The sequence below is a fragment of the Sebastes umbrosus genome, chromosome 15 (assembly GCF_015220745.1).
Source record: "Sebastes umbrosus isolate fSebUmb1 chromosome 15, fSebUmb1.pri, whole genome shotgun sequence".
In the NCBI taxonomy this organism is placed as follows: Eukaryota; Metazoa; Chordata; class Actinopteri; order Perciformes; family Sebastidae; genus Sebastes; species Sebastes umbrosus.
Window position 1 is genome coordinate 26047724 of NC_051283.1, and position 72089 is coordinate 26119812.

A 72089-nucleotide genomic window follows, 5' to 3' on the forward strand; every position below is an offset into this window, starting at 1 on the left:
CACTATGTGTAAATCAGTTAGTAGTTACACAGGAAATTAATTTATTATCAATGAAAATATAAGAGGGTCACATAAACATGTACTCTTTAACATGTTAAATGAAAATGTATGAATGCATATAGGTCCACGTAAAGATGCAACATAGCACTTGTTTTTACGGAGGTTAAGGACAAACCAGTTCTGCAGTGGTGGAAAGTTACTAAGTACATTTATTTAAGTACAATTTTGTACAATGTACTTGTACTGCAACACAGTCCCATGGCAGTTTATGAATCTATTTGATTCGTATACATAGACACGAAGAGAGGAAACCACATATTTGAGGTTCCAGATCAACTTTGTAGAAGCATTTTTCTGCACCAGATAAGATCTTAAGCACCTCTTTTTGAAACCAGGCCAGCTTCTCAAACCTGCATTAACTGATTTTTATAGTCACTTGTGGGCAGCAGAAAGATGTGTCATCACTAGAGCTGTCAATCGATTATAATATTTAATCGCGATTAATCACAAATGAATCGCACGTTTTTTTATCTGTTCAAAATGTACCTTAAAGGGAGATTTGTCAAGTATTTAATACTCTTATCAACATGGGAGTGGGCAAATATACTTGCTTTATGCAAATGTATGTATATATTTATTATTGGAACACAAAACAATGACAGATATTGTCCAGAAACCCTCACAGGTACTGCATTTAGTGTAAAACAATATGCTCAAATCATAACATGGCAAACTGCAGCGCAACAGGCAACAACAGCTGTCAGTGTGTCAGTGTGCTGACTTGACTATGACTTGCCCAAATTGCATGTGATTATCATAAAGTGGGCATGTCTGTAAAGGGGAGACTCGTGGGTACCCATGGAACCCATTTTCATTCACATATCTTGAGGTCAGAGGTCAAGGGACCCCTTTGATAATGGCCATGACGTTGAGCGTTATTTAGCCTCCTTTCCGGCAAGCTGGGTTGTCATGGTGGATTCCTTAGACTTTCTAGTTTCATAAGATGCCAGTATCTTCACTCTATATTTAGAACTGATCCCACTACAACCTCTGAAATTGCGTTAATGGCGTTAAACAATTTGCACTAATGCGTTACTAGGCTTGTTCGAGATGAGCCAGGCCTGCGCGGAATCGATCGCCGCGCAATGCATGCTGGTTAGATTTGTGTCCGACTTGCTCTGACGTCACGCACACGTGGGCAACGATAACCTCACGAGATCGAGTCGGCCGCGGTTTTTAGAGCCAGGCGCCGCAGTTGCTCTCCACCTACTGCAAGACCCAGGGCATTATGGGAAACGCCTGGCTGTCGCCTGATCAAACAGCTGATTGGCTGTTAGTTTTGACAGCAAATACAAGGTGTTGTAGAAAGTCTGAACTTTCTGTGATATGTAACGCTAGATTGTAGCTACAGTATTAGTCTCATGTTGAACAATGAACGTTTCATTTGTTAATAAACAAATCTTGTGTGGTTTATAATAATAATAATTATAATAATTATAATTATAATAATGAAGGCTATTTATATAGCACTAATGAGGGCTCATTACAATGTGCTTTACAAGGCGGACATAAAAATAATTAAGGACAGAATTCACACACGCACATTTCCACATATATTTACAAAAAATTATAAATAAATCCCAACGTGGTCTGCAAACTACAAGTAGCCTACAGATCGGATCTAACAGGATGTCACTTTTCCTGTGACTTCCTGTAAATTCGTTGAAGGCGGCTGGGAACGGCTGGAAACTGTCCGACTTGACCGCAGCTTTTTTTCACCTCCCCTTGATACTGCTGCTACTGCCTGATCTCGTCTACTTTCCAGGCGAGGCGCAGCTCATCTCCAACGAGCCTATTATCACATTAACTTTGACAGCCCGAGTCATCACCTTTAAAGTCGATATAGCACACTTGTTAGCAAACATTTGTTTATGTACTCATCCAGCAGTCACAGAGCAACATTATCATTGATTTGGAGTTATGTTTGTGTCCACCTGATGAATGTTAGTCCAGTAGTCACTCTCTTTTAGCTCTGTTTTTGGTCTCCACCAGCTCCTGAAGGAAATCTCTGTCTCTTTAGCTGCTAAATGCTTCGCTATGTTTACCATTAATTTGTTTATTAATTGTTTGCTGCTTAGCAGGAAGTGTAGAGTGGAGTTTTAGATCTTTTTTCTGCCTGTTGCGGCCAAAAAAAAAACGCTATATTAGAGCGGTGAAAATGAACAAAAACAGTAAAGTTGTGGCTAAACAACAAGCTGAAACTCACTCTAATGTCTGTAAAGCCGAGAGAGAAACTGCAGGTTCAGGTGATTAATCTTAATTTGAATCATTATCTTTTAAAACTAATAGTCCAAACCAATCAGAGAACAGACTCCTGAAGGGTTTCTCAGTTATCTGGGCTGGACTCCACATACTTTGGCTAGACACACTGTTCTACTTAACACCACTTTGAAATGGCATCTTGAATTATGACTCATGTTCTCACTGCGCTCGTAGCATAATATGCAAATACTGAGGCTGGTGTATGTGAAAGGATACACTCCGCTGCAAGTGTGAACAAGTTAAAACATGACATGCCGTTCCTAGAGTTCAGACGGGGAATGAGATTGGATAATAGGGTGACGGAGCAAATTTTGACATCCACAGCTTACTTTCTGCTCTAACACTGAAACAACAACATTTACTCAGTACTCGACTTGAAACTTGTACTTTTCTTGTGTATTTTTCATTTCCTGCTACTTTATACTTCTACTCCACGATATAAATATTGTACTTTTTTTCTCCACTACATTTATTTTTCTAGCCTACTTACTTACTGGTTACTTGTTTACATATAAAGATATGATATGACGCAGTACTATACAGCTAATCTACCCAGTAGTATACAAAGTATTATTACAAATTGGCTCTATATTGATGAACTACAACACTGAAATGCTCTTACATATATTTGCTAGTGATACAAACTGAATAATTGAACACTTCTGCATAAGAGTACTTTTACTTTTGATACTTTAAGTACATTCTGATGATAATACTTTTACGTAACATTTTAAATTCAGGACTTTTACTTGTAATGGAGTATTCTTAGATGACTGTATATCTACTTTTACTGAAGTAAAAGGATCGGAGTACTTCTACCATGACTGGAAACACACATGTATCGTCAGGTAAAATACTTCTTGACTACTTTATCCACTTCTTCAAAGCCTCATTTGAATACTGTTTAAATGATGCAGGGAGTGTAATAAAAAAGGTGTGAGCTTCCTGTGTAACTTCACAGATCCTGACCTGATAATGAGAACATCTGAGGTAAATCTGTAGTGGCTCATGTGCTGTGAAGAATACAGGTAAACATCAGCTGCACCTACAGACGGGTTACAGACGTTTGATAATGACTCCTCCTGCTGGATTTATGAATTAATGCAAAGGTGCTTTCTTGCATTGTGGATTAAGTTACAGTTAAGTAAATGTCTAATGTAAAGCACTTTGTATTGCCTTATAAGAGGTCATTGTCTTGTGTGACATGTTTGTTATTTATATATATATATATTGTTTTTTTTATCCTCATCTACCTCTTTGAGTGTTTTTATGTGACTTGGTTGCTTTAATGCTGAAATGTTCCACTGAGTTTAATCAAGTATTCCATCTATTTATCAAAAGTCAGAGCTCAGATTGTTTGAAATTGATAACAAAAAGAAAACATTTCAAAATAATAATAACAGCTACTAGAATTATAGTATATTTCTACGTTTCTACTATTAATAGTAATGCGGATGTCAAACGTAATGTATATGTTCTTAATATGCCTTGTACAAAGTATTTCTTTTATAATTGTAATATAACTTGTTATTTTTAATTGAGCTTCCCAGCAAAAAGCATTTCACACGATTGTACTTGTATAACCGGCATGACAAAAACATCTTGAATCTTGAAACCTACGTAAAAGGTAAAATCCCAAATAATAATATAATGTAATAATGTATAATAATAATAATAATAATAATAATGTACTACTTCAATTCAATACTTTCAGGGAAATGTAATTCGTGCAATATCAATTTTCCACTATATATTGTTCCTATTTTTATATTTCCTTCTATTTAAATTGTCCATATTTTATTTGTCTATCTACTTTTGTTTACTGTGTTGTATCTTAACTTTTGTTTTTACTTATTTTACTATCCCCTTTGCTGCTGTACACTGTAAATCCCTCCACTGTGGGGACTAATACAAGAATATCTTTTTTTATCTTAAATAAACTCCATTACCCAGAAGTCAATGCACACCTCGCGCATGCGCAGTGGGAGTCTGTGTCATGACGCTGTTTATTGTTGTGTTAACCCAGTTTACTGTAGCTGCTGCTGCTGCTCTGTCTCTCTGTCTGTGATAACTATCAGATAATACACGTTGCAGTGATGTAGCAGACAGAAGAAGGACTCCACCTCGCTGTGACCAGCTAACGTTAGCTAGAGTTAATGTTACAGTTAGTCTGTCTGCTGTTAAACTACCAGACTACCGTTTGTTAAGCAGCTAGCAGCTAGCAGCTAGCTGTGTTGTTGTCCACTGCAGCAGGCTCCTCTTCATGCTGTTGTTGTTGTTGCTGCCAGCTGTCCAGCTATAAGATGTGGCAGAGTGTGGGTCTCACTCTGCTGGTCATTGTGGCCACACTGGTCTGTGCTCTGGTCTTCATGCTGTTTGGTGAGTTTAAAGACAAATAACCTTAATTACTGACACACAACAAGCTAATTCTGTAACTGGTTTAACTGATGTTACTGTTGTCATGAGATTGGGGGAGGATTTTTGGCACAACACTGCCAGCAAATAAAGAGGCTGCAATAGGTGATAAAGTGGCTGAACTCCTATAGATAGATAGATAGATAGGTAGATAGATATTTAGATAGATAGGTAGGTAGGTAGGTAGATAGATAGATAGATAGGTAGATAGGTAGGTAGGTAGGTAGGTAGATAGATAGATAGATAGATAGGTAGATAGATAGATAGATAGATAGATAGATAGATAGATAGATAGATAGATAGATAGATAGATAGATAGGTAGGTAGGTAGATAGATAGGTAGGTAGATAGGTAGATAGGTAGGTAGGTAGGTAGGTAGGTAGATAGATAGGTAGATAGGTAGGTAGGTAGGTAGGTAGGTAGGTAGGTAGATAGATAGATAGATACAGTAGATAGATAGACAGATAGACAGACAGATAGATAGATAGTTAGATAGATAGATAGACAGATAGACAGATAGTTAGTTAGACAGATAGACTGACAGACAGACAGATAGATAGTTAGTTAGATAGTTAGATAGATAGATAGATAGATAGGTAGGTAGGTAGATAGACAGACAGATAGATAGATAGTTAGTTAGATAGATAGATAGACAGATAGTTAGTTAGACAGATAGACTGACAGACAGACAGATAGATAGTTAGTTAGATAGTTAGACTGACAGACAGACAGATAGATAGTTAGTTAGATAGATAGATAGATAGATAGATAGGTAGGTAGGTAGATAGACAGACAGATAGATAGATAGTTAGTTAGATAGATAGACTGACAGACAGACAGATAGATAGATAGATAGATAGTTAGTTAGATAGATAGATAGATAGATAGATAGGTAGGTAGGTAGTTAGATAGATAGATAGATAGATAGTTAGTTAGATAGATAGATAGATAGATAGATAGATAGATAGGTAGGTAGATAGACAGACAGACAGACAGATAGTTAGTTAGATAGATAGATAGACAGATAGTTAGTTAGATAGATAGACTGACAGACAGACAGACAGACAGATAGTTAGTTAGTTAGTTAGTTAGATAGATAGATAGATAGATAGATAGTTAGTTAGTTAGTTAGTTAGATAGATAGATAGATAGATAGATAGATAGATAGTTAGTTAGATAGATAGACTGACAGACAGACAGACAGACAGATAGTTAGATAGATAGTTAGTTAGATAGATAGATAGATAGATAGATAGATAGATAGGTAGGTAGGTAGATAGACAGACAGACAGACAGATAGTTAGTTAGATAGATAGATAGACAGATAGTTAGTTAGATAGATAGACAGACAGACAGACAGACAGACAGACAGACAGTTAGTTAGATAGATAGATAGATAGATAGATAGATAGATAGTTAGTTAGATAGATAGATAGATAGATAGATAGATAGATAGATAGGTACAGTAGATAGATAGACAGATAGACAGACAGATAGATAGATAGTTAGTTAGACAGATAGACTGACAGACAGACAGATAGATAGTTAGTTAGTTAGATAGATAGATAGATAGATAGATAGATAGATATATTTATATTTTATTATACTGTCTGACTTGCACCAACAAAAAACAAAGAAAATTCCTAGTGTATACCTCTTACACCTGGCAATAAACACCTTTCTGATTCTGATTCTGAGATAGACAGACAGATAGACAGACAGATAGATAGTTAGTTAGATAGACAGACAGACAGACAGACAGATAGAGAGATAGATAGATAGATAATTAGTAACTTTATTGGTCCCAAGGGAAATTCAAGTTTCCAGCATCACAGTTCCATAGTGCAAAACATGTTAGTAAAAAGGCAGTAAAAAAGTTAGTAGTGCAAAGTAGAAAAAAATATACCAGATATAAAAATACAAGGAGATGAATAAAACTGTTAAAACTGAATATAGTGCAGGATAACAGCTGTGATACAGGACTATTAAAAAAGTGAATATAGTGCAGAAGAGACTGTTAAAAATATAGTGCAGGTTAACTCCAGCAGCTTAGTCTATGAAAGTGCACTGTGTGCATTATTATCTGTCCTGCAATTTTAGTTTCTGCAGTCCACTGAGACATATACCCATTCATACTGCACAATCATCAATGACAGAGGGAACACAGTGGGTGGCATATGGGGAGGTGCAAGATCAATAAAAGTACAAGAATAAAAATATTTGCAATAAAAACAAGACGAGATAAAAAAATAAAGGAATAAATAGAATAAAGTGCCAAGAGTATTGCACATTGCAAATTACATTCCACGAGTGTACCGAATTGCAAACACGGACAACCATTATATGGTTAGTGCAAAATAACTTTACATTCAAAGTAAATAAAACATTTTATTTTCTTTCATTCAAGATAGCGACTCTGCGTTCAGAATAACAGTTTCCCCCCTTAAATGTCCAACTATTCCTTTAAAAGTTGACCTGTCATACAGTGTATTGAATGTCTGTAACCGGCAAAGTTTCGATGTCAGTGAGGAGTTTCTATTTTTATCCTGCACAGAGGAGGAGTCTGAAGTCAAGAATATAACCATGGCTGCTCCTCTACTGCCTCCAGCACTCTCTCTGTTTTCCATCTGTTCCCTCCTCTACTCTGCCTGCAACACTGTGCTGGAAAACACCTGATCCACATAATCAGGTGTAGGTGGAGGAGCAGGGAAAGATGGGGAATATGAAATGTTGGGGGGGGGCCCAGTTTGTTCCTCTTATTACTGTTACCAGTTCCAGAGCTTAGCAGCTGTTTTTTGTTTCTTTGAAAACTTACAACTTAAAGGGACTATTTGTAAGAATCAGAAATGCTTGTTAACAGCGACACCTGTGGCCGTTAAGTCAACGAAAGTCAGCGTCCTGTTGCTCGTGCTTGTGCTCGCTCTACATAGACATGAACGAGCATCGCTCAACACAGTGAAGCGCCACTAATTTCTTTGACACATTAACGCAACTTGCGATTTTTTGGGTTGTAGCGGGCTCAGTTTTAAAGCTAGAGTGAAGATACTGGCATCATATGAGGAGGTTAAATAACGCTCCAAACTTACACTAAACTTTGGCGATGAAAAACTAGCATGGCCATTTTCAAAGGGGTCCCTTGACCTCTGACCTCAAAATATGTGAATGAAAATGGGTTCTATGGGTACCCACGAGTCTCCCCTTTACAGACATGCCCACTTTATGATAATCACATGCAGTTTGGGGCAAGTCATAGTCAAGTCAGCACACTGACACACTGACAGCTGTTGTTGCCTGTTGGGCTGCAGTTTGCCATGTTATGATTTGAGCATATTGTTTTATACTAAATGCAGTACCTGTGAGGGTTTCTGGACAATATCTGTCATTGTTTTGTGTTGGTAATGTAATGTTACTGCATGAGGGACACCTGTGGTTTTAAGAGTGCCTTTATTATGCCTGTAAATGTCTATTTTCCCTTCTTTGCCCCTCAGGTTGGTATGTAGTCTGGCAGCTCTTCCTGTCCAAGTTCAAGTTCCTGCGTGAACTTGTCGGGGACGCCAGCACCCCGCAGGCCGAACCGCAGCCGTCCGAAACCAAGAGCGAACGCGCGGCGAACGCCCCGACGCGAAATCGGCCCAGGACCGCACGCCAAAGAGTCACCTCTCCAGAAAGCACCTCATAGATCATCCAGACAGCCACCGTGCATCTCCTCATCATGACCCCATCTCTCCTCACCGTGACCGCTCGTCAGCCCTCTACAAACGTCACGTGTGACAATCAGAGGTGTTCCCCACCGACCCCTGCGCTCTACACTACACAAGAAGCTTGTGGACACTCAGTAGTCAGCCCTCCTCTTCACCAAGACACTTTAAACTGACCAGGCAGATCTCCTGGGTTCAAAGGGAAAAGCCATTACTGTCCATTTCTGTGTGTCACCTGTTCATATGTTTAATTATGTACCTGAGCAGCCAGTCTGGGGCTCCACTCATTGCAATAGTGACGGCCAGCTTTCACGAGCGGCCACGCTGCTTCCTGCCACACACCCGGAGTATAAAGATACTCCGTCACACAAAGAGACGTGTTAGTTCTCTTTAACGTACATCTTTTAATCTCGTGTTTTTAACAGAATGAAGTCCTGCTCTGAACAAAGTAGGAAGATAAATGTTAAAAGTGAGCTCGTCTGCGTCATTTCAACAAGAACAACTGAAGATAAACTGATTTGTACAACTGACAATTTTCTTTTCTTTTAACAAAGTGCAATGAAAGGAATGTTTTACGCTGTCGTGTTGTTTGTTTCTTGCACAGTATACTCTGCGTATTATGGACAACCATCCACGAGTTGGAAACTGTCTCACCCAGTAGATATAACGCCCAAAGCCTCAAAGATGAAGATGACAAATAACTTCATTCCAAGTTGTGTGAAATGTGACCTTTTTCTTGCAACTTCTCCTTTTTTTTTTTTTTAAATAGATTTCTACTTGAAGAGTCAGGAGAAAGTTTCAAGGAAATGTATACGTTCATGATTAGCTCATCTGTAGGAGCAATGAAACAAGGCTTCATGCTGAACCCTCTCCCGTTCCCTGTGCCTGCTTCGGTCTGCACCAGTGCCTGTCTAGATGGCATCCGCTGTTTGTCACACGGCCTCCTCTTTTTGTACCGCCGACAGTAGCTTGGTTTCCATTTACAGGGCAAATCATAGCTGGCCTAATCAATATTTATGTGGTATTCTCCCTCCAGGTAAAACTAGTGTAACTCTTGCACCTTTTTATCAGCAGTGATTTCTTTTCTTCTTCAGCGGAGCAGTAGCTTCAAATAAATAATGCCATAAATATAATGAGCGATGACCTGTCTGTCTGTCAGTTTGTTTGGAAATGTGATTGATGATTCAGAGTACTTTAACTACTTAGTTACTTTTGATATCCGCTGTAAATTACCTATGTAATGCAAAAATACTTCATAAATTGCCTAATTCTACGGCACATTCAGAAAGTATTCGGACCCATTTTCCACATTTCGTTATGTTGCAGCATTATGCTAAAATTTAATTAATTTTTTCACTCGTCAATCTTGACTCAACAACGCCCGCAATGCCAAACTGAAAACAGGAATTTAGATATTTTTGCACATGACACCCCAGGCAAAAACTTAGTTCTTCATGCTCTGGTCAATTTTGAGATTTTGGGCTATTTTCCTTCCATAACATGTCTTCTTTCTAAGATTTTTTTGAAGACTTATTTTGCATTCCCTCACAATATGTTTTGCGTTACATCATTTAGGTCCACTGACTTTCCAGCTTTAACCACAGTGTTTAATTGCAATAAATAATTTATATTTTAAGCATTAATCTGTCGCTGCAGTACAAGTATTGCAAGGGAATGCAATATTTATTGCGAGAGAACACAAAACATATTGCGAGGGAACGCAAAATATTGCAAGGTAACGCAAAACGTAGTTTAAAATTTTAATAAAAGAAAATAGAATAAAAGAGATAATGATCAGCACTAAAAGGTTGATTAAATAAAAATTTTGTAAAATAAGCACTATAATGATGATAAATAAATATATATATATATATATAAAAAAAAAATATAAAAATAAAAAATATATATAAAAAATAAGCTAATGCCTCATTTGCATATTTAAACTTACATTTTCAGAAAACTTGTAATAGAAAAACGAATTGTCTTAATGTAAATAATCAACTGGGGAAGTTTCATAGTGATTTCTATTAGTTAACATTTTTACCCTATTCACCTGTAGTGTCTTGCCTTAAAAATAAAAAAAGAGGACTTTTGCTATGACTGAAATTCAACTCAGGCACCTCCCATTTCTCTTGATCACCTTCGAGTTGTTTCTACATCTTGATTGGTGCCACCTGTGGTAAATTCAGCTGACGGAGCTAGAGAGGATCTGCATAGAGATTGGCAGAAAAATCCCTAAAATCCAGGTAAGCAAAACGTTATGGTGTCGTATCTGAGAAGACTCAAGACTGTAATCACTGAGTTAATAAAGAGGAACACCACCTACATTTGGAATTCTAATATGTTATTTCCATTGCCAAGGGAAGATCAATCAATATTAGTGAACATGTGCTCGTCTCTCTCAAAGCCACAAACCAGAGAAGTAAGTCTCAAACTTGTGATGTCATCAAGTATAAAGTCTGGAGCTGCTCCATAGACAATGAATGGTTTGTTTTCGTTTTTAAACCCAAATGAGCTTTATTCTGTTGTAGTGTTGTCAGTTGTGAAACAGAAAATGTTCCCATATACTCAGATCATTCCTCTGGATGCTCTTAGTGTCATCTAGAACATCTTCATTGTCTGTGGAGCAGTTCCACGCTTTATTGTAGTACTCTAGTTTTTGGTCTAAGTCTATGGTACAGACAGATAAAAGGTGGATTTGTGTCATCCTGAATTGCCTATCTTGCAAGTTAAAGCACTCCCAAAGTCTGCCAGCTTGGTGGAATCTCATAGCAGTTAACAGTATTAAACACAAGGTGGCAGTATCGTACTGATAAACAAACAGCACCCTAACAAACCCCACTATCACAGCTTAAAGGAAAACACTTAACAAGAGCAAGATGGTACATGTTTTATATCACTGCTCTGTCTATTCAGTATATGTGAGTATGAATACATTTGGATAAAGAATAAAATCCGTACACCTGGATCTATTTTTGTTTTGAAGATGCATTTTAACTTAAAATTAGTCTGAAATAAATCTCTTTTGACCTTTAACCCTTTGAGGTCTAAGGGCATTTTCTTGATTTTTACATACTTAAAAATCACCTTTTATGGTACTTGCATATCACATGATACCCATGTGTTTCATACCAAAATGTGCAGAACACTCAACCCTCTGTCTCATGTGGATGTCATCTGTCCTAGAACACGGTGTAAACACATAATATGGCCCTAAAGCTGAAAAACTTAATTCCAATTTTTGAAATTCTTCAAATCCCTTGTGAAAACACACCTTTACTTATGTGTACCAGTTGTTTTTGGTGTTTGAAATGGGTTTACCAAAGTCTTATGTTCACAAAAGTAGTGTAATATATGAATACATTTGTAGATAAATGTATAAAAGATGTCTAAAATGAAATTTTGTCACTCTACTTTCTCCACGGAGGGACTCAGAGATCAAATGGGATTGAATATTGACTTCATACTTCGTATCAACCTTCATGGAATGTGTGCAAATGAAAAATTAGCATTAAACATTATCTTTTCAAACCAAATATTTACTAAAAATGTAAATTATTTCTTCCGTTCAAAATATTAACACTCTTATCAACATGGGAGTGGAGAAATATGCAAATGTATGTATATATTTATAACTGGAAATCAATTAACAACACAAAATAATGACAATGTTGTCCAGAAACCCTCGCGGGTTCAGCACATTTAGCATAAAAGAATATGCTCAAATCATAACATGGCAAACTGTAGCCCAACAGGCAACAAATATTCACTAAAAATGTAAATCAATCACACATTTTTTCATCTGTTCAAAATATTAATGACCATCAGGTGTGAAGACGAAACAGGAAAATGTAACTAATTGAAATCAATCATTGTCAATAGTTTTATTTACCCAGTGAAGGGTTAATGAAGTGTCTTTAATATTGGAAACAATAGTGCAGCTGTTTTGTTTTTGAGTGGATTTCATAGAAAGAAACGGATGCTAAAACAAAATAAAATCCTAAAAGCCGTGACTCCTCTAACTTGTCTCTGTACTCTTTGTGATTGCTACCATAAATTACTCCCCCAGAAGGCAATGCAGTGAATTAATCTACTGTATTTATAATGTAATTTGAGTCTGTCTAGCTGTAAAAGACCATTTTAGTCTTTGACAAGGCTTAATCCATTTCAGCCCCGAGGGTCATTAGCTTATTCTAAAGTGTTCGTATTTAATGCAACGCGAGGATGCGATGGTTGCGACTGCAAACATTCAGCACAGTGAGGCCTGAAGGATTACATTCAGTCACATTACCCATACGGACACAAAGTTCAGATGGATTGAATTTCCCCCAGAGCTTGTGGTTTCTTTAGACCCTTTCCTGTGTCAGTCAGCTCTCTGGAACCTCAAATTATCATTTCACTCACGACTGCAACAACAAACTTATCCTCTTTCTGCAGTTAGAACTTTATATTCGCTGTTAAAGAACCAAAAAAAGCAGCAAGAACACGGCGGTGGGAAGTAGCTAAATATGTAACTAACAATTTTGATGTTCTGTACTGCAGTGTTTGCATTTTCTGCTACTTTATACTTCTCCTCCACAATTCAGACGGAAATATTGTACTTTTTACTGCACTACATTTATCCAACAGCTGTGGCTACTTTGAAGATTATTAAAGGTCCCATATCGTGCTCATTTTCAGGTTCATACTTGTATTTTGTGTTTCTACTAGAACATGTTTACATGATGTAATGTTAAAAAAAACAACTTTATTTTCTTCATACTGTTGGTCTGAATATACCTGTATTTACCCCTCTGTCTGAAACGCTCCGTTTTAGTACATTTCGACGGAATTGCGACAAAATTGCAACAGAATTGCATTGCTAGGCAACAGCACTTTAGTTACTTTCCAGATTCAGATTAACGATACAAAATCTAACCGACATATATATTAAAAAATAATCTCCGGGTGGGAGAGTCACAAGCTACCCAGCAGTATATCAACTAATATACAGCCAGTTCAGGAATTATTCAGACGCCTTCACCTTTTTTGATGGTGATTGCAGGACTTTTACTTGGTGGTTTTGCTACTTAAGTACTGGAAGAACACACATCTAATTACATGCAAAAAAAGAAATGCATCTTCATTATTCAAAGTGCAGTAATTGATACATTTCACTGTGGTATGACTCAAATGTCGAGCATCCACTCGTCCACAACGTCCTGCATCCATCATCGACTATGGAAACACGTGCAGAAAATTAAGAACCCACCCTTACAGTAAACTGACTTTGAGGCGAACCTTCACTGGTCGTTTAATTCATAGTAATGATGCCACCTCTCCCTCAGAGTGTGTTCCCGCCTGCAGCTGGAGCAGCGTTTTCAGGGGAAAAAAACAAAAAACGAGGCCCTGCTGAGCTACGAAGCTGTAATTTCAGAGCCTGCAAATACTTTACAGGAAATGATTGTGGTAAACCAAGGAAATGACATAGACTCTCCATCACTCCTCCAACTCTCTCCTCTATATAGATCCAGCAAAGCTCAGCTCTCCACTCCTGTTGTTGGCTGCAGGTATTACACATTAGCTCTCCGATGACCTTTGTTCACTCAACAGACAGGTGAGCAGCTGACTTTGAGATTGCTGCTGCTCTTGCGTATCACTGCTAAATTTCCCATCTCAGCAGTACCAACACCTGTTAGCTGTTTCTCAACCCGACGAGACGGTATCTCATCGGGGAGCGTGGAGACAACAGCTCCAGGGGATTCAGTAAAAATGCAGCTTCAGCTCTCTGTCTGTGCCGTACCTTGCGTAGTCGTGCAATTGTGGTAAACCAAAGACAGCAATTTATGAGGTGCTTGGCGCGCTGCCCCTGGTGACAAAACACACACACAGAAGCCCAGGACTGTGTGTTCTGGCCCTGAGTGGATGTATTAGAGTTGCCAGGACTAAAATAACTCATTGATTCACCAATCCATCCCCAGGTCTCAAGCATTTATCAGCCAAAAGCTATTTCTTCTCACTTGCTCAGAGCCACAATATGTCCTGAGATTAGTGGGAGCGGTGGGAGAAGTATTCAGGTCTGTTACTTAGCACATTAAGTAGAAGTAGCAATACTTTAAAAATACAAGTAAAAGTCCTGCATTCAAAATTTTACTCAAGTAAAAGTACAAAAGTAGAAATATACTGAAAGTAGGCTACCAAAAATAAAGGCACTCATTATGCAGAATGTGTGTGTATATATATATAAATGTGTTTATCACTTGTTGCAGCTGGTAAAGGCGGAGCTAATTTTAATGCAGGGTAGTTTAATCCATTGATTGATATATTTTTTATTAATAATCTAACTAGTTACTAAAGCTGTTAAATAAATGTAGTGTAGTAGGCTAAAAAGTAGTATTTGCCTCTTAAAGGGACTATTTGTAACTTTCAGAAATGTCTTGTTAACAGCGACACCTGTGGCCGTTAAGTCAACGAAGGTCAGCGTCCTGTTGCTCGTGCTTGCTCGCTCTACATAGACATGAACGAACATCGCTCAAACCACAATATCACTCTATATTTCAGCTGCTTGGCAGTAATGTTAGCTGACCAGACGAAGGTCTCTCCATGAATCACTGCTGATCCTAGTGTTGGCTTTTCCTGCTTCAGCCTCCAGGGCTGAAGCAGGAAAAGCCAACACTAGGATAACGTAAGAGAAACGTTATCTTCTCCGACTACGCCGGCAGGGAGACACCGGCACCCGGTCGGAGATGATAACGTTTGTCTCTGCGGAGCCCCGTCACTTCACAAGACACGGAAAACCTCTGTTGGTCTGGAGGAGCTGCAGCATTTATTTCTGCACAAACGTCCACTGAACATTCACTAGATATTCTCAGAGCTAAACTAACTCTTCTGCAGTGTGGAGTGAGCGTGCATGCATGTCTAGAGGTGGAGTGAGACAGCGAGAACGCGCGCTGTGTGAGAGTGAAGGCGAGCAGGCAGAGGAGACACTACGGCCAAATGCTAGCGCGCATGGGATCCCGACCTGGTAGATTTATACGCTTAAAAAGTTACAAACAGTCCCTTTAAATGTAGCCTAGTGGAGTAGAACTATAAAGTAGTATAACATGGAAATACTCAAGTAAAGTACAAGCAGTATTAGTTAAGTACAGTAGCGTTACTTGATTAAATGTACTTAGTAAGAACATTTTCACCACTGCTGAGATGCCGTTATTACTGCCCTACAAAGGCAAAATAGCGGCTGGCGGCCTTAGCTGGCTGACGTTAGCGTTAGCTCAAAGTACCACTGTGCCTAAACTGCTAGTCTGGTTGTCGACTTTTAGTCTTGTTAGGTGTTATGTCGGCTCTATGAGATGAAATAATTGGCCTAAAATGTCATGAAAAAGCCACTTTTAAACCCTTTTTCTCAATGTCACCGCTCCTGTAGTTTGTGCTGTCTTTGCGGAGCAGAGAATACGTCTAAACCAGACTCGTAAACCGAACCTGACATCTCCTGATTTACCGCGTCTGTCTGCAGTCTGTGTTAAATGGGAACCCTTTTTTTAAAAGTCATTGCAAATTCCTTTCTTTCTCATCTCCCTGGAGAGCTCAGAGTGGGATGCGGTGAATAATAAAAAACAGCAGGATTGCTTGTAAGTGCCAGTCGGTGAGGATTGTCGAAAGGATTTCTAATGAGATTCTGTAATCGGGAGCTCGAGTCTCTTCTTCACACACCGGTCTATCTATAAAGCAGCTTCAGACTATATGTCACGTGAGGAAAGAGAGGCAGGTGAACACAAAGGCTGCTTTTAGTTGCATCCTACAGACAGTTGTACACGCTCAAGCCTCCGACTTTATGTTCACAACAGACTGTTTCTGTACATTTCATCAATTCACTACACCGAACCAGAGAAAATGTGTTGCAGCTGATCCGGTCACTCTGAAAAGCATGTTTCTCACGGTGCAGAGAACATATGCAGCAGCCTCTCGTCTTTTACTTGCCCCTCATTATTCTCAATGTGTCATATCGAATGTTCTGCAAGCAAAGTGAAGAATTATTTGGCAGAGGCACTTTATCCAGCAGCCATCTTTAACGGAGCCTCTTCTTAACATCAGAGGGTACAACTCAGATCAGATCTGAAATCAAAAACATCCCACAGGCGTCCACCGGGGATGTGATTGAGTTTGACAAGAAGCTGGGCTACCACAGTTGCATAAAAAGCTTAAAACCTTGAATGGTATTTTATTTGCAAATTTATTATCCGCTGAGTCATGCTTTGGATGAATTAACTCTTCCTGTAAAATTCTTACCACTGAAATGTTGCCATCACCCAAACTTAAAGAGCGACTCGAGGTCCACTTGTTAGCTTAAATAACAACTGGGTCTTTACTGCTCAATAGGGTATTGGCAAGAATCTGGCGATATGATACTTATATAGGGGATAACAATTCAATATATGGCGGTACTGTAAGCAAGGCAATATGTTGCAATTTTTGTCAAATTTTTGTCAGTCTAAAGACACACCACCATAAAATCTGAGAAAAAAAGTCACGATGTGAAATGGCTTCTATGGGGACTAACATCATAACACACAAATACAACTGGACTCATTGGATCCACAAGAGTCTCAGCTTTCCAGTGATACCCAATTTATGCAATTCCAAGACTGTTTAGGGACCCCAGTATGCAGAAATATTCAAACACACCATTTTAGAATACTGTATGCAAAATAACTGCACGGCCTTTGCCCCAAACTGCATGTGAGTATCATAAAGTGGGCATGTCTGTAAAGGGGAGACTCGTGGGTTCCCATAGAACCCATTTTCATTCACATATCTTGAGGTCAGAGGTCAAGGGACACCTTTGAAAATGGCCATGACAGTTTTTCTTCGCTAAAATTTAGTGCAACTTTGGAGCGTTATTTATCCTCCTTCACGACAAGCAAGTATGACATGGTTGGTTGGTACCGATGGATTCATCAGGTTTTCTAGTTTCCTAGTATAATCCGACGGATTTTTAAGAGGTTAATTAAAAATCAATACAGTGTTTTGGAGAATTGGTTGCAATACTCATGTGTGAGAAATTCATTATGTTTAGTAAAAATGTAGTATTTTTTTTGTTGTTAAACTATTTCAAAGAATGAATGAGAATCACGCTCACATATGAAGCTTGTATGTTAAGTTTTCCCGGGGCTTTCAACCGCAAATTGCGGTCTTCATCAGCTAATGGAGTTTAAAAATAGTAGTTTGACAAAAAAAAAAAATCCTAACTCAAGGTTCACATGTTAGCTACCAGAGGCTGCTGATGAAGACCATGACATGCAGTTGAAAGCCCCAGGAAAAACTATACATACAATCTTTATGTGTGAAGGTCATTCTTTACCTTGGAAATAGTAGTTTGACAAAAAAAGATCTCAACTCAAGGTCCACTTGCTAGCTTTTTTTCCAACAGAACTTGACATGAAAACGGAGCAAACATCTGTTTATGAAGACCATGATTGAAAGCTCCAGAAAAACTACATACAAGGTTTATATTTCAGTGTGAAAGTTCATACTTGATTTGACAGTAGTTGCTATTTCTTTTTTTGTTGTTGTTGCTGTAGCTGGACGTAGCAACTGAGCAAACCCCATCCACTAATGAAGAACATGGGATACAGTTGAAAGCTCTACAAAAAAGCAAGTAAGTAGACCTTGAGTGATATATTAATTTAGTCAAACTACCATTTCCACTTTCTTTCTCAATTATAAATTATGCTAAATGTGTTTTCCCAGAGCTTTCAGCTGCATGTCAATGTCTTCATTCTGCTCTGGCAAAAAAGCTTGTAAGCATTAAACTATTTTGAATTCTCGTGTCCCATAACAGCCAATATGGTGACTTTTAAACAGTGTTCACCCTGATATTAACACATTTATGTGAGGGAATACTAATTGTAGCATTAAAACGGTCAATATTTATTTTAAATGAATGGGTATTTCCTTGTGGCTTTAGTCCAAAAATATCAGTATTGAAAACCCCAATTTGCTTAAATTATAAAAGACCTCCTGACTGACCTTTCCTAACGTCCAAGCCAAGTAAAACTATATCACAATTATCTGACTTTATCGTACGTTTTCGTCTCTCTTGGGAATGTCTCTTTAACTATAACAAATCTGTTGTCAGAGAAATTAAAGGACGCAGTCACATGGTTAAGAACAATCCTTTACTTTGTGGAGACCTCCACACACACACACACGCACGCACACACACACACATACTGTATATCGACATTAACATGATTTACAAGGAGATTTACTGTCACAGCCAGCAGTAAGACACATCTACGACACTCTACAGGCAAAAATTAAAAAAACACAGGACATCTCATAATAAGGTGCTTCATAATATGCGACAGGAATGTTATGAAAAACGTCTACATAACCCTACAGAGACACCGATACTGCATCTACATAGATATTCATACCATAATATAAAACAATCTACACAAAAATAGAGCAAATATGTACAGAACGGAGATTATTTACAACATCCAAAACTTAAAGATGAAGAGCAATATATATATATTTATATATATATATACTGTAAATATATATTTATGCTAGATTAATGTACACAGAGTCTGTCGACTGGTTGAAAATCACAAGTTGGCCAGTTGCAGCAACTGTTCTTTGAACTGCTGCGAGTGATGCGAGAGGTCGGTGACTCTGTCCACCATCTCCTGGATGGCCGCTGTGTTGGGGTAGTTCAGGGCGGCCGTTTTAGTGGCCGCCACCACCGTCTTTAACAAGTCACACAGCACGTTGCTGGAGTTCATCACCCTGTTGGCCACGTCGGGAACCGAGGCCTGCCGGGACAGGGTGTCTCCGATGAAGACCAGTTTGTGGGCGCTGAGGATGACGAACTTGCTGTGCGCCACGAAGATGCGCGGAGGCTGCCCGGCGCTGACGCAGCTGAAGAAGGCGTCCACGGCGCTGAGGAGCGTCACGAAGTGCTGCTCGCACTGCTCCGAGTAGAAGCCGAGCAGCTGGCGGTCACGAGCGCACACGGGGGTGATGGGGGACGGGGCGGAGGAAGAGTCCGAGGGGGGGGCCGAGGTCACGCCCGAGTGTTGGTGCGAGATCCACTGCGTGACGTCGTTCTCCACCGGTTTGATCACGTCCTGCTCCAGCTTCTTGAACTGGTTGATCTGTGAGGGGCGACAGGATTCACATTATTCTCCCACCTTGCTTGTTAACATACACAGCAGTGGAAGAAGTACTCGGATCTTCTACTTAAGTTAAAGTAGCAATACACAGTATAGAAATACTGTACAGTACTCATTATGCAGAATAGCCCATTTCAGAATAATGTATATTCTATCATTGTATTATAATTATTGATGCATTAATGTGTTCATTAAGGTGGAGTTCATTTTAATTACCGGTTATTACAACGGCTTTGTTAAATACTCGGTTCTGATTGGTCAATCATGGCCTTCTACGGTCTGTTATTTATTTATAGCAGACTATACGTTGCTATGTATAGCAGACCGTTGCTATGTATAACAGACCGTTGCTATGGACACAGTTCTGATGTCGGACTCTGGCGGACTGTTTTTGTGTCAAATTATTGATTTCTTAAGTAAGTAGCTGTGTGATAAGCAGCATAATGTACAGCTAGCAGGTCATTGTTCAGAGCGATGCGGCACAATGACCGGTAAAAAGTACAATACTTGCCTCCAAAATGTAGTAGTAAAAGTATTAAGTAGTATAAAATGGAAATACTCAAGTACAAGTACCTCAAAATTGGACTTAAAGTACTTTAGTTAATGTACTTATGCACAAAAATATAAATCTGCCTCCAACTAGGGCTGCAACTGTTAGTCGATTGATCAACTATTTTGATAATAGATTTTCATTTCAGTCATTTTTCAAGCAAAAATGCCAAATATCTGCTGGTTCCAGTTTCTCAAATGCTGCTTGTTTTAATCATATACGATGGTAAATTAAATATTTATTGGTTTTTGGACTCTTGGTCAAATAAAAACAAGCAATTTAAAGACATCACGTTGGGCTCTGGGAGGTTATGATGGGTGTTTTTTCACTACTTTTTGGTATTTCATACACTAATTAATTGACAAAATGAGCCGCAGATTAATCAGAAATGATAATAATTGTTGGTTGCAGCGCAGCCCTACTTCCAACAGTCAAAACAGGAGCACATTTTGAGAAGTAATATGACTTCAAAAGGTTGAACACAAAGCTATGAGGTGCCATCTGGCTGCAAAAACGCTCCAAATGTTTGTCTCACAAAGTCTCTGCACCCCCGAGACCCTAAAGGTCAACAGCTGTGTGTGTCTGATGGTATATACATATAAATATGTATGATTTGATAGTAAGAGAGAGCCTCACCTGCTCCTGGCCCAGCTGGACTTGACTCTGCTTGATAATGTTTTCTTTATCCAACAGCTCCTTCTGCTGACGCTCAAAGTCTTCTTTGCCCTGCGGAGGAAGAAGAGTTGGTCAGACGGCGGCATTCAGAGGTACTCACACAGCCTGGTTTGACCTTTCATACACCATACACCATACACAGGGGTGAAAGTAGACTGAAGTTCTTGCCCGTACTACTATGCTACCCCGACCTTCATCGCTTCATATTGTTCTCCTCCCACCCCCCAGCTTCATGCATCCCTGAACACATGATTCAATGCCTACTTTCCTGTAGAAAGAAATTAGAAACACTAGCAAATTATTTATTTAAATGGTGAAAGTGCTGCAGAATCAGTTGTAAATATTGTTGTTCCGACTTAAGGGGGCATTCATGTGAAGTTTACCAGTCGGGAACTCGTATTTCTGATTATTCCGACACCACATGAATGCAGCACAAATGTCCTATCTCGCAATGTTAAAGAACGTGAAACAGTATTGCCACGTGTCAACAAATCGAGCTGTGATTAGGGATATTTCATACACCACGCGGTTGTAACGGCAGAGATCATTGGTTGCCACGCATAGCGCCTGGCGTTTAGTCAGAGAGCTAATGCAGGAATGAAATTTAGAAAACCAGAAGGATTGAAGATATTCGCTACACAAAATCTTCTGTTCTCATTCTGAGGATTTACCTGCAGATGTACGTAGTCGTAGTCCTCCATCCAGCTTTTCACACACTTCTCGCTGTTCATGTTTTCTTTGTCTTGGCTGGAGGGCACTGGGAAGGGCTTGGTCGGGCCTCCATAGTTGTCGTTGTCGGAGGAGGGTGAGGTCATCGGGTGGATCATGTTCTCATCGGGAGTGCTCCCGATGGAGAAAGACCCGTCCATGTGCGTCCGCCTGAACAGCAACTCGGCGGTGCTGCCTATCGTGGAGGCCAGCTGCTTGGCGTCGTCGGGAACAGTCCTGGAAACCATGACGAAGCGATCCAGGTCGTCGCTCTTGTTGTACTGCTTCCCGGAGGACGCGAGGGCGTTCAGGGCCCAGCTGCAGTTCTCCAGGACCTGGTAGCTCTGCAGGAGGATCTGCTGCGAGTCCTCCAGACGCCCCAGCTGCCGTCTCAGCTTACTGTGCAGGCTGGAGTCTGACAGAGCCGTGGCGTTCGCCGCGGCCCCTCTACCAAACACCACAAAGTCCCCCAGAGCAGCCCGGACCCTGTCCAGCACCGTGCGGACGTCGTTAGCGTGGCGCTCCATGAAGGGAAAAGTCCTCCAGTGAGGGGAAGCCGCCATCGACTGTATAGCCCCGACTGAGGCCTCCACGGCCTGCTGCAGGCGGCACAACCTCTGCACGGCGGCGTCCACATCCAGAGCGAGGCGGCCCTCGGAGCTGGAGCCCGTGGAGGACGAGGAAGTGGACATGCTGCTGCGCGTGCTGCCGGTGCTGGAGAACGACAGGCGGTTCACACCGTCCGTCACGTCCGCCACCGCGCGAGCATCCTGAGCGGGGATGTCGTAGATGCCTTTGCTTCCGTCTCTGTCGGCGGGCGAGGCTCGGTGCTGAGGGGGCAGCATGCCCCGGGGGATGTCGTACACGTCATTCTGAGACATGTCCCTCTGAGACACGTCCCTCTGAGACCCCGCCCCCGAATGAAGGGCGGGCGGAGGTACGTCGTAAATGCCTTCGTTGCCGTTGGTATTTGGGTGTTGGTGATGGGCAGGAGGCTCCACAGTGGGGGGGAAGTCATAATGCGACTGGGGGCTCTTTGAGGGTTTGGTGAGGGCAGGCGGCGGCACGTCGTAGATGCCTTCCTGCTTGTGTTTGAGAGGTTGCGGGAAGTCGTAGTTTCCCTCCTGGAGGGCGGGGTTGGTCCTGCAGGGAGGCACCGAGTAGACCTGCAGGAGAGGACCATCATTAGTGTAAATCCACAAACATGCAGCACAATCACCGGGTTTATTTATTACACACATTACTCATCTTTTTCCTCTGTCATTATGCATTTCCTGCATTATGTTACCAACTTTCTAAATTGTTAGCCTCTGTGGCTTCTACATGAGACAGTAACATTAATATTGCCGTTGCTTAGCAGCGGTGTTCTCACAACTTAACCACGTGAACGCCAAGCATAGTTTTTTGGTCAAAGAAAATTGCATGTTGTTAAATAGGTGCACAATATGGCATTTTTATTTCATCTCAACTTCAAACTGCTACAGTTTTAGTCTGAGTTTGGAGCGTTCTCCAGGAGAAATCCAGGTTTCTCTTCTCCCTTATTATCCTGATTAGGAAAACCAGTTTACGTGACATTTAAGAAAGTGTTAACACGCTGAATGTCAGCAGGTTGTTCAGCCGTGCTGCAGTTAGACATTGAGGAAGTGAGAGACCTTCTGTATCTGTAGATACTATATTTGAAACCTCAACTTTTCTGCCTCGGATTCCTTCCTGTAACGCAGCGCACAACAAAAGCTTTAACCTCTCACTAACTCGACGGAACAGAGTGTATGTGACTGTGACGTTCGTGGCACGGAGCATGAAGGGGAGCAGCGCAGTCGGGGTGAATAAAACGGTGGCATGTAAGTGATTTCCATCAGATTTGAAATGCACTCTTTACAGCTAGACGAGCCTGCCCAAAACTGTAATTAAGAACGACGCAAATAACATGCCCGGCATATTTCAGGTTATTACAAACAAACTGATGGCTCTCTGCCTGGTCGGGTCTGGAAGTCTGCTGAAATCTTAGAGGGTCTGGAAAGAGGAGAGTTATGTCCTTGGCTTTTTCAGAGTTCAGACACAGAACCACTCATGGAGCTTTTGGTTAAACTCTGCTGGCAGGCAAAGCTTTCATTTAGCGCCGCCGCAAGAATGTCTTAAATATGACATTTGACGTATTATTCATTTATTGCAGACAATTAAGAGAAATACTAGGAACCGTATCAATAAATAACTCAAGCAGTGACCACTTCCTAAAGTCAAACTTTATTTGACTGAAATAAAACTAGTTCTTCTTCTTCTCTTACCCCTTGTGAGGAGGGAAGTATGTCGTAAACGCCGCCTTGTGTCCTTGGGTCCACTTGAGACGGAGGGACATCGTAAACTCCTTGGTTTCTGGCGCCGGGAAACATCTGACCAGGTGGAATATCGTACACCTGAAATAGAGAATGGAAAAATTAAATAAACACCAAATAGTACGAGTTCTGATCACGAGAACTAGTCATTTTATGTTTGATTAAGGTCAACTGCAGCCTTTTATTTTGTAGAAGCTGCACTTGTTTTGCTTTAAATAATGCCATAAAACTATCTTTCTTCAATGAGCTCAAGTGCTGCAGGGTTTATCAGCTGAAACAAGATGACAGGATGAAAGTATTTCTGTCAAAGGATCCTCTTCTGAGAATATGAGGTCAGTGCCGAGAACAGGATATGTGGCAGATTAAAATGCGGAACATGTTGAAGATCAAAGAAACGGCGGTCCCGTTCTGACGAACACAAACTCATACTGCATTTATATCTCAAACTATTCCGGCTTTGTTGACCAGATGTTGATTTTTTTTTTTTTGTCTATGCTTAACCATCATGGATTAAAGCAGAAGGTGCATATGTGACATTTCCCTAATTTATATCTGCAAATCTATAACTGATTTAAAGGGTACAGTGTGGAGGATCTAGCAGTGGCATCTAGTGGTGTGGTTGAAGATTGCATACAACTGAGTACCCCTTCGCTCACTCCTCCCTTTCCAAGACTGCGGTGACGTGAGCCGCTGAGTGCAAAACCGTGGTAACGGCGTGGTATCTTTCAGGACCTTTGCTCACTTTAAGAGCAATGACAGTCAGACGGCGACTGACGGTACCACGGTTTAATTTAAAATGGTATTTTGACACATTTCGCCTTTAAGAAATATTGTGCCTTCCGCAATTTGAAAATTGCGCATATTGCAATTTCAATTAAATTTGGATTAACTGTGCAGCCATACTTTGGGAATTTGAAATCGATCAGAATGTACACTGGTGGTTATTCATCATTATTAGACTTACATTAGACTTTAGAATAGGATAGAATAGGTCCTACTGGTAAACTGTACACACTGTGGGAACATGAGCCACTCACCCCCTGTGATCTACTGGGTGGGACGTCATAGAGGTCCTGCTGGTTGTGCTGTCCCGGGCTGTAGGTGTAGGACTGTCCCACTCTGGTCGGGGTCACCACCTGTCCAATCACAGCGGGAGAGAGAGACAAACAATCAGAGCTGCTGTCTTAAAAACAACAACACCTGGGACACAGCAGTGCTCAAGAAGACACCCAACTCTTCAGTACAATCACTAATAAAGGACAAAAATAAATACTTTAACAGGGCTGTAAACGTCAATTATTTTCATGATTGATTACATGTTTGTCAGTAAAATAACAAAAAATGCCCGCCACAACTTCTCAGAGCCCAAAAGTGAATCTTTAAAATGTCTTGTTTTGTCCGACCAACAGTACAAAAGCCCAAAATATTAAATTTACAATGATATAAAGCAGCAAATATTAAGAGCTCACTGGGAATATAGAGCAAAAAACTGATGGACTGTATTTCAGCCAAGTGCTCTACTGGAAAACAAACAGAATATCTTCAACTAATAAAAACAAAATAAAACATAATGCGGCTCAGTTGAGCGATTAAAAAAGTAAAAACTTCAGCAGTGCTCTGTGAGGAACAGTAAAGGAACTTTAAGCCCGAGGAATGTTTTATGATTGACTGGGTATGTGAGACAGAGTTTTATCGTAGTACTGGCTGGATGGTGAGCTTTTAAACCCGGTTAAGTAATCATCGGGTCGTTGGTATTGATGAACAACGCTGGCAGGATTTAACACACCTTTATAAAGATATTTAACACCGTGGTGCAGACAGGCTACAGAATAATGGTGTGATTGCTGCTTGGAAAAAAAAACAAAACACATACTGCTGGTGACATTTTTACCCGTTAAAGTTTTTTTTTACCACATTTTTCCTTCTCTGTTCCCGTCAATGCTAATCCCTCCACACCTCCTAATCCCAGTGTTTCCATCCCCCTCCCCCACAGCGCCGTCGTCCCCCTAAAAGCAGACCTCCTTGCTGCGTCAGACAGACACAGCAATGCTGGGAATGTCCTTCCCTGAGCCCCGTGCTCCTCTTCTGCCCCCACGCACCACTATCGCCACACCGGGGTTCATTAACGGGGCTTGAAAATGGGAACCATACGCACAGCTTCCTGGCAGAGGGGGAAAGTCTCCAGGGAGGTATAAGACTTAAATCCCAGCATCCACCGGTTACAATCTCTCCTACGTTTATCTGAGCGGTAGGAGCTGTAACCTCAGCCAACTCAGAATGGGATTAATGTTTCTGAGGAAGTAGAAGCAGAGGAGGAGGAGGGTTTGTAAAAGAGATTTATGAAAAAGGTAACAAGAGGTTGGAAAAGTGAGAGGAACGGAAAATGAGAGCACGTCGCCTAGTATGGAAAGGAATGCCATTCATCTGAGCCGGAGTCTGACTAACAGTAGTCCATATGGTTCTCATAAGTCCAATCCGAAACAAGCCCGTGGTGATTTAAGGTGTTCATTGTTGGCATTCCTGTCCGTGCGTACATCATCCCAACAGGGCCTGTGGGGTCAGAGCTGAAACGCACACCGTTGGGCTTTAAAACGCCGTCTGAAATAAACCGGCGGAGGGAATAAATAGCTTCGCTGCTTTGGGCTCTTCTCACGCACTGTTGCTCGCACACTTCAGAGTGGAAAAGAAAGACGTTTTATCTACTTTACAGGGTCGACAGTGCAGTGATGGAAACCACATTAGTGTCATTTGTTCAAGGATGAAGCGTCTGGCTGTACAGCACTATGAAAATGTTCATTATTGGGGAAAACTGCTGAACTGAACCTTATTACCATCAACAAAGAATGACGAAAAGTTGATATTAGGGCTGTCAAAGTTAACGCAATAATAACACATTAACGCAGTCGATCTTTTGGTGGGTTAAGGTTAAGTGAAGATACTGGTATCATATGAAACTATAAAACCATGTCATATTAGCTTGTCGTGAAGGAGGCTAAATAATTCTCCAAACTCACGCTAAATTTTGGCGAGGAAAAAATTTCATAGCCATTTTCAAAGGGGTCCCTTGACCTCTGACCTCAAGATATGTGAATGAAAATGGGTTCTATGGGTACCCACGAGTCTCCCCTTTACAGACATGCCCACTTTATGATAATCACATGCAGTTTGGGGCAAGTCATAGTGAAGTCAGCACACTGACACACTGACAGCTGTTGTTGCCTGTTGGGCTGCAGTTTGCCATGTTATGATCTGAGCATATGTTTTTATGCTAAATGCAGTACCTGTGAGGGTTTCTGGACAATATCTGTCATTGTTTTGTGTTGCTAATTGATTCCCAATAATAAATATATACATACATTTGCATAAAGCAGCATATTTACCCACTCCCATGTTGATAAGAGTATTAAATACTTGACAAATCTCCCTTTAAGGTACATTTTGAACAGATAAAAAATGTGTGATTCATTTGTGATTAATCCTGATTAAATATTTTAATCAGTTGACAGCCCTAGTTAATATATATATATATATATTTTTTGTCTTACTTGGATTTGGGAGATAATCAGACTCTTAAGTTTTGGAACTACAGTTCCTGTTTTTTGTGGGCTTTTCGGTAATGGAAACAGGAAGTATAATGTTGCCTTGGAGTTAATTACAGTAGCTTTTTAAAGCCTATATTTGTTTACATTTTAGCAAACTGTCACCATTAAAAGTATGCCGAATTAGCTATTAGCAGTTCCTGTTTGTAATATACGCATAGATGTCCAGACAACTATCACTGGACTACTTTGATACTGAAGAAATCTTCAAAACGTGATGATTCTCCAGTCAAGGTCAGGATTTACAAGGAGCGTCTTTTTTTCTAAGATTTCTAAGCTGATTTATGGATGTTTATTCACGATGGACATCATTAGATAATCAAAGATTGGAAAGTGTAAGTCACACACAGAATTTAAAAATGTGTGCATCACGTCTGTGTGTTCAGATTCGATAGAGTTATGAAGGAGTGAAATGTGAATTTTGGCGCAAATTCGGACCAAATTATAATCGTTTTTCAGTACCAGTTTCCTTAGATTTATTTGCGAGGCTTGAGAGGTTATGTTTACATATTTTAATGTTTGCAAAATAAAAAAATAGCATGTCAGCAGACATAGAAAGCTAAGTAACAACAAAGTGATGCCTGGTAAAAGGTCACTTTAACCTGGCTGCTGTCCCTGCGGGTCGGGCCTGTGTGCTGATGATAAAGGGGGGGATGTCTGGACTCAGCTGTCACATGCAGATGGCAGCGAGGTGTCTGTCATAGACCTGAGTGACCTTTTCCGCAGGTACATGTCATTGCTTTGAGCAGCACTCGTCCCATCAGTGGCTCCTCTCAGCCGCTGCCAGATGCACACTGCTCATTTATTTCCCATCTCCGCCCTCTGTTTACCCAGCAGGCTGTTGCTCCGAGGCCGCTCGGCGCTGCTATAATTGCTGCTGGTGGGTAAATATTTACCGCGTCCAATGAGGTTGGCGCTTGCACGGCGGCGGTGGCGGTAGCAGTGGCGGCCCCTTTTTCAGAGAGCGATGACATCATGAAGAGCAGACATTTGTTCCCACTCAGGTGATGGGCTCTTTGGATTCCTTCATAGAGGAGCGAGCGAGTGACTAAACAGGGATCAGGTTTAAACTAGTGCCCCGAGGAGCCAAATAGATGCCTTGTTAACGCTCCTACGCCGCCGTGGTGAGTGAGTCACGCTCTTTCAACAATGCTGTGTTTACTTAGCATCCTGGCAGGCTCAGGTTTTTGGCACGTAGGACTTTTCAGCTTTACTTCAGAGTCATCTGAGAGCTGTCGTCATAACGTCAACAACTACCTCACAAGGTTGTTATATGGCTCTTAGATTTGACGTACTGACGGGCGGTGCGTCGCATTGAAAACCTTTAGTTTAGGCTTCCTGCGTGTCAAATAATTGGTTTTAAAATACTTCTATTAATAAAAGGGATAAAATACATTTCTGATCTGCTGCTACTTGATGAGTCCAGAGCTTTCATATTGAACTGCTCTGCTTACTGTCTCCACGGTCAAAGCTAAAGATCAAGTTTGTTGTGTTGGCTATTTGCAGTCGGACTCGAACAACAATGAAATGCTGAATGACGTTAAAACAAATCAGTTTTTTGTGTATAATGAAGATTTCTTTGTTTCTCTGGTATGAAAAGGGGAATAAATGAAAACAAAAACATCGCCGTCGGCTAAATTGTTATTTTAAACATCGGTATCGGCTCAGAATTTCACAATCGGTGCATCCCTATAAAATATGACACCTTAGAGAAAACGACCCTGAATAAATAAGTGTTGAAATATCAATACAATAACAAGAGCAGATGCTTCCACTCATTTGTTCTTAAGTTGTTACTGTTTGAGGTATGAAAATGATCTCATTATAATGTTTTCATCCACATCGGCCAGCCGTAGCATGGCTCATTTCAGCACGATTGTGTGTGGGTGAGTTAAGATGCTTTGTGTGTGTTTTTAACAGGAAATCATCATTTCACACCTTGTCGTCGGTTAAATACACACACACACGCACAACCACTTCCCCCCCGGTAATGGCCCGCTGACACAAATCAACAACCCTAACAAGGCTCTTCACTGAAGTTCGGCTTATGAAAGACGGTGACAACAATGACATTGCCGTCAAAGTGGCCCTTTTATTGAATCCCATCCATCCATCTCTTTATTCACACCTCATCTCCTTTCTTGTCCTCTCATCCATCCATCTGACAAAGTCAACCTCCAGCCGGTTTCTACCCTTTTAGCTCCGTCAGCACAGGTTCACCCAAGGTCACCGATCTCACCGTGTTATCACTCATACATTAGGTAAGAGTGGTATTTTGTATGTGACTGCATCCCCTAAATGTAGGGTGTGTTTCTGCTCTGTAGTAACCTGCCCTTTTCTGCTTTGCTGAATCACAGTACAAAGACGTCTCAGTCGCAGCGTTGTGGGCCAGAACTGCTCGATAACGTCCCCCCTCAGCCACCCGGAGCCGCACCAGCCTATTAAAGTGCCAAACTAATTAATGCAGGTAATTAACTCGTGAATCCTGCGAGGCTTTCAGCCGTCTCTCCATAACGCGTCCAAGTGGCTAAAGCCAAACAGACAGCGGGCTTAATGAGGAGCATTAAAAAGAGAACACACTGATTTTAGCACTAATAAGGATCATCGTTCATCCTCTCTGATCAAAGCGGTGTCTTAATCCGGCGGCGCGATTATCTGGAGCGAGAAGTAATGTTAAAAGATGAATCTGACATTCGGGTGCTTACTTTCTAAGAAAACTATATCATGACAGTCCTCAGAGAATAAGAGGATAATGTGAAATGAGAAATGTCTTGAAAGAGCCTTTAGCATTAATCTTGATAGGGAGCAAGACTAAGAGTCTGCAGTCGTGCTAGCAGCTCTGTGAGGCTTTACCTCGACATGATAGAATGTTTATATATATATAATTTTTACCATGTTTACCATTTTAGTTTAGTGTGTTAACACGCTAACATACTGTGATGTTTACATAGTTTACCATCTTAGTTTAATGTGTAAGCATGCTAACATAATGTTTACCATGTTTACTATCTTAGTTTAGTGTGTTAACACGTTAATATAATGTTTACCATGTTTACTATCTTAGTTTAGTGTGTTAACACGTTAATATAATGTTTACACAGTTTACTATCTTAGTTTAGTGTGTTAACACGCTAACATAATGTTTACCATGTTAACTATCTTAGTTTAGTGTGTTAACACGTTAATGTAATGTTTACAGAGTTTAATATCTTAGTTTAGTGTGTTAACACGCTAACATAATGTTTACCATGTTAACTATCTTAGTTTAGTGTGTTAACACGCTAACATAATGTTTACCATGTTTACTATCTTAGTTTAGTGTGTTAACATGTTAATATAATGTTTACCATGTTTACTATCTTAGTTTAGTATGTTAACACGCTAACATAATGTTTACCATGTTTACTATCTTAGTTTAGTGTGTTAACACGCTAACATAATGTTTAAAAAAAAAGGCAATTTGAATGTAAACCTGAGCTTAACTTTGAACTTTTCAGCCAAGCTCCTACGTCTTATCACGTCCTCTGCTTTACAACTTTCAAGGGGAAAAAGTCCTCTTTAGTATGCACACACCGCAGAGCAGATTACTTTTGGTACGACTGATTTATGACCTCGCCCCCTCCGGTCAAACCTCATGGGCCGGCGATTCATCACAACTGCGACAATGGCGAGCAGACGGGCGTCTGAAGGAGCTGGCTTGCTCCAGGAAGAAATAACTCACTTATCTGGTGCTGAGATTGTCATGCGCGTGATTAGGCCGAGAAAATATGTCCCAGGCAAACAAACAAGCCATTCATTTCACATAACCTGGTTACTTCCAAAAGGGGACTTATATCAAGGTGGACGGCACGCCCTTACAGCCCATAAAGAGCTATCGGAGCCACTTCCTTGAGTTGTGTGGGAGTTCATTAATCCTTTTGTTGCACCCCTACCTCTTTATGGCACCAATGAGCAGATTGGATCTATGGGTATGACACAGTGAATGGAGGAAATGCCCGTACAAGGAGCAGACCTTGTGAAGTCAGGAAGTGAGGAATGAAAAGGCCGTCTGGTGGGAGTAGATAAGAGGCTCGGCGGAGATATTTGAACTCTGAACCCAACCCATCTTTGAACACGGTGACCTCAGCGCCTGACTCAGAGGAAGCGGGAGGAGAAACTGACGGCGTGAAACAGATACACCTTTCAGAGCAGAAGAAGGAAATCAAGAGCAGCAGACTGAGATGAAAAACGGGGCCTCTAGGAGCAGAATGATAAAAGGCGGTGCGAGGCTTCTCCATGTGAGGCGGCTCTTTGTGTGGCTGAGGAGCTCCAGGCATCCACGCACTCCCAGCTCGGAGGCCTTGAAGAAGGGAGGGGGTGGGTGGGGGCAGCTGTGTAGCTCACCCTCCCAGGAGGGTCACCCAAGGACAAGGCCGCAGCATCAAACCAAACAGCTAGAGAGGAAGTGAGCGCCAAAACCTCAGTGTGCCTTTATATACCAGAGCCCCACACCACATGAAGAGAGAACAACCAGTCGCCAATCTGGATCTGCACTGCAGGGGCTGGCATGCAACCCCGAGGAGAGAGAGCATGCATGCATGACTCTACACACACATGGTGAAGACATGCAGGAACGTTCTCTGTGGGAGGCTTTAGAGTAATATGAGAGGGGATTATCAGTCTAGGAAGCCGGCATCAGTCTCCATAATCATTTGGGAAGCAAGCGAGTGTCACTTTGACAACAAGAAAATGTCTGTTTTCCCTTCAGCCTGCTTCGGCTCTTGGCGTGTTCACACCGCATGCAGGGTGAGTCAACGCTCCGCAGCCTGTCATCAATATTGCTGCACAAAGATATGCAGTAGTAAACAAGACTGAGTTCGGTGTTTTGAAGAGCAAAGGTCACGGTTTGGATTTCATGTCAACAAAACGGATCTCCACAAATACTGCGAGGATGTATTACTGTGCTTCTCCAGTTTCAAAGTGGAAGGAGGCCACTTTAAAGTCTCTTTACTTTACTACAGGTTTATATTGTGGCCATCAGTTTGACTTGTTGCCCATTAGTTTGGTAAAACTAAATATAGCTGTTGCTATGGAGAAGAGGCTACAGCAAATTACAAAAAGCTTTTGTTATTGCAAAACAAAAACACCACATTGTAAACTTCACCAAATTTAAATGAGTAGCACAACTCTTCTCCGACATACCATCACTTTTATGTCCCAGATGTTTTATATCTGCTCCCAAAAAGCAAGATCTTTTTAAAATGAACATTAATTAAAAGAGGAATGTCTTTGAGGTCATCTTGACTCGGAAGATGTTGAAATAGTAGAATCTGAGAGTCAACCTGTTTTAAACATTCATGAGATAAAAGATGAACTATTGTATTTTGAGAAGAACAACCCTGATAAAGGCAAGACAGCCAACAACGATTGGAGGAACTCGAGCCTGGTACGTTGGAGAATAAGTCATATTTAACATTGACTAACTTTTATTGAAGCTGAAACTTATCGGATACGTCAAAGAAAGAAATAGTTGTTAATAGGGCTGTCAAAGTTAATGCGATAATAACGTAAATTTGTTTTAACGCCACTAATTTCTTTAACGCATTCATGCAACTTGCGATTTTTAGGTTGCTCAGTTTTAAAGCTGGAGTGAAGATACTGGTGACTTTGGTTAGTTCGGACTCACCGACGTCGCACAATGGCGTAAACAAAACTAACCGATCGAGGCAGCGGTAGACCAGCAACCCCGGTGTTCTGCGATGTAAAGTTACAGGTTGTTTCAACGAAGTCTGGTGGCTTTGGCGAGAGCATAGATGGATACGACGACTTCAGCTCCCCGTCAAAAAGGGCTGTCTGACAGCAAGTGGTGAAAGAATCTAAATATATCGTACACTTATACTGATGTTGTTTTTTTAGGTCGTCCTTTCTTTTAGGTTGCTAAACTCCATTTTGCTGCCGGCCTTGTCCGTACATTGCTTTGCTTTCTGTGCGGTAGCTCCTGTCTGCTTCTCCAAACTGAGGGTGTGCCGACTGATATGTACTGTAGGTAACACACTGACTACGGATAAGTACCTCATACAATCCCACTTCAAAACACCAGAACTATCCCTTAAACTGCGGATATTGCTGTTTGGCTTTAACAGGACCGACTGTGGCCACAAAGACTCGTGGTGCTTCTGTCCAACAGGCAGATACGTCACTGGAAAACAACAGAGCCTTGTCTGAACTCCTGCAAAACACTGACACAGTTAAAATCTTTCTATTTAATAGACAGGAACCACCGCCGAAAATTACACCATTTTGACAACCACAGATTGGAGGGAAAGTTAAACGTCCAAGACTTAATTTAATCTCTCCAATAACACGATTACGGCACAATACGCACACTCATCAGAGGCACATTTTAATTTTCCATGTTATCACCGAAGCCATTTTAATACGCGTACGCCTCGAGGCCCGTCAGTGGTAACGAGAGGTGTCGGTTGACGGTGTGCAGGTTGATTGGCAGGTCTCTCCTCTCAGACCCCGGGCTCTGACTCACTTTATCACACAGTCAATCACGCAAAGTCCTCTAAGCCTTCGGCGCCTGCTGCCTATTTACCTACTGAAAATGCACACCTTAGCTCATTTTCTATGATGGCTGGAGCTGATTTGTTAAAGAAAAACACCCTTTGGGATTTGAAAAGCTCATCCGGCATGTAATTACTATCCGTCTCCTGGAGGGATGATCTGGTCTGAGGTGCTAAAAGTAGTTAAGCGGTTGAATAAACAGGAAAATTCTTCCTTCCTGTTTAAACGCACACCTGCCAATGACTTTCATTCGTAATGAAGGATCACTGGGCTCAAACTTTTTAAACCAAAACTGTACAAATTTGGCTGAAAAATGGGCACTAATGACAATTTTTGGATATGAAGAGATGATGATAAAATATAGTCTAACAGTAGTACAAGTAGAGAAGAGTCAATGTCAGCAAACTAGCTCAGTAATGTCAGTTATAAAGCAATATCGAGCTTAATTTTGCTAACTCCAGCTACTATAAACCAATTGAATGACCTACCCCTAGGCATCTGAGGAGCAGCTGCATCTCCAATTTTTGGTCATACAACTTTGCTATTATTAAAGGCAGGGTTTACGATGTTATCCAGTATACACTATTTGTTATATTGGCTGAAATGGTCTTTACATCCTGACAGTGATCCATTAGTTATGAGCTCTGAAAAAGGACCGGAAAAGAGCCGTCATCTGTAGCTGCTGTAAATCCTGTAAAAACATCTACCAATCACTGCCTCGCGGTCCGCTTGGAAAGAACCAATCGGATGCCTCCCTGCCTCCCTGCTCGTACTCTACCCTCGGCGTGCACCAGCCTGAACTGAAAGCGTGTCGCTGCCGCAAGTTTACTGGAGAATAGGGATCGTGCTCAGTGCTCACGGCACGACTGTCAACCAATGCGGACTGTCCACGGTGTGTCGATCTGCAGTGACGTCTGCAACCCGCCCGACCCGTCTTGAAACACGAACCCTGTCTCGTTAACCATGCTTTGTGGGGTGTGAAGTTTTGGCAGTGTCATCCCCATTCATATTTATACAACCAATGTGTTAAATGATTTTAAATTGTTTGCTAGAGCACAACTTTGTTTATTTATCTTGCCTCCTAATTTTGCTCTCAAAGTGCACCAGATTGATGCATGCATCCATGTTCGCTGGATGTTAGCTAATGTTTGCCACCATTGATAACAGTATGGTAGATAATAATAGCAAACACATTGCCTAACTAACATCACCTACCATAAAGTAGGTTATGATTACTGTGTTGGCTAACAATAGCTAACATCTGCTGTAGTGGTGCAACGGTTCAACAAGCCCACGGTTCGGTTTGCTTTGAACAACATAACCATTTCCAATGTGTTTGAACTGACAGATTGACTGATAGTAATGAATGATATTTCTATATTATAATATAGCCATAACACTGATATTATACATAAAATAAGGCAGGCTACTTAATGGTCACGTAGGCCTGTGTTCAGATAAATGCCTCTTCTACTGTATGTCTCTGGCACCTCATCTGATAATTAGCAGACCTGTATCTAATAGAGGTGAAACGGTTCAACAAGCCCATGTTTTGGTTTGTACATCATTGAACTTGTTTTTTACAGTTTGGTTTTGCATCCCCAATCAGCTCACATTATAGCTCCCATAAAATCACACAAATATATGGTTGTAGTGGCAAAACCTGAAGTGTATTTAATCGATTCAGGATGTATTTTACTGCTTATGAATTCGAGTTTTGGTTTTCAAAAGACAAATCCTGTTACTTCTTCTTAAAAAAACTAAAAGTGGAATAGTCTTGTTTTAAACCAGCTGAATCAGCTTCATCCAGTCTAATTCTGTGTGCAATAACAGGCTGTATTTTATATGACAAGTCTGATTTATATGCTTTAAATGATATACCAGCTAGTAAAACAACAAATACACACCACTGCTTGGAGGATTAGCTATAGGCTACTGTAAAGGGCCATGCCAGGTGTAATGGGTTTGCCAGCCATCCTGTGTACAGCATTTAAATACCAAAAGAAAACTACTTTCAGGCAGCTGGGCTCCACCAAAATCCCCCCCCACAAAAAACCCAGCTCTGTGCTGTTTGCTTTTCCACAAGTTCCCATATTCACTGCCCTTCTGTGGCTTAGACTGGCTCTGCTACACACTGTGTGCCAATATACATATAAAGCCAAATGGGAGCCCAGCACAAAAACACTACCCTGCTCTGTGGTAAGCACCAGGCCCGGCACACCCTGTCCACATTTCACATCGCAGACCCACAATCTCTCCTGCAAGCCTCTCTGCTTTCTGTGTGTGCAATCACACTGATGAGAGTCGTGGCAGACTGGCACCATAACAGGTCGCGGTGTGTAAAATGCCATGTCCTATCACATCTAATACCCTGCACTCGCCAGCGAAGGCCACACCCACCAGAGTTTATGTTTTAAATCCGCTCTGATCCCAAAGAACTGTCTCCAGAGGTCACACCAGTCGCCATTTTGTCTTTCTCTCTATCCACTCAATTTCTTCCTTTTCTATTTATCTATGCTTTCACATAAAGGATAGGATGGAGAAAAGGAGGGCTCAAACGATTAGATGATTGACATTTATAAAAAGCATTTAGCAGCATCACCAGCCTTTCAAATGTGAGAATTTGCTGCTGTATTTCCATTTTTATATCATCATAAATTTTAGAGTTGTTCCAATACCAGTATTGGAAATTCGTCCAATACTGCCCAAAATTCGGGTTTGGGTATCGGCGAGTACGCCAGTCTACGCACTGACGCACTGAGTTATTATAATTTAATAACTCAGAATCAATTCTTCTTCGCCGCTCCAAAACAGCATCCTTCACCGTGCTGTCGCCCTGGATGTATCATGGTTGCCACCGGCAACTATTGTTTCTTAGAGCAGCGAAGAAGAACTGATTGCAGGTAGTTTATCAGTTTGTAGCAAACAACAACAACGGTAACGGTAGTTAGAGCGAGGAAAATGTCAGCCATTTGGCACCCTGCAAGAGAAATTGGCACACAGGCTGTCTACTGAGGAGACAACTAAGAGAATACGGCATTATTATTATTATTATTATTATTATTTATTCTGAGCTTCATTTACTTGTTCTATGTTAAGGGTTTAACCTGAGTCAGGCCATACAAGAAAGATAGTAATCATATCACATCCATACATGGTCCGTAGTAAACAGCTGTTAAATGATAATAATGACTATATATTGTTTTTATCACGCTGGTATCAGATCGGTAGTCTGTATCGGCCGATGCTGCAAGTTCAGGCATTGGTATCGGGAACGAAAAAAAAGTACCGGAACATCTCTGGTAAATTTTATATTTTTAGGTTTTGGACTGTTGCTCGGACAAAACAAGTTATTGTAAGCTCTGTGGCGACTTGTGATGGACATTTTATTGACAAAAGAGCCAATAGTCCACAAGCGTTCCCTCCAACCAATCACCTCGGGAGTTCACTGATGAGTTCCTCCTCTTTACTTAAAGGAGCGCTAATAGCTGGTCCATGGTGCGTGATTGGATTAAACGATTAATCAAAAAGCTAATTGGTAGATTCACTGATAATGAAAATAGTCATTAGTTAAAGCCCTAGGAGAAGGTAATGTAGTTCTTCCTGTCTCACCTTGCTCGGTGTGTTGTCAGCAGCTAGAGTACTCCTTGGTGGGACTTGGTAGATGTCTTGTGAGGGAGGAACCTGGTAGATGCTCTGCTGCTGCTGCTGTGGACTCTGGAGGGACGGTGGGACCTGGTAGATCCCCTGAGCCCCCGCTGAGCCAGCCTTCTGCTGATAGGCCGAGCTCTGAGAGGGGGACTGGGCGGCGCCGGCTGCGGCTGTCGGCGACTGGGCCTCGAACATGGGTCCGATCAGCAGCTTCAGGCGGTTGCCGGGGGCGATGCCTTGGCGGCCGTGCAGGGAGCAGAGCCACCAGCCCTCCAGGCCTCCTGTGTTCTGCTCGATGACCGTCAGGATGTCCCCTTTACGGAAGGCCAGCTCCTCGGGGGACTCCGGCATGTTGTCGTACAATGCTTTAGCCATCAGGTTCTGCAGAAAGAAGAAGCAGATACTCTTTAGACAAAAGTCAGTTGCTTCATTTTAGAGCTGCAACGTTTAGTCAAGATTCACTTTATTGTCATTTCACTGAGTATTTGCATACACAGAAGGAAACAAAATATTGTTTCTCCAAGCTCCTATCAGTGCAATAAAATAGGATAAAATAAATAAGTATTAAAATTAACAATACCTATAAATAAAATAAGTAAACGTTTCAGACACAATTTCACATTTTGGGAAATCAATGTATTCGTTTTCTTGCTTAGTTAGATGAGAAGATCGATACCAGTCTCAGACATTAGAGTGGAATCAATCTCCTCATGCCAAACTCTTCCTTTGAAACACTAGAGTTTAATCACTTACGATACTTCTATGGCAGTTTTACAACGCTTTGGTGAATGACATGCTGGTGAACTTTTCTCTTCACTTCAGATTACCATACAGGATCCCATTAGCCCCCAGCTCCACACCAGATGTCTTTCAAAACCAATCTGAACTTGATGGGATTTTCTCAGCTTGCTCGCTGCTCCGGGGCACAGTTATCTAAAGGGCCAGCGAGGGCGGAGGGATAATGACTCCAAACCACAGATTTTGGAGATAGGAAAACCCCCAGAGTGTGCCACTTCGACGTCTGAAAGAGGCATTTAAAGACTAATTGCCTCAGTAAATGCATCAGTCTTTTCTCCTTTAGCCTTTATTCATCCATGGAAGGAGTTAACCGACTATGAACGCTCCTTTTCAGCTGCTTCACACTCGCATAATAACAAACTTTAACTCCTAGGAGCTGCCCGGCACAACAACAGTCCTGTACTTTAAACTATGTAAGCTCCATAAATACAATTAGGGATTAAGCGGCTTGCTCAAGGGCACCTTAACGTCGGATACTGAGGGAAGAGTTGTCAGCTTGTCTGTTTCGTGCGAACAACTCAACTTCATTTATATTGTTTGCAGCACCACTACCCAGTCAGATGGGCCTTGTAAAGACAATAAAAGAATAAGTAACACATCTTTTGTTGACGTTTATTGCTTCTGCTTCGGCAATAAAACGGCAAAAGAGTATCTCATAATGAAACTGAAACCTCGGAGGGACAGAAGAGTTGAAACCACGCTGCTGCTCACTTTACATTTTCATAAATCTCCATAAATCACAGATGTAACGAGCTGAGTAGAGGATACAATCTGATTCCTAAATCGGACTACATGCTACATGCACATTTGGATCAAAAATGAATATTTCTACAGAGTGAGGATTATCAGAAACATGTCAACAGGAAACAGCGACTTAAAGCATCCAAATACAGCAGCTCAAAGGAAACGTATCACTCAGTTTACCTTATCTCTCTAGTACCTTTCTTTGTTGGATCACGTCATTAACGCCTCACCCTTCAGTAGCTCAGTGTGGGAACCAGGAAGTCCACTTTGAGGCTTTCTTGAACCCTCTTTGGCCTTCCTCTTTCCTACCAGGCCTGATTCATTCAGTTCCCACGTGAAATTCTCTCTGCTACTAACATCGTTATCTCTCACTGCGGGCCTGGCCTCTCTGGCCTCCCTGGCTATTGTCAAAGTGCACTGTCAGGGCCATTAGCCAGCAACACCTGTCGCACAATTACACCCTCACAATCGCCCCCCCACCACGGACCAGCAAGTTTGCTTGTGACCCGCAAAGGGCGACGCCGCCCGATGGGAGCGGACCTGCATGTTCACACTCATTGCAATAATTTGATCGGGGCTGGCAGAGGCATCCGTGAGGAAACAAAATGCTGATTGCTGTGATTACAAACTGCAGCTGCAATTAGAGTTGGATATATTTGAGACATCGGGCCTCATGCGAGAACATGTTCATATTCTTATCATAAACTTCTGTGAGGTTTCTTTGTACAAGTCTGATTCACCAAACTCTCTTTCCATTGTCCAATCCAATCCAAATTTATTTATAAAGCACATTAAAAAAACAACAAAGTTGATCAAAGTGCTGTACAATTACACATAAAAAAACCCCCCCAAAACAAACAAACATAAAAACAACACAATAAAACACCAACAGGACGTTAAAATAATAAAAGCGTTGAGACCAATAGGAAAGGAGAAAAGGAATAAAATAGTCAACTCTCATGCCGAGCCACAAGCCAGGGAATAAAAGTGTGTTTTGAGGTTTGATTTTGATGAGTTTGTGGGCAAGTTTCATTCACAACTAGAAATACTGCCCCATAATCGTATGCCTCCGCCAACCAGTCAAGTTGCAGTTTACATCCACATCTCTCCAGAATGTCGTCAAGTCATCATTTTATCTTGTTAAGACATTCGTGTGAAATGTCATAATTGGCATACCAATGGTTGAGTTATGGCCAAAACATGTTCTGTACGGTCACAGTGACTTTTGACCACCAAGAATCTAATCAGTTCATTCTTGAGTTGACGTTTGTGGGAGAAATTCCTTCAAGGAGTTCCTGAGATAACAACACGTTCACAAGAATGGTACGGACGGCTGTACGGACGGCTGTTTCCGATGCGGAGGAGTAAAACTACATAATTTCAAACTTTAGCAGCTTCCAGTCCTGCAGACAAAAAGATATCAAGTTTAGCAGCATCACTAGTGATGTTAAGGGACGCGAAATAAACCAGAGTTATGTAAGTTAAACACTAAAAAACATCTTTGTAAAGCAAAGTGGTCCACAGCACAGCGCCAAGGGGACGTGACCGTCTCAGAGATATTAGACTGACAGACTATTACAGCCGGCAGTAAGTGATGTTACACTGTCAGGATAATACTGGACAGAGAAACAGATATTATTCATATCTATAATATTCAGATAACAGAGGTTAAGGTGTCAAATGAGTTGAATGAATGTTTTTTTTCCCCCCTGCGGAGAAAGGCAGACTGTCAGTACGTGACTCGTACGACAGGTCTGGACCGAGTGCGAAAAAAATGAGCGGCTGACCTGCTGTGGTTAACTGCTTGGTGTTTGATGCTCAGAGGAGAAATGAAATCACCTCGTAGACACCAGAACAGCACGTATCACGCTCCTTTTGTCTCTGCTCATTACAGTGATCGCTGCAACCAGCTGTCAGATCAAGAACACCACATGGAGCGCGTTGAGCTTTAACTACAAATGAGTATTTAGTTTCCTGTTAATGGAGTTGTTCGGTGTAATAAACAATGCTTTATGGTCATTTTGTATTTTGTCACCTTCGTCAAATTTCTCTAGTTTTTAGCTACCACTTTGATACTTTTATACTTTATATTGGTCATACTAGCTTGTCACAAAGGAGGTTCAATAACGCTCCAAACTTGCGCTAAATTTTGGCGAGGAAAAACTGTCATGGTCATTTTCAAAGGGGTCCCTTGACCTCTGACCTCAAGATATGTGAATGTAAATGGGTTCTATGGGTACCCACGAGTCTCCCCTTTACAGACATGCCCACTTTATGATAATCACATGCAGTTTGGGGCAAATCATAGTCAAGTCAGCACACTGACACACTGACAGCTGTTGTTGCCTGTTGGGCTGCAGTTTGACATGTTATGATTTGAGCATATTTTGTATGCTAAATGCAGTACCTGTGAGGGTTTCTGGACAATATTTGTCATTGTTTTGTGTCGTTAATTGATTTCCAATAATACATATATGAAATACTTGATAAGTCTCCCTTTAAGGTACATTTTGAACGATAAAAATGTATTAATTTGCGATTAATTGCAATTAAATATGGACAATCATGCGATTAATTCTGATTAAATATTTTAATCGATTGACAGCCCTAATCTAAAGCTAAAAAAATTGGTTGATTTTGCAAAATTAGACCTGAAAGATGAGGATGTAAAGCCAATGTCAATGACAAAACATAAATGCTATCACCATTTTATATTTACGTCTTAACACCTTGATAAAAAGCTCAAACTGTCATCATCGCTGGCAGTCCCTGAGCAAACTAACTCGGCCTCAAAATCACACATCGGTTAAAGTTTGTGTTTAAAAATGCTGCAACAAACTTGAACACATACAGTATCGTCCACTGTGGTGAGCCTGGCGACCACAAGCCTCCCAAAAAGAGAAGAGTTTGACACGTTTTCACACTATTCTTCATTCTCACTGTGGTTCAGTTATACTGTGGCGAAGCTTGTGAGGAAGTAAACATACAGACAATATAAATGGAGATCATGACCACTTTAATAGCACCTGGACCGATAAAGAGTCATACATGTCAAACCTGATGGGTGATGTGAAACAGAAAACATCACCCCTTCATCACATTGAACTAACACGTTGTTAGCTGTAATGGCTACCAGATACACGCAGATCCTTTTTTGTTTTAAGTGACGCTCCTGTTTTTCTGTTTGCTTCAGTCAGCTGCATCGCTGTAATCGCAGCAGGTGAAACTGACTATTAAAGCGGGCGTCAGATCTCTGGTGTAAACATTGGTTAGTCACAACACGGTGACTCCACCGCTCGCCATTGATCCTCCTATAAACACATGTGTTTGCCATTTGTCAGTGGGCAGGCGGGGAGGGCCCCTTGTGCTTCACCCACGGTCGAGCTTCCAGGAAGTTATCCGTTACGAGTCGGCGAGGCCAGAGGCGTTCTGTTGCTTGCTAATGTAAATACAAAGCGGTTCTGGTCCTGACCTTTAAATATTAATGAAATAACGCAGGTTGGCAGCAGTGAACAGAGAAAACAAGATCCTATCGCTCTTTTAATGGCTTTGCTCTTTGCTATATTTCAGGCTTTTTAAGCCCATAAGAGCCCATGTGTTGCTTCATACAAGATATTGAACATTTCTGAGGAAATAACTCAGTATGCTTTAAAATATACTTTTATCAGAAAGTTTATTCTTCTTTTATTCCACTTTACTGGATTGTTTAACCTTGTTTCATCGATCCAGTTTTCTACCATTTGTTCTTATTTAGAGCTGCAACGATTCATCCATTAATCGACAAAAAAAAATACATCTGCAACAATTTTAAACACGTATTATACATTTGAATCCTTTTTTTAAGCTAAAATGCCAAATATTCTCTGATTTCAGCTTCTGAAATGTGAGAATTTGCCACTTGTCGTTGTCACATCTGATAGTGAACTGAATATTTGTTTTTTTTTGGCCCAATGGTGAATAAAACAAGGAATTTTGAGACATCTTGAGCTGCAACTAACAATTATTTCCACTGCAATTTAATAATATGAAATGTCAAACAATAATGAAAAAGCTTCCCACTGTCAAAGTGACATCTTCAAATGTTTTGTTTTGTCCAACCAAATGTCCAAAACCCAAAGATATTCAGTTTACTAAGATATAAAACAGAGAAAAGCAGAAAATCCTCACATCTGAGAGAGTGTTTGGTATTTTTTTCACTATTTTTGCTTGATGACTGATTGTTGTTGATGTTGAAGATGTTAAAGATGAAGCTTAACAAACTTTGGCCTAATTATTGAAAAACAGATCAGGATATTAAAAAGTATAAAAGATAAAAAAGGAGGTATAAAACTCCTTTACACATGTATATTTTTATATTTGGGGGTCTCCCAGGTCTCATAGTGCCCTCTGCAACATCTGGTTTCGAAGACGCTCTCACGTATGTTTTGGTCATTAAAAACATGTGAAGCTGAGCTGTCCAGATTCGCACCTGGAGCTGGATATACAGCCTGCAGACCCAGCTGTCTGAGCCCCTCCGCTCTCTGACTCACACACCTCCACACCAACAAGGCCTCTTTTTTTCCACTAGCGTCTCGCCTGAACACAAACAGTATAAACGTCCTGTGTGGAAAGCCAGCGCTGACCATCCAAAAAGAAAAAGCGTTACGTAACTTCACCGCCGGCTGAAAGGGCCCCACCTTTGCTCTCCGTAAAGAGCTCTCTGGGTGGTTTTGGCTCGGCCTCTCCGGGGTGCACATCAATCTAATAATAATGAAGGTGGCTTTGGCTAAACAAGCTCACAAATACTCAAATTCCCCTGCTACTGCGGCCAAAGACACAACCACACCGCATAGCAGAAACACAGCGTCCCCACGGCAACGGGAGCAGCCCTACTTTCAAAGGATGTTTTCAACCCAAACAAACACAACCTGCATCCCAAAAAAAAAAAGTGGTGCGCTCCGACTGTGAGAAAATTAGGGCCGTACCAACTGTAACGCGCGTCCCGGGGTGGTTCGCAGAAAAAAGGGGCGAACCAGCACACTCATTTGGCCTCATTTCACATGGTTAAATATAGAAAATAATTATAGTAATGACGGTAATGAGGACCTGATGACATTTTACGAGCCGTTCCTCAGAGTGCGGGTGAGAGCCAGTTCAAATAAATGGGCCGTGTGAAGGGTTCTGGGTAGGAAGGGCTCATGGGAAGCGGTTCAGAGCTCAGAGCACATGGTAATTTCTTCATTTGGACAGTTTTCAGGAAGGTTGACCCTCTGATTACAGCCTAAGCCAGTGGGCCGTGTATTAACATAATTACATAGCAGGCCCGGTGAAACTGAAAAAAAGTCTTTCTGGAAAATGTCACAACTTAGATTTTAAAGTCAGGGAAACGTGATCCAACACATGCAGCGCTGCCACAACAATGACTGGGATCTTATGCAAGCTGCTGTAAATCAATAGTTTTGACACAGTTACAGTGAGTTGGTATTAAATGTTAAACAATCAATAGCTTATTCCGGCCTCATGGCCTTCGTCATGGTCATCAGCCATCGATTAGTGGACCGCAATCACGTCACTGGCTTGTTTGTTTCATTTTAACAAGCTGCATATAGCAGAATTTTTGTTTTGTGACACAGATTCTCACTGGACCGCAGGCATCAAGACACAACACACCAAGCTCCTCCAGGCTGATGGAGAAGGCTCCATTCATTCTGCATAAAAGGCTATTGTATCCCCAGTGTAAATATGACACCCACCACCTTCCCTCTCCTTCTCATTTGTGATTCACGAGCTGCTGCTGCAGCGCTGCGAGGAAATCTCTAAACCCCGACACATCTTCGACAGGATATGATGTGCCGTGTTGCGTCTAACCACACTGCAAGCTGTGACAAACCACTGATGCTCAAAACATCCCCGTTTGAGAGCTGAGATATTTGTTTAGTCAGTGCATATGCATGACTGAAACTGTGGGTAACGGTGTAGTTTACTAAATGAAGTAGGCCCATGTAAATGTGCCTTGTGTTACTGCTTGTGTTGAGATAAAGATGCTATGATCAATGTCTTTATATTAGGGCTGTCAAACAATTAAAATACCTAATCACGATTAATTACATGATTGTCCATAATTCATCGCAAATTAATCACACTCTTTTTATCTGTTCAAAATGTACCTTAACGGGAGATTTGTCAAGTATTTAACACTTTTATCAACATGGGAGAGGGGAAATATGCTGCTTTATGCAAATGTATGTATATATTCATTATTGGAAATCAATTAACAACACAAAACAATGACAGATATTGTCCAGAAACCCTCACAGGTACTGCATTTAGCATACAAAATATGCTCAAATTATAACATGGCAAACTGCAGCCCAACAGGCAACAACAGCTGTCAGTGTGTCAGTGTGCTGACTTGACTATGACTTGCCCCAAACTGCATGTGATGATCATAAAGTGTTCATGTCTGTAAAGGGGAGACTCGTGGGTACCCAGAGAACCCATTTACATTCACATATCTGGAGATCAGAGATCAAGGGACCCCTTTCTAAAATAGCCATGACAGTTTTTCCTCAAAACAACAAGCTCTCACAGCTAGCCAGCTTGCTAACAGTTTATTCAAAAGACATATTAGTGCCAGACCCCGTTTCTCATAACTGTTTGCCAACTAGGCTATGCCTCTTTTTTTGTGGAGCAGCTGTTTTGATAGAGATGGGTAGAATAAAAGTGGAGGGTTCCCTACTTCTCACTTGTCTCAGTAAACATTGTAAACATGAGTTTATGGTCTCAGTTGCTAGTTTCAAGTCTTCTTCAATACAGCATGATGTCCTTTTAGTAAATTATGGTCCTATTTAGAGTCAAACAGGGGATGCTTCAGGGCCCTTGTGATTGACAGGTTGCTACCACGGCGTTGTCCGGGCTGGGAGTTGTCCGTGTTTTCACTTCATGAAAATTTATTATAACTTTTTTGGTCACCGGAGCGTTCGGTTGTACTTAGCTCCACCTTCTTGTGTCACTTCTGGTTGCAATGGCGATGGCGATGGCCAAATTGCTCAATTTTATTCTTAGGTATTGTCTTATTTATTGTAGTATTTATCAACTGTACTATTTATAGATTTTAAGGGCTGAGAGAGAGCCAGGATAAAATGCATTTCATTGCATTTCACTGTACACTGTACTTTTAAATGAATATGACAAATAAACTTGAAACTGAAACTGAAACTTGAGGCTTCCAAACGGAGGTCCACAAACCAATGGGTGCTGACTGTGTCCCCTTCTACTTCTATACAGTCTATGGTATTATGTCAGTGTTAGCGTTGGCTTGTTTTGCTGTCAGTAATTCCTCAAAGTATTGTCTTGGAAAGAACTACCGTGTTGTCACTGAATCAGTTCCTTCATTTCTACTACAGCTGAATCTAATAGTCGATTAACTCATTAGTCAGTTGACAGAAGATGAATTAAAAACGAACATTTGTTATTTCCAGCTTATCAAAAGCTGCTACTTTTTGAATATTTTTGGTTTTGAGACTGTTGGTCAGACAAAAAAAAGACATTTCAATATGTCATTTTGTGACTGTTGTTTTTGTTTTTTAATTTTCTGACATTTTATCGACAAAAATATAAAGGTCAGATTGATTTCTAATGAAAGTAGTGATTTCGTTGCCTAATTTCTACCACTCCTACTGAAGTGTTGCAACCTCAGCCAGTTAGAGCAGTAAAAGCTGTGACGCAATAGCACGTGGGCCGACATGGCACCTTTTGATAAGTCACAGGAAGCGACTGAGTAACTTCTCGGTAAAAAATAACTGTTCTCCTCCTCACTCTGTCCATTCATAAGTCACATAAACTACAAGGTAACTTGACATGACGCCCTCCTCCTTAGCCTTCCAGGCTTCCACTGACCTCGTCCTATCACTTCACATCTTGGACTCCCTCGCTCTGGTTCCTGAACGCCAAGTACAACCTATAATTAGACGTGAAAGCCACACTGGAGATATTCTCTCTCTAAAAAAAAAGAAGTGTATTGAATTCTGTGAACTGGAATGGCTGCTGGGGAAACATTTTGTGCAACGTTGCCTCTCATATTCTGCCAAGTCATTCCAGGACTGTGTGAAGCAGCAGGAAGAGAAACTGTCCTTCAATCTGAGGACCCGTGTTGGCCCCGGCATCCGCGCTGTTGACGAGCAGAGCCGTGAATCTCTGCGAGCTGTAAGGGGCTTTTTGTTTGTGGTTGCTGACATTAACCTCTGACCTACAAAAGACAATTTTCTGCACTTGCAGGGGTCAAAAAACACACAAAAAACACAACAGTATGGATGGTATTCATGGGGCGACCAGCCAAGAGGCGCTGAGAGTTTGGCGGAGCAGAGCGGTGGATTATTTCCAAGCTCGGAACTGATGCCAAACGAGGGAACACGAGTGCGTCGTGGTAACCCCCGGAGACGGGAGCTAATCCCTCCAGGGGGCATTAGCCGAGATGTGAAATATGTTTTCATGGTATCTCCGCAGGGCCACATTGAATGGTTTTTACATATAGGAATAGCCAATGAGATGGAGATTCACTCAAGTGTCTTCCCGATTTCACGCTACGCAAAGATCTCACAGACAGAAAAAAGACAAACAACTGAGGCTGCCATCTTCCCCCTTTGAGACATGAAGGGCATCCGAGATAAAGGGAGACTCTGTAGTTTATTATTCACCATTTACCAACACATTTACTAACACTTTAGTGCTTTTGAAAACATTACTTTTAGATTTTGTATTTTCTCTATTTATGTCACCATGTGATTAGGTCTTATTTTCATTATAAATTCAATTTCTTAAGTATTTTTATATCATTTTAATTGTAAAAAATGCCTTTGAAAACCACTCAGAACCCAAGGTGGTGTCTTTAAATGTCTTATTTTGAGCTGACAAACAGTCCAAAACCCAAAGATATTCAACTTACATTGATAGAAAACTGAAAAAAACAACTAAATCTTGACATTGAAGAAGCTTGAACCAGAGAATTTTTTTTAATTCTCGCTCAAAGCTTAAAAAAAGACTTTGTTAGTTTCCAGTTAATGTTCAGTCAATCATTTTGATTTATTTCCTGCTACCACAGTGGGGGGTTTAATGGTAGAGAATACCCCAAGGGATCTTCTTTTTATTTTGCACCAACCTTCAACAATCCCCACAGAGGAATCTGAAGCCTCAACAAACCACAAACAATGTTGCTATCAGGAATGTTGGAAATCACAAACTAGAGCTAAGGTAAGAACATAAGGAAGTATACTTTATCATTCACCGTTGTAAAATAACTCAAGGGAATAAATAAGTAACAGTTCAACAGCAGGAGAGGGCGGATTTTTAGTCACTTCTCAGATGCATAACAATAATTTTGTAAAGAAAATAGTAAAACAAATGCATATTTTAATTCCCCAGAGCCCGAGATGGCGCCTTAAAGTTTAATTTTATATATGACAAAGAAAAACTGAAAAATTCTCACATTTGAGAAGCTGGAACTGGAGAAAACTGACTGAAACAACTAATCGATTACCAAACCTACATCACGTCCAGCCAGTTAAAGGGGACATATCATGAAAAATGTCACTTCTTCAGTGGTTGTGCTCATACATCTGGGTATCTAGAGTGCCTGCAGACTGTGAAATAAGAACAACCCAGTCAGTATTTTGTGGGCTGACTAGATCAGAAAACATGTGATTCAACAAGCCATTCAGATGTGGCTCCCCTTCCTATGTCACATGCCGGCTCATTAGAATATACCACCAACGGCTTGAGAACTACCTTTGCAAAAGTGCACCATATTTTTCTGCTAAGCCAATCAGAGCAGACTGGGCTTTTTCAGGAGCTGTGTGTTAAAACGGAGCGTTTCAGACAGAGGGTGAATACAGGTATATTCACAGGTAAAAAAATAAGTGTTTTTTGAGCATCAAAGCATGTAAACATGTTCTAGTAGAAACCCAAAATACAAGTATGAACGCCTTTAAAGTCACTGACAAACACATTTTCAAAGCACAAACAAGTAACTGATTCAGTGCCGTGGATTTACACACTTCCTCAGCTGTCACGCCTCCTCTTATCAGCCACGAGGACCGACTCTCCACAGGGTCGAACCGAGCTGACGGAGGCCCGCTACATCTTGAGAGATGACCCTGCAAAATAGCTGGCATTCCTCAAGGGGGGGGGGGGGGAGGAAGGGGGTGGCGAGAATGATTTCCGCCAAAGGTCAAACATGGAAATGATTATAAGCATTGTTGCTGATGTTGGGTAGTCTCTCTCTCTCTCTCTCTGTCTCTCTCTGTCTCTCTCTCTCTGGCTGAAACGAGCACACAATGTAGTCTGTCTCCCCGCTGACCGTTTTCAAATGTTAATGGCTGGCTCGCGGTGCGAGGGCGCAGCGGGAGGGGCGGGGGGGTTTGGTTGGAGGGGCTGCTATTCATTCTGGCTGGGGGGAGTGGGGGGGAGGAGAAGCTCTTCACGCTCGCTGAAAATCTTGCACAGGAGCAAACTTGGAAGTCGTCCTGCACTGGAATGTAGTGAAACCTCGACGTCACAGCGTGATAATAGCGTGGCTTTTTTAACTAGCAGTGGTTCAGTAAACGATCTGTGTTGAACTCAATATCATAATGAGATAGAGAGAGCCTGCGGAGAAGCATGGAAAAGCTATTTCACTGCAACTTAGCAGAGGTTTTTCTCTGGTTTTCTCTCAGGAGAATACAAATGTCTCCGTCTGAACAGACTGAACAGAAGAGACTGAGCATCCCGGTGCTGCCAGACTCATTAACAATGTGAAGGGGCACCTTGAAACAATCATGTGCATCTTCCCAACAACCTTCCCACGCACCATCGCCGCCTGGAATGCTCTCATTCACACAGGGCGCTCCTCAACCTCCCATCCCCCCGACACCACCACTATACCGCCACCCAACTCTGTTTGCCCTCTCGTTCCCCCCCACAACTTCCTCTTTCTTTCATTTTCTGCAGGCCCTTTCAGCATCACAGATCCTCCTCCTCCTCCTCCTCCTCCCTCTCAGAACAATGTCTGCTCCGCTCTCCTCCAGCCCTCTCTGCTTTTGGACCAGTGCCTGGAGCCTGAACCCATAAAAAAAAGAAACACTAAAGAAAAAACACACACACACACACACACACACACACACACACACATACTATCGGCCAGAATGTGGGTTCACCTAATCACTCCTCACTGTGGTCGTGAAGCTATTTCTGCAACAGTTACGTCAGCTACGAAGGAATGAGTTTGAAGGTTGTGGAAGTCTCTGGGTGAGAATGAACTAGGGGGACTTTTCTTTTTTTAACTTATTTTGCAACAGAAAGTTGTGTCATAAAGCATTAAAGAAGTAGTTTGCCATTTTTGGTAAATACTCTTATTGTCTTCCTAGTGGAAAGTTAGCTGAGAAGAGTTATACCACTCTTATATCTGTGTGGTGAAGCTGGAGCCAGGGGACAGTAAGCTTAGTATAAAGACTGGAAACAAAGGGGAAACGGCTAGCAGCACCTCAGAAACTCACAATTATATCTTGTTTAATATGTACAAAAGTCAAAGTTGTGGTTTTACGGGGAGTTAAACTCCAAGAGATTAAAAGGTTTTTAATCTTTATGCTATGCTAAGCTACCTGGCTGTAGCCTTATAGTATGTAACGGACAGTCCAATCCACCGTAAAACATCAATTTGCTGTTTTTACATTTCATTTTTTTTAATAAACAAATGACACATAGCTGAAGCTGTATCCCCGTTTCTAGTCTTTATGCTAAGCTAAGCTACTCGTTGCCTGTCTCCAGCTTCAGGAACAGACGATAGACTGTATATAAGAAGTGGACGTAGTCACCGTGACCCACTGGTTTGTGGACTGCCGTTTTGAAGCCACGAGTTCGGAATTTTGACCGCCGCCATCTTGGTTTTTTGCAACCAGAAGTGACACGAGAAGGTGAAGCTAAGTACAACCCAACGCTGAATAAGACATTTTTTAGGTGACCAAAATGTTACAATTAACTTTCATGAAATGGAAACACATACAACTCCCAGCCTGGACAATGCCGTGGTAGCGACCTGTCAATCACAAGGTAGCCCCGCCCTAAATGGGACCATAATCTACTAAATGAACATCATGCTGTATTGAAGAAGACTTGAAACTAGTGATTGAGACCATAAACTCATGTTTACAATGTTTACTGAGGTAATAAATCAAGTGAGAAGTAGGCTCATTTTCTCACAGACTTCTATACAATCAGACTTCTTTGTTTGCGACCAGAGGAGTCGCCCCCTGCTGGCTGTTAGAAAGAATGCAAGTTTAAGGCACTTCAGCATTGGCTTCACTTTTCAGACCCGGAGGATTCCCACTGGTACAGATCATGAGAGTGGTTTATAAATCTCCTCTAACTCTCCACCCGAAAGAAATATTTTCTCAAAATGTTGAACTGTTCCTTTAAACTACTTCATATATCACGCTCTCCCTGCTCAGAAACATCTGGGCCTCTCTGTAAGAGATCCCTCTGTGTGTGTGCGGACCCATCAGGGGGATTATATACGCATTAGGTGACCTATGGAAGACAAGCCTTCCCTTCACACCTGAACACGAGCTGGAAACCAGAGGGGAGGGGGGCAGCGTCTGCACCTCACCTCACCTCAGGACATGGGACGGGGCGCCAACCGCCTCGTTAAGCCTCTGTTGAAACATTACCACTCTGTGAGGAAAAGAGCGCTCAATATAGCTGTGAATAATTCATCACCGGCTGAGATCTGATTGGTGAAATAGTAAACTTTGACACTGTTTAACAGATTTAAACAAGGATCTGTGTGAGAGAAACTCGATAAACACGGCAGTGACGCAAAATGTGTCCTCTGATTTCCCTGCCTTTCTTCTCTCTTCCTGCCACCCTACTTTCCCCTCTGGCAGCGTTGTTGCATAATGCAGATATGTTTATCATCAGCAAAGAGCATGATTTCTATGCTCTCCTTATCTCGCCTGAGGCAAACAAAGAAGCGTAGACGCAGTTTTTTGCGTCACAGATCTCCTTCCTATAGGAGCTTGGAAACACTGATCACATTTATTTAACATCCACTGATCTTGTTTGATCACGGAGAGACCCGATCAAGGTTGTTTTCCTCCTCCTGAAATCCTTGTTACGCTCACCCTTTTGGCCTCGGGCCCAAAAACATCATCACCCGTGACTGCTCCAACTCTCTCTCTCTCTCTCTCCGCTCTGTGAATACTTAACCGGACAGTGACTCAGTTCGGACCATGACGCATGAGACACACAGCGTGCAGCGCACCACCCTCAAAATCACCACCACGCCCTGCTAAACAGTGACACAAGTCCCAGTGGACGCTGGAGAAAAAGAGATCCAAACTGTGTCTGAGCCAAAAACGGCTACTTCACACTTCAGAAAACAGCCACTGCCCTTCCAAAAACCCCTGAATCATCCAAACACGTTGCACAGTTTTTTGCTTCCCTAATATGGTGAGGCAGACTGAAGCGTAGGGGAGATGACACTTTAACTTTCTAAATGCTCTGGGTTTTACAAATGGTGTTCACAAAGCAGCGGACCAGTGAGATCAAGACTTGTCAACTATCCAGATCTGCCTCAGATGAAGCTGTCCATCACAAAGTAAAAGCTCAATGAGTAACAGAGCGTCTGCTGAAGTAAAGAGCAACCTGACCGCATCAGAGAGATTTCCCGACGACGTGATTCATTTTTAAGTGAAAGTGTCAAACGATCTCAGCTAGAAGTGGAAAATATGACAATACAGTTTTTGATATAAAGTAACTAGGAGGTTAGGTAGCTTTAACATCTCTAACTGTAAAAGGATTGTTGTATCAATGTGATGTTTTAGTCATTTAACTCACTGGATAAACCCCATTAAAAAATAACCAATTAGTCGATTTTGACGATAAATCCATGGTTTAAGGCATCTTTCAAGCAAAAATGCCAAACGTTTCCTACTTCCAGCATCTCAGTTTTGCTGCTTTTCTTCACCTTAAGGCTGACCCACACTAAAAAAAGATTCATCAAATCTTAACAGATACACATGACGACATGTTGTGTTAAATTTAACAGTTTAGTTCCTATGGTGTGTGGAGAGCAACGATTTGGCCAAAACAGCCAAAACACCACACACTCACAGATTCCATTCATAAACAACAAGAGTCCCGACTAAAAAGAAAACGGAAATCTCGCAAAATCTCTGGCGATCAAACTTTAGTGTAAACAAACATGGCGGACGACGGGCTTGAAGAATTAGCGATGTTAGTCTTTGCACTACTTTGTTGTGAAAATTCATGAAGGAAGGATGGATGAAGTCATGGAGACTCGTTAAATAAACACTCGTGTTGATGCCACAAATCACCAAGTCGGTCCTCCATATCTGAGCTCCATCTTACTACTACTTTATGCTTCACGTTTTGCATTAGCTCATGCATTAGCCGCGGTCGCCATGACGGCGGCGGTTGTTATCCCTCCTTCTTCAGTCAGCTTGGTTCTCAATTGGCTATCGTTCTTTCCCACGTGACTGCGTCATCGGGGTTCCCCCCCACACACGACAGGATATCCGATCATAAATATTGAATATTTACTTCCGAGCCTATAGGGGGGGATGTAAAAAAACACTCTTAACATACCTCCCACCACAGGAATATCTGGAAAGATCATCTTTAGTACCATCATGATTGTCGGGAAGGAAGGAATCAAGCCCAAAATCGTCTTGATTGTGATCTTAAGAGTTGAATATCTTTGAGTTTTGACATTTTAAGAAGTCCCCATGAGCTTAGGGAACAGGGTGATTGCCAATTTGTTAACATTTTAAAAATACAATTAATTGATCAATCAAGAAAACAATACAGTATGGTACAGTAATAGATAATGAATATGATTGTTAGTAGCCACCCTAATAAAACTGTTTGTAATATGAGTTTCAAGGAAATGAAATGCATCACAATATATATGTATGGTGTACGGTCTAAGACCTGCTCTATATATAAAGCACCTCCAGATAACTTCTGTTAGGATTTGACGCTATATAAAAATAAATTGAATTGATTGAATATAGATGAATCCATATTGCTCAAGCCTAACCTCAACTAAATAAAACTGAAAAGTCCAACAACAAGTAGTGTCATTGAAGTGGACATAGAAGCAATAATAAGGTAGAATGTGCTTTTTATTCTCACTAGGTGGCAACATGACTCTCAGTTTAGTCTTTTACAATATCTTAACAGTCTTTGTAGAATCTGAAAAAAACATATTTCTGTATCTACTTCTACTTTTTTTTTTATTTAAAGGGTGAGGATGAGGAGGGTTGTAATGTTTCTACTCTATTTACGCCCCTGTCTGTCTGTCAGGTGGCAATAAACGTAGCCTAAAGGCACAGATGATGCATTACAAAACAACTGAATGATTTATCCTACAAAAAATGACATTTACACACACACATATATATAAACCACAAACATCCTCTCAGCAGTTTCCCTTTTTTTTTTTTGGATTTTTGAAACAAACCCGGATGCACTAATTTAAATAACTTATAATTACCACCATGAAGAAAAAACTAAAGTTTGATAGAAGTCGACTCTTCTATGAAGAATGATTCAAATAGACATTTTGTAGCAATCATTACAAGAGAGAATGAAAGTATCGATTCCGCTTCACTTACTTTGTATTTCATCTTGCAGCTCGTCTCTCTCTCTCTGTGTGACTCCAGTAACAACAAGTGAGTAAAAAATATCCTCTTTTACATGTGAAGAAGAAGCTGGAGAACTGGAGTGTTTTTCTGTGTGGTTAACCAGCCATCCAGAGATTATAGACGGAGAAAACAGTCTCTCTGAATCCGCTCCGCTTCTCTCTACTGCTCAACACCAGACTGCTCTGCGACCACATTGACGCTCGGACCAGCTCATTTGCATAAAGAGCCTCTGATTGGTCGAGAGGATCATTCTGTCCCCGCCCACTCCCCGCCGCTCTGTTACAAATCTGACGTCATTATCAAACTACAATACAGCAGATTAACAACAGATATATTCTTATTAAAAATATATATATTTTCTTTCAATGTTGGTTCAGTAATGTCAAAAATATAAATTGATAGAGCAACATTATAAAAAGTGAAGGGATTTGTAAATTTGTAATTACTGTAAATCTACTGATATGTGCAATAACATATGCTGATCACTCTGTGCAATAATTATCTGATGCTGTGCAATAATTATATAATTATCTGACGGACACTTTGTGCAATAATCTGGCAAAACTGTCATCTCATCAATATACATATTGTATTTTTATATTTTATATATATTATATTCGGGCATCTAGTAAGGATGCCCCCTGGGCGCCTCCCTAGGGAGGTTTTCCAGGCACGACCAGCTGGGAGGAAGCCACGGGGAAGAATCAGGACTAGGTGGAGAGATTATATCTCCAGTCTGGCCTGGGAACGCCTCGGGATCCCCCAGTCAGAGCTGGTTAATGTGGCCCGGAAAAGGGAAGTTTGGGGTCCACTGCTGGAGCTGTTGCCCCCGCGACCCGACCCCGGATAAGCGGTTAAAGATGGATGGATGGATGGATTGTATTATATTTTATATTTTTTATATTTATATGGCACTGACTCTTTTTTTATTGTATTATCTTTTCATTAGCACCTATGGGATTGTCACAATCTAATTTCGTCTTTTTTTTTTTCTCGTGACACTTGGCACGACTTTCAACGTGTTTTTAGTGCGTTTTCCTACGAATGCCCAGTAAACCGTGACGCACGTCAATTTCCACTACAATCTTTTCAAAATAAAATTACTTACTTAGGTTTAGGAAAAGATCGACTTGGAACAACAGATATATCCTTATAAAAACTAGTATATTTTCTATCAGTGTTGGTTCAGAAATGTAAAAAATAAAAAATATTGATAGAGCAACATTACAGAGAGTGAATATCATTTGATTTTGCAACTTCTCTGGGGGATAATCATGCTCTAAGTTGTTTTATTCTTCGAATATTGGCATTAAAAGTATGCTGAATTGTCTATTGGCCGTTCCTGTTTGCAATGAACCCATGGAAGTACAAACAACTATCACTGGATTACTTTGATACTGATGAAAACTTAAAAATGTGATTATTCTTAGGCAAGTTCTGTAGTTGGGAGTGATTTATTTGCAGAAATGGAGTATAGAATTCATAACTATGTTTTCATTAGTGTATAATCACAACTCCGTGTCACGGCAGTTCGTGAAATAGTCACGAAATGTAATCTACTGTATTTGATTCACCTACATAGACACAAATTTCCGCTTTTTTTTTCGTGACACTCGGCACGACTTTCAACGAAGAACAACGAACGAACAAAAGACCGACTTGGAACAACAGATATATTCTTATAAAAGTCCTGTTATCTATGTCCAACAATACATTTTGTCTTTAGCTATTAAACCATATAGTACAACACTTTTAAGCTTTACAAGGTTTTTATTTAATTATTTTACTTTTATGATGTTGGTCCCCCTCCCCACCGCATTTTTTTTAAAACATGATTTCACTGATTGCATATCAGGAAGTTCTTGTAGCTCTGTCGGCGTGTCGGCTGTTTTTCTGAGAAACAGTGAAGCCCTGAGCGTGAAGGAAGTGTGATTATGTAGCATTTACTTCTGCACGGAAATGTGTCTGTTGGTTTAGAAGAAAATTACAACACCCAGCGACACAGCTTCACCAACACCATCATCCTGCGCTTCAATAAATAAATAATAATAAATACATAAACAAATAAGTTTTCTCTGAGCTGTAGCCTCTCCTGTCGTATAAAAACAACGGCTACACAAAAAAAACCTAGTTATTTGTGATCTCTCTTTGGTGATGATCAACTTTTGGAATGTAAGAGGGATACAGGTAAACACAGAGAAAATATATCACCTGTATTTTCTTTTAAAAGACTATTATTGCTCCATCATAGGAAATGCTCTTCAGAATTAAATAGAGAAATCTAAACTGAGCATGTAATTCACTGGTCTTGACAAATCCTTCTTTGAAAGTCAGTTAGGAGGTATTTCCTACAATCTGAAAATGACGAGCGTTGTTTAAACTATATCAACGATTACTACCTGGAACTGGTACAAGTTGTGTTTTTTTACATTCTCAGTTTAATCAATTTAAAGTAGGGCTGTCAAAGTTAACGCAATAATAACGTGTTAACGCAAATTTGTTTTAACGCCACTAATTTCTTTAACGCATTAACGCAACGTTTGATTTTTTAGGTTTGTAGCGGGCTCAGTTTTGAAGCTAGAGTGAAGATACTTCATCATGTGAACTTATAAAACCTAATGAATCCATTGGTACCAGCCATGTCATACCAGCCTGTAGCGAAGGAAACTAAATAACGCTCTAAACGTACGGTAAACTTTGGCGAGGAAAACCTGGCATGGCCATTTTCAAAGGGGTCCCTTGACCTCTGACCTCCAGATATGTGAATGAAAATGTGTTCTATGGGTACCCACGAGTCTCCCCTTTACAGACATGCACACTTTATGATAATCACATGCAGTTTGGGGCAAGTCATAGTCAAGTCAGCACACTGACACACTGACAGCTGTTGTTGCCTGTTGGGCTGCAGTTTGTTGTTATGATTTCAGCATATTTTTTATGTTAAATGCAGTACCTGTGAGGGTTTCTGGACAATATTTATCATTGTTTTGTGTTGTTAATTGATTTCCAATAATAAATATATACATACATTTGCATAAAGCAGCATATTTGCCCACTCCCAGGTTGATAAGAGTATTAAATTCTTGACAAATCTCCCTTTAAGGTACATTTTGAACAGATAAAAAATGTGCTTTAAGAAGCTGGAACTGGAGAAAAAAGACAAATCAATATTACCAAATTATCTGCAGTGGCAACGCGATTAAATATTTTAATCGATTGAAAGCCCTAATTTAAAGAAATTAATCACAAAGCACAATCCTAAATCAAAAATGATTTCAATCTCTCTGTACAACACAAAATAAATTCCCCAATCATTTTTTCATACATCACTTAAGTTATCATTTCTCTAAACCAGTGCAGGTTATTTTACATTATTTTACAGGTTATTTTACTTACAGGTTATCTTTAGTTCTCACCCTGACTTGTGTGAAGACGGCACAAACGATAGTAGAGATGTCACCTCTGCAAGCTCAGCTCAGTATCTAACGGAGGTGACAAGAAAACACCCAAGCTGATCTCACACGAACAGGCGGGAAAGCCTTCGTCTCTTCTAACACCTCCTCAGCGCACACGGCTCATCTCTGCAAAGTGTTGCACTCAAGATCTGCATGTCATGACACACAGAAACCCAATGTTATTTCATCAACATCTTGCACACATAAAGGCTTGATGTGGCTCTGTCTGTTTGTTATAGAGGCTGTTTTCTCTAAGTCTCCTGTAATTAGCTTGCCTCTCATGTGTTTCCGAATGCTCTAATTTGTGTCAGCTCATTTATCACGATCACAGGGACCCTATCGGCTCTCATTGTCCCCCTCTGAACAGTCACATCCTCAGATGAATGCCTCTTGTAAGGGCACTCAAAACACTCGTTTGTGTAATGTACACCGTGCCCAGCTGGAGCCCATTCTCTGGGCCACAAGTGGGTACTGGGGGGGCTATTCTTCTCCGTGTATGGCGTGTGATTATGTGCATGCGAGCACCTGTTTCCTATGACAAACGCAACTCCCTTTCACATCTGTTTATATCAGAGCTTTGGAAGAAAACAGCCTGAAATAAGCCCCGCAAAAAAAAAAAAGGTTGTTTATCCCCTTTTCACAACATTTGGCCGGAGTCCATTAGTCTTCAATCTCTGGTGGCGAGTCATTTCGGCTGCTTTCAGCTCAAGGCCTGACATTATCAGCTCGTCGTTGGTAGGAATGAGAGATTTGGAAAGCCTCTCGCAAGCTTGAGTTACAGCCCCAAATCCTCCTTTTGAATCTCAGCGGAGAAGTCAAACAATCACCGGCCAGGGGGAGATTTGTACTGGCATCTGAGCGGCGCGAGCCCCGGTTGCCTTGACAACTGCCACCGTGGCCGCAGCATTCGTGGATCTCACACCTACTGTATTACACGAGCAGAAAAGGCCCCCAGAGGACTTTTCAGCGGTATTATGGTGCATTTCAGCGCGGAAATAGGCGGTAATAGTGCGAGTGAAAAATGAGCCGCTTGCCTTTCATCTCCGCCAGGTGTCTGTGATGTTTGGGTTACATAAGAGCCCCCGCAGATCTGACCCCAGGTTTAACAGAGGGCAGAGCAGCCATACGTCTTCCATAAGTGGAGATCACAGGGCCTGCGTTGCCTGGAGCACAGCCCTGGGATCCTCGCTGCTGTCTCGGTGGACGGACAGAAGCAGGAGGCGCTGGTCGGACAACAGCTCCTCTGTTGCAGCAGGCCGGGAGCGGAGGCGGCCCCTCGCTGCTGCCTGTGAAACCCCGGCCCTCAAACTCTCGCAAACCAGCACAGGCAGATTTATGGGGAGCAGCGCCCCTCCACCACCCTAAACTCCACAGCCTGCTCAGACAGACGGGGCCCCCCACTCGTCCTCAGTGTCTCCCTCTTTGTGCCCCTGTGACCTTGTGCAGCCTCGTGGCCGGGCAGCAACACAGAGGAATGCACAAAACACACAAGAGAAGAAGAAGAAAATATGAGTCTGACACACAGTTGGGGTCATGATGTTTTTTCTGCCGTTTGTGCCCTAAACTTTGAGTTGTTATGCCGTCCCCACCCCCATAACATTAAATCTTGTTCTCACTTATCTCTCAAACTATCTGTCCATGCACATACTTTTGGTTTTATAGACGGGTTTCTTGCAATCGCTTTGGCAGCCGGGCACAAGATTGTAGTTTACCGTTGAAATCAACGTAGATTTCTCATTGTTTGTACATTCGTGTTGACTATACTAGACTCCTGCAGAGTCCGACCACCAGATACCATTATCATATGATGTATTAGTATGACATTTGTTTATTATTATCACCTGTTATGAAATGGGTAACGTTAGATCAGACATAAGTGTGATTTGACTTGGAGGACCAGTCTCTGTTTGGTTGACACTCCGGTCGGAGTATCATGTTACTATAAAACTGGAGACTTTGATTTTGGTCTTGTTATTAGTGCAACCAGTCACACAGCAGCTCTTTGTATGTCAGGCAGGTGAACATTAACATTAGATCCCTGACGACTCTCTATTAACTAGCGTGTTGCTGATTACTAGTTTACATTAGCGGTTAACCCGCAGTCGAAAACGTAACGCCAAAAGTCAATACAGTATTGCTGATATGTCCAATTCCAATTTAAATGAACGTTAGCTAACGTTAGCTTCCATGGCCGCTTGTTGTGACCGCGAGGGAGGAGGAGCGGCTTCCCCGGTAGAATGTAACGTAACGTTACGGCGTACCGGAGTGAGCTTTCCCTCGCCGTAGTTGTGTAACGTTGCAGAAATTTAGAGCAGTAACAAAGTCTTGCATCACTTTTAAGTTTTAAGGCAGAGTCCCTAAATATATATAAATATTTATATAAGAGTGTGGGTCGATCACCCTGTTGTTGATCTGTTCATTTTTATCGATCTGTGGAGCATGACAGCTCGCCATGACCGCCCGCTGCTTTGCTAGCGCTGTGTGACTAGAATTGATTCATAATCTCCTTCTGTTTCCTCAGAATATTAAACATTTTCAATCCATCTTTTCTGCGGTTGGTCCTCGTCACCTCTGCTTTGGAGCTTGGCTTCGCTAGACGTGCCGTGCTTTCTTTCACATTGTTGTGTTCGTTCATCTCTGTGATGACGTTGCACAGAGACCCGTCTTTATTTGTTCTCAGATATCCGTCACTCAGATTTCTGCCATCACCTAAAATACAATGGAGACTGAAAAATTTGATTTAGCAATTCAGCAGCAACATCTCTGTTCACAGAAAAGCATCTCATCATTCTGATTATAATCCACAGCCATGAACAGATTTCATTTTTTACTGAAGGAAGCTCGTTCTGTGGATTATCCAGAGTAACAGGGACAATTCTGCAAATCCTTTATTATGTTCAATGACATTATTTTCACATTGAATGACAAGGTTTTCTAAGCAACTATGCTGGTTAGGGAAAAGTCCTGGTTATGACAAAGTAACTATGGTTTGGGGTGCGGTTGAAGTTAGCCACATCATTTGGTTAAGGTTAGGAAAACAATGTGGTTATGGTTACTAAAAAAACATGGTACACAAACTCTGCATGATGCATGAACGTTAGACGTGCCATACCACCAGCCACCACCCTGATATCCACACCTTGATGACACACTACTACTACGATTAGCTCTGCACTTTGGCATTGGTCATAAATTGGGAGGCTCTTCAATGCTGTTAGCAACACAAACCAAATATTATTCACCTTCATTGTAATTGATTGGAGGCAGAAATCTCAAAGACACATATGTAAAAACACCTACAGCCAAATCTAACGGCATGGCTAAATACCTCTTAAGGTAAAAAACAATCAAACAAACTAAAACCTTCACTGTCGACATTTGGAGTCGACACGTTCTCATCCATGTACCTGAGACAGAAAAGAAAAGACAACATGTGGTTACGCAACTGGGACCGGTCTGATCCTCCCTCGTACTGTTTACTTTTCCTCCTCTCATAAATTATGAGTACTTCTGACAAAACACTGCTGCCCTCAGCTTTTTTTAAACCGCAGACTTGCGTCAGGTATTTACTTTTCTTGTCTTGTTCTTTGGAAGAAGGAGTGATGTAGAGGTGCGGCCGTGATGGCGTGGAAAAATTCATCTCAAACACTACATCCTCAAGGTGTCACTGTCTGAATCGGTAGCTTATGGTGCACTTACACTGGCAGTATGTTACAATGAAAGATCACGAAATCCACGGAAACAATCATAATCTGATAACTCTATTACACTATTAACCTCATTCAGTTTAAACCAGCAACAATCTGAAGGCCGTCAAAAAAAAGTAGTTTTCTCGGGTACGAGTCAATTTGGTGCCTCGGAACCAAGACCATGACTTTAGTGGATCATAACATATCGGGTGTGGAATTAACCGACAGCTAACCAGGCTCTCTCAAAATGCCTACCCACAACTCTAAAGATTACTGGTTAACCCTGTAGTCCATTCCCAAACACAAATGTGAAAACAACAATTTTGTTTTTGTTTTGCTTTTGCTTTTGCTTCCAGTCTTTATGCTAAGCTAGGCTAATTGTTTCCTGGCTTCAGCTCCTTTGACATCAATCTTCTCATCTAACTCGGCAAGAAAGAAAGAGTATAGAAGCAAAGAGACGAAACTCTGGTGTTTTTTTGACAACAACCTCTGCAGCCATTTTGGACTAAAAACACTTATTATATTTATAATATTTTATTGTTCCACACAGGTCATTTCCGTAGAATATGACAATAGAGTAGAAGGCATTTAGGCAAACGTTTTTCTGGCGTCTGGTAGTCGCTTTCAGTCCAAAATGGCGGTAGCGCAACTTTGCTGCTGGACGCTGGCATTGCAATGGTATGGAACAATTGACTTTCACTTCTTGCCAACATACGTTCTTTGATGGTGCCCGTGCCGTAACCGCCATATGAGCGCAGTACAAAGCGGCGGATGCTCACATGCACGAACTTGCATTAAACTCCTCTATACCTTTACATAGCAAATAGTTGTTTGATGCTATATTAATGCTCTGGACATCGTATAGAGCACCTTTAACAACAACAAACAAACTATTGGACATAGTCACTGACTACAAATCTTTGTATTAAGCCAGATGAAACGATGCGATTTAAATGATCTGATGGTTTCCACCTCCAAACCGCTCTCTCTGCTCACATTATGTGCTGTGCTTAACGTCCTCAGTCACACTGCTCAAACATTACAGTAGATTGATTCCCTTCTGCATCATTAGCTGAATCAACCACACATCAGAGGAAACAGTCCCAGCACTATAAGCTCCGTAGCCTTTAGCAACCGCTCCAAGGCTCCAGTTTGACCAACCTCACGAACATGAAGGGTTTCATTTACGTCTGATTGTCACAGTTGTATTTCAATGACCTGAATAGCTCCTTGTGCGCGGCTAAAAGCTTTGCTTTATTTGGCCTTCAGCTTGGCAGCGATATAAGTGATCCACGGTCGTTGAAAAACAAGGCCATAAAAGTCTGAATTAGACTTAGATTGTGCTGCACACGTAAACGCTCACTGAACGTGAATTACTCTTAACTGGATGCCAAGGCCATCTTTTAAAATCCACAGTTCAATGTTCAGTTTTTTTTTTTTATCCCTCTCACTTGTTCATTCTCCGTACATTGCCCGGGCACACCTTCCCCTGTGAGTAATTTGCCTCTGGATTGGTCTTGTATTCTGCTGCAGAGCCAACTGTTCATCATCCTGTCACCAGCTACTGCAGGATAATGCTTCAGTGTCAAGAGCAGTTTTAAAATTCAGACGACATACTAGATCCCCGCGTACAGCAGAGCTTTATTAGTGGAAACAAGAGAGGTGAAAAATACCTTTTCTCCACTTTAAATTGCGAGGACACCGAGGTCATACATATGATATCGACACCAGTATAGGCTCGGGTCTTGCTCCCAATCATCCACTCCACTGAACATTAAGCCGGTATATGTGTCACTCAATCTACAGCAGGAGAAGACTTCTCATCTCTAAGTCAGTATACAGCCAGGGATATCTTCAGTCAGACATTGGGGGGGACATATACACACATATACTGTATATACACACACACACACACATATGTAGCTGTATATCAACACAGCATTAAAGCAGCAGTAGGCAGAATATTTTTGGCATCATTGGGCAAAAAAATCCACAATAGCCTTTCAGCATATTGTAATTCAAGTGTTCTGGGAGATAACTAGACTTCTGCACCTCCTCATGGCTCTGTTTTCAGGCTTTAACAAATCTAGCCCGTGATGGGAGACTTTGGCCATCACAGGTCATTTCAGAGAGAGAGCGTTCCTATTGGCTGTTCATTCAACGGAGGCAGCTGTCAATCACTCGCAAACTCCGGTAGCAGCGCTGATCAAATATGAATCAACATACGGTTACTGTAATGTCTATTTCTCGTGTAAAATGTTTTCAGAAACATCTTGACGTGTAGCTGTAAAATGAGAAAGTTTGTTCCGACTGGTGGGCGGTGCTTGGTATTTCCTCAACTGATCTCAACATGGTGGCCGGGTCACAAACTATTTTAACAATTCAGTTTCATTCACAGTGTTAAACACATAAACTGTATATAAGAAGTGGACGTAGTCACCGTGATGTCACCCATCGGTTTGTTATACTGGTTGCCGTTTTGAAGCCTCGAGTTCGGCATTTTGGCCCTCGCCAACTTGTTTTTTTGCAACCAGAAGTGACACGAGAGGGCGGAGCACAACCGAACTCGAATAAGACATTTTCAGGCGACCAAAAAGGTTATAATTATCTTTGATGAACTTAAAACACACTGTGAAAGGGTTAAAGTTGTAAGATGTAAACATGGACAACTCCCAGACTGGACAACGCCGTGGTAGCGACCTGTCAATCACAAGGTAGCCCCGCCCTAAAGCATGCCCTGCTTTATGGTCTATTTGACTATAAATGGGACCATAATTTACTAAATGAACATCATGCTGTATTGAAGAAGACTTGAAACTAGTGATTGAGACCATAAACTCATGTTTACAATGTTTACTGAGGTAATAAATCAAGTGAGAAGTAGGCTCATTTTCTCATAGACTTCTATACAATCAGACTTCTTTTAGCAACCAGAGGAGTCGCCCCCTGCTGGCTGTTAGAAAGAATGCAGGTTTAAGACACTTCCGCGTCAGCTTCACTTCTCAGACTCGGAGGTTGCCCACTGTTTAAACAACATCCAGTTAAAAATCTATTCAAATCAACACATTTTGAACATGATGGCTGGTGTGGATGAAGGTACTTGAGTTGATGTAAGGGGGCTTTGGGGGGGACGTCACACAGTAAAGGTTGGAAGGAGGTGTAGGATTTAGAGTCTGGGCTGTGATTTGAGGGTGCTGATGCCTGATAACGTGTTGACACTCACATTTCTGCTGCGAGATGCTTCTCCGCCTGGTTGGAAGCATGATAAGACCTCCGGTTGGCAAGGTGACAGACTGAGCGTATTGACCCCCTCTGCTCCGTCTGATTGGAGGGTTGCATGTATGTGAGTTTACTGTATGTGGTGTGTCACAGGGATGTGTGAGCACACGCAGCTTTAATCAGGCCACTAATCCTGGGGCGCTTTAAAGCTGCAGCATTGTGGGAGTGAAATGAGACACTTTAAGCCGTGCATGAGACGATGAAGCTGTTTTTTTTTGTCTGTAAAGAGAGGCGGCAATGAACCATTATTTTCATCAGTCGGTTATTTTTCTGATTAATCAATGAAATGTTTAGTCTTGTTATGACCCTAGGTTGGTCTAGAAGAAAGGGGAGTATCATAACGCCATGAGAAGAATATGAATACTTGGATTGTTAATCTTTCATTGCCAAATACAGAAGCTTAAAACCCTATTATTTGGGGATCTTTCAGCAATTTTTGGCGTGCTGCTGTAAACAACGCTGATGAAAGCAATGAGAGTGAACCCAAACAGTAAAACTGTGGGCTGTAAAACCAAAACAACTGAAGGTGCTAAAACGCTCCACAGAGCTGAAGGGAATAGCAGAGTCTGGTGATAATAATAACTAATGAACCCGAGCCAGTGAAACCAAAACAAAAAAAACCTAACAAAACTATCTAAAGATTAAAGTAATAATAATGGTTTGAGGTAGCAAAATGCTACAAAGTAAAGCTGACAATCAATTAAAATATATTTAATCGCGATCAATCACATGTGTCCATACTTATCGCGATTAATCGCAAATTAATTGCACATTTTTTATCTGTTGAGAATGTAACTTAAAGTGAGATTTATCAAGTATTTAATACTATATCAACATGGGAGTGGGCAAATATGCTGCTTTATGCAAAAGTATGTATATATTTATTATTGGAAATCAATTAGCAACACAAAACAATTACACATATTGTCCATAAACCCTCACAGGTACTGCATTTAGCATATAAAATATGTTCAAATCATATCATCAGTGTGCTGACTTGACTATGACTTGCCCCAAACTGCATGTGATTATCATAAAGTGGGCATGTCTGTAAAGGGGAGACTCGTGGGTACCCATAGAACCCATTTACATTCACATATCTTGAGGTCAGAGGTCAAGGGACCCCTTTGAAAATGGTCATGCAAGTTTTTCCTCGCCAAAATTTGGAGCGTTATTTAGCCTCCTTTATGCAAAGCTAGTATGACATGGTTACAGGATTCCTGTAAATGGATTCATTAGGTTTTCTAGTTTCATACGATGCCAGTATCTTCAGTGTACAATCTAAAAATTGCAAGTTGCTTTAATCAGTTACAGAAATTACGCGTTATCGGGTCAAATTTAACAGCCCTACATAAAAGCAATACAAAATGTCAGAGAATAGTGAATCACAATCACTGTATTGAGACCTAGTGTTCAGAACTAAATAAAAAGGACATCATTCATATGATTAATTTCATGAATAAATGAAATCAATGAAATAATCCAATACATTAAAAAAATAAAACTCAGCTTGGTATTATGAAATGTTATTTTTTCCCGCTTCTTCTTCTTCTTTTCACAATAACAGATTTCTTTCTTTCTCGTAGTTTTTATTTCAAAATGTCCTTTTTTTGGGTGAAAGTTTTTATTCATATTTCAAAAAGACTGTTTCATGTCATATTGCCACTTTTCATCACAAAGTCTTTGTCTGTCTACCAAGAGAAACGGAGCAGAGCCAGCGATGTAACTGGCTCTTGCTTTGGTCTGACTGAGCTGAGTATTTCTGATTTTGTCCAACCAACACAGTAGAAAACCCCAAAATATGAATTTTAAATAAGATAAAACAGAGAAAAGCTGCAAATCCTCATATTTGAGAAGTTGGAGCAAAATAATGTTTGACATCTTTGTTTTAAATGACCTCAAACAATTAATCCATTGTTGAAATTTGTGATTAATTTGGTGTTGATGGACGAGTCTTAGATCACCACTTATCACTGATTCAAAGTGACGTTTCAGAAGATAAGACTTCTTTCTTTTCATACAGAACAAACCCTCCATGACACATTATATCAACACCTATTCTGTGTTTATAATCTCATGTGCAGACAAGTCAGTCCGATCTGATCACATTCAATTTCAGCTCACGCTTCTTCCTCTCCTCTATCTACAACAATCCTGTGCTTTTTGCTTTCCCTTTATTCAAATGTGTGCCAGAGATTTATCTGCCCGTGTGATGGATCCAGCACATTTGGACGGCTACTTTGTGGAGTGAGCTGTCCGGGGGCTTTGAAACAAAGCATGGAGAGAAAAACACATCGTGGTTTCTGGCTTTGCTCTGCTGGTTATTTATGGAGAGGATCCATCCATCCTTTTTGTGCTCTGCGGGCAGGTTCGATGCGGGTGGGAATTCTGGGAAGTGAAGGATGTAAACGAGGCAACAACCCCCCCCCCAAAAAACACGGTTGGTGGACGGTGAGGACCGCCAGTGCCTCCGGCTTTCAAAACACGGTGCTTCCAGAGTGCACTCGCGTTTAAATATGCACAAAAACAAACCCCGTTTTAAGAGGGATTCCTGACCTTTTGACTCCACCTCCGGTCCTGTTGCTCACCTTTTTGTTGCCAGACAAAAGACTCTCTGCCGACTGACCTACTTTTAGCTTCTTCTGTCTGCACTGTACACATTAACCTTTTCTCCCTCCTGCTTTATTTAGCCAGCACTTCTCATGTTCATTGGCTTCGCTCCTCTCTGTTTTCATACCTGCATGTAAATGTTTTCTTAACTTAATCCAACCGAAACACAAAGCACAATCACACCAGAAGAGGTTGAGCAAATATGTGAATATACGCAGGAAGGAAAGTCAGTGATACAATACCAGCCATCCGTGCTGGGCTCTTTGTGTGTTGGAGAGAGTGTGCTTCTGGTATGGCTGGCGGTGCATTGGAAATGGGGTTCTGGTTTCCTGCATACCCTGCTGACTGAGATGAATGGGTGTAGTGTGGGTTGTTTCTTAATGAACTCATAGCAGGGTGTAGTCTGGGCTGGCGGATTGCTCAACACCAAAGTCTGGAGCGCTACAAATCTAATTGTGGCTCTGGAGAACAAGCTCTGACTGCTCTGATTGCTCTCTGGTCGCCGTTGTCAGGATGCGGAGCTCTGCCCGGTATCTGCGGCCGAAAGAGTAAAGTGAGCGCTTGGCTATACGTCTGGATTTGGTGTTTTGGCACCCGTGGGTAGAGGAGACGTGATGGGACATCTCTGGTGTTGTCGATACTGTGTTTGTTCAATGTGAGATGGAAACAAACAGATTACATCAGCAGGCTGGAGGCTTTGAAAGCATGTCTGGAAACACCCTGGAGGTCACACGACAGCGGCTTCATGTATCTGTTACGCAACAAATATGGAAAAAGAAAAGTTTTCTGAAAGCAAGATTAAGAGTCGACAGCAATCAGTGAAAGTATCTAAGTAGGCCTATATTTATTCAATTACTGTACTTAAGAACAATTTTGAGGTACCTGTGATCGAATTTTTCCATTTAATGCTACTTTCTATTTTTACTCCACTATATTTCAGAAAGAAATTACCTACTTTTAACTCCACAGCATTTATTAGGCTGTCAAAGTTAACTCGATAATAACGCGTTAACACAAATTTGTTTTAACGCCACTAATTTCTTTAAAGCATTAACGCAACTTGCAATGTTTAGGTTGTAGCGGGCTCAGTATTAAAGCTAAAGAGTGAAGATACTGGTATCATATGAAACTAGAAAAACCTAAAGAATCCATTGGTATCAACCATGTTATTCTAGCTTGGCGCGAAGGAGGTTAAATAACGCTAAATAAAACTTATGCTAAATTTGGCAAGGAAAAACTGGCATGGTCATTTTCACAGGGGTCCCTTGACCTCTGATCTCAAGATATGTGAATGAAAATGGGTTTTGTGAACTACGGTGGCCGATGTGAAAATGTGAATGGCCTTATCTAGAGCTGGTCTTTGGTTTGTCCGTTCTGGGCTACTGTAGAAACATGGCGGCCAGCTCTGTGTTCAGACCATAGAGTCTATATAAGAAGTGGACGTAGTCACCGTAACGTCACCCATCCTCGAATTTGGAATTTTGTCCGTCGCCATCTCGGTTATTAGCAATCGGAAGTAACACGAGAGGGTGGAGCTAAGTACAACCGAACGCTGAATAAGACATTTTTAGTCGACCGAAGTATTAAAATCAACTTTCATGAGCTGAGTTCTTCTAAGACAGAAACAAAACACGGACAACTCCCAGACCGGACAACGCCGTGGTAGCGACCTGTCAATCACAAGGTAGCCACGCCCTAAAGCATCCCCTGCTTTATGATCTATTTGACTCTAAATGGGACCATAAGACTTGAAACTAGCTGATTGAGACCATAAACTCATGTTTACAATGTTTACTGAGGTAATAAATCAAGAGAGGAGTAGGCTCATTTTCTCATAGACTTCTATACAATCAGACTTCTTTTTGCAACCAGAGGAGTCGCCCCCTGCTGGCTGTTAGAGGGAATTAGAGGCAAGTTTAAGGCACTTCCACATTGGCTTCACTTTTCTGACCCGGAGGTTGAAGCCTGGTCACTCCCCACCTCTCTCTCTTTTCAGTTCTTTACTGTCTGCTCTCTCATAAAGGCAATCAAAATGTCCAAAAAACATACTTGACTTTAGCTCAATCCTTATTTTTCTGCACTAGCATTGAAACTTTTAATTGGTTTTGTTTCAAAGCTAACAAGCTGACTAACTTGCTTATTTGAAATTGTGACAACAAGGGAATGGATATCCTGCATCTGAGTTTTACTGGAGGAAGATATTCCATGCATGTTCCCTTTCTGACCCCCTTTTCTGTTTTTGTGCGAGTGACTGCCATGAAAACATTCATCCACAAGCCACTAGCACATTAGCTAGCATACAAAACAGATGTTTACAACAAGGCAGTGATTGTTAGCACACAATAATCAATCTGATGTTCCAGTGAGGAAAACCTCAGCGTCTGCACGGATATACAAAACAAGTTTTTTTTCAAGACGTCCGAGTTTTATATTTAGAAAGTCAATCAGCCTAGGGGCCTCCGATAGGTCGACCGTCACCTGGAAGTCCTCCGCTTTCTGTTTCTCTCTCTGTCTGACTCAAACGCAGCCAAATCTGTGGTCAGCAGTCTGATCCAGTTTCTGCTCTCGGCCATCCGGAGTGGTTTCGTCTCAATGTCACGTCCCCCCTGTGCAGTCAGAGTCAATCTGAATACAGGCAGCCACACATACAGTAGTTATACACAGGCCTTCAGACTGAATATTTCTAGTTTCAGTTGGAGAGTTGAGCAACGTCGCCGCTCTGAAAAATACTTTTTACCTGATTTTTTTTGGCGCTTTTTACTTTCTCATATTTTTAATTTGACTAAAGCAAAACCAACAAAGTGGAACAGTTTGTTCTTTTGACTTCAGGTTTAGCAAAAACATCAGGAGTGTTAAAGGTTCTGTGTGCATGTGAGCGTGCCCCACTGGCTCGCTCACAGACACCGCTCTGCACTGCTCTCATACGATAATGAATACGCTCTCATACATTTTGGCGAGGGAAAACATGGCTATTTTCAAAGGGGTCCCTTGACCTCTGACCTCAAGATATGTGAATGTAAATGGGTTCTATGGGTACCCACGAGTCTCCCCTTTACAGACATGCCCACTTTATGATAATCACATGCAGTTTGGGGCAAATCATAGTCAAGTCAGCACACTGACACACTGACAGCTGTTGTTGCCTGTTGGGCTGCAGTTTGACATGTTATGATTTGAGCATATTTCTTATGCTAAATGCAGTACCTGTGAGGGTTTCTGGACAATATTTGTCATTGTTTTGTGTTGTTAATTGATTTCCAATAATAAATATATACATACATTCGCATTAAAGCAGCCTGTTTGCCCACTCCCATGTTGATAAGAGTATTAAATACTTGACAAATCTCCCTTTAAGGTACATTTTGAAAAGATAAAAAATGTCTGATTAATTTGCGGTTAATCGCGATTAAGTATGGACACTCACATATTTTAATTGATTGACAGCTTTACTTTGTAGCGTTTTGCTACTTCAAACCATTATTATTACTTTAATCTATAGATAGTTTAGTTAGTTTTTTTTTTTTAGCTTCACTGGCTTGGGTTCATTAGTTATTATTATTATCACCAGACTGCCATTCCCTTCAGCTCTATGGAGCGTTTTAGCGCCTTTAAGCTCGTTGTTTTGGTTTTACAGCCCACAGTTTTACTGTTTAGGTTCACTCTCACTGCTTTCATCAGCGTTGTTTACAGCAGCAGGCCAAAAATTGCCGAAAGATCCCCAATTAATGCGGTTTTAAGCTTTTGTATTTGGCAATGATGTATTAACTTAATCAAACTATTCATATTCTTCACATGGCTTTATGTTACTCCCCTTGAGTTTGAATGACAGCCCTAGTTCTTATATATATGCTTTGTGCAAACTCTGAATCATTACCAAAATAAAAATAGCTTTCATAACAAGACACCACAATCACATTTTTCTAATTTCTTTCCCATAAGAAATACCAAACTATCCGTTTACAGAACGAATGCTCGTCAGGTTTCTGCACCCTCACATGGAACGGAAAACATTTCCAGAAACTTTTACCACCTCAGATTGATGCTGTGTTCAGATTTCCAGGCAACAGATGCTGAAGAGGAGACAAAGCAGCAGATGAGAAACCCATTTGGTGAAAGAATGCGCCGAAAGGGGCTCGGTGCCTGACTCAACCGGCCATTTGTTTTCGCTATTGAGTTCATGC

The 72089-nt window shown here is 41.2% G+C and overlaps 2 protein-coding genes across 4 annotated transcripts; one reads left to right on the plus strand and one right to left on the minus strand.

Annotated features, from left to right (window-relative positions):
• The first annotated feature begins 4320 nt into the window (after window positions 1-4320).
• Window positions 4321-9575, plus strand: smim13 (small integral membrane protein 13). The gene is made up of 2 exons (XM_037795524.1): window positions 4321-4701; window positions 8226-9575. Exons 1-2 carry the CDS (start codon window positions 4626-4628, stop codon window positions 8414-8416), a joined length of 267 nt encoding a protein of 88 aa, XP_037651452.1. The 5' UTR covers window positions 4321-4625; the 3' UTR covers window positions 8417-9575.
• An 8995-nt stretch (window positions 9576-18570) lies between these two features.
• Window positions 18571-58365, minus strand: nedd9 (neural precursor cell expressed, developmentally down-regulated 9). Of its 3 annotated transcripts, none has more exons than XM_037795268.1 (7): window positions 58292-58365; window positions 37618-38037; window positions 24895-24993; window positions 23810-23938; window positions 21488-22690; window positions 20778-20867; window positions 18571-19573 (listed from the first exon to the last, which is right to left on the minus strand). In XM_037795268.1, the coding sequence occupies exons 2-7, from the start codon at window positions 38029-38031 to the stop codon at window positions 19025-19027; spliced, it is 2484 nt and encodes an 827-aa protein (XP_037651196.1). In that variant the 5' UTR covers window positions 38032-38037; window positions 58292-58365; the 3' UTR covers window positions 18571-19024. The 3 variants fall into 3 exon arrangements, with proteins under 3 accessions (XP_037651196.1, XP_037651195.1, XP_037651194.1); XM_037795267.1 differs by having other exon boundaries at window positions 58272-58329; XM_037795266.1 differs by lacking the exon at window positions 58292-58365 and adding an exon at window positions 54846-55065.
• Between the last annotated feature and the right edge of the window lie 13724 nt (window positions 58366-72089).

What these genes read in the sequence shown, in the direction of transcription:
- smim13 (XM_037795524.1), top strand. Translation starts at nt 4,626, where the DNA reads ATGTGGCAGAGTGTGGGTCTCACTCTGCTGGTCATTGTGGCCACACTG. An exon ending in TCTGGTCTTCATGCTGTTTG is followed by an intron (nt 4,702 to 8,225) that starts GTGAGTTTAAAG and finishes TTTGCCCCTCAG; the next exon opens with GTTGGTATGTAGTCTGGCAG.
- nedd9 (XM_037795266.1), bottom strand. An exon ending in ACGACTACGTACATCTGCAG is followed by an intron (nt 20,868 to 21,487) that starts GTAAATCCTCAG and finishes CTTCCTCCGCAG; the next exon opens with GGCAAAGAAGACTTTGAGCG. An exon ending in TCCAGCTGGGCCAGGAGCAG is followed by an intron (nt 19,574 to 20,777) that starts GTGAGGCTCTCT and finishes CGCCCCTCACAG; the next exon opens with ATCAACCAGTTCAAGAAGCT.